The 70,484-nt window shown below is 32.7% G+C and overlaps 9 protein-coding genes across 11 annotated transcripts in view; 5 read left to right on the forward strand and 4 right to left on the reverse strand.

The window, feature by feature from the left end:
• Positions 1-1,253, forward strand: part of LOC118063214 (extra-large guanine nucleotide-binding protein 1) — a 6,078-nt gene extending 4,825 nt beyond the window's left edge. The window contains exons 7-8 of the mRNA XM_035077182.2: positions 1-47; positions 298-1,253. The exon at positions 1-47 is cut by the window's left edge and continues 117 nt beyond it. Coding sequence (XP_034933073.1) covers positions 1-47; positions 298-895 — 645 coding nt within the window. The 3' untranslated portion in view covers positions 896-1,253. The remainder of the gene's footprint in view (positions 48-297) is intronic.
• A 394-nt stretch (positions 1,254-1,647) lies between these two features.
• Positions 1,648-6,333, reverse strand: LOC118063215 (protein root UVB sensitive 4). Its single transcript, XM_035077183.2, has 10 exons — positions 5,526-6,333; positions 5,026-5,172; positions 4,709-4,855; positions 4,022-4,084; positions 3,850-3,926; positions 3,369-3,474; positions 2,715-2,817; positions 2,466-2,617; positions 2,299-2,364; positions 1,648-2,144 (listed from the first exon to the last, which is right to left on the reverse strand). Exons 1-10 carry the CDS (start codon positions 5,994-5,996, stop codon positions 1,908-1,910), a joined length of 1,569 nt encoding a protein of 522 aa, XP_034933074.1. The 5' UTR covers positions 5,997-6,333; the 3' UTR covers positions 1,648-1,907.
• Positions 6,334-15,062: 8,729 nt separating this feature from the next.
• LOC118063213 (putative B3 domain-containing protein At5g66980) lies at positions 15,063-17,470 on the reverse strand. Its single transcript, XM_035077181.2, has 4 exons — positions 17,282-17,470; positions 16,790-17,201; positions 16,573-16,715; positions 15,063-15,575 (listed from the first exon to the last, which is right to left on the reverse strand). Exons 1-4 carry the CDS (start codon positions 17,360-17,362, stop codon positions 15,312-15,314), a joined length of 900 nt encoding a protein of 299 aa, XP_034933072.1. The 5' UTR covers positions 17,363-17,470; the 3' UTR covers positions 15,063-15,311.
• A 2,736-nt stretch (positions 17,471-20,206) lies between these two features.
• LOC118063212 (large ribosomal subunit protein uL1y) lies at positions 20,207-22,195 on the forward strand. The gene is made up of 6 exons (XM_035077180.2): positions 20,207-20,357; positions 20,462-20,501; positions 20,933-21,152; positions 21,455-21,620; positions 21,700-21,905; positions 21,997-22,195. Exons 2-6 carry the CDS (start codon positions 20,497-20,499, stop codon positions 22,048-22,050), a joined length of 651 nt encoding a protein of 216 aa, XP_034933071.1. The 5' UTR covers positions 20,207-20,357; positions 20,462-20,496; the 3' UTR covers positions 22,051-22,195.
• A 5,051-nt stretch (positions 22,196-27,246) lies between these two features.
• LOC118063211 (exopolygalacturonase) lies at positions 27,247-28,691 on the forward strand. Its single transcript, XM_035077179.1, has 4 exons — positions 27,247-27,369; positions 27,455-27,766; positions 27,867-28,382; positions 28,467-28,691. Exons 1-4 carry the CDS (start codon positions 27,247-27,249, stop codon positions 28,689-28,691), a joined length of 1,176 nt encoding a protein of 391 aa, XP_034933070.1.
• Positions 28,692-32,947: 4,256 nt separating this feature from the next.
• LOC118063210 (uncharacterized) lies at positions 32,948-39,027 on the forward strand. 2 transcript variants are annotated; one of them, XM_035077177.1, is made up of 11 exons: positions 32,948-33,392; positions 33,565-33,743; positions 33,860-34,082; positions 34,201-34,342; positions 34,421-34,621; positions 34,911-35,042; positions 35,124-35,252; positions 35,725-36,143; positions 36,293-36,509; positions 36,841-37,031; positions 38,365-39,027. In XM_035077177.1, the coding sequence occupies exons 1-11, from the start codon at positions 33,019-33,021 to the stop codon at positions 38,540-38,542; spliced, it is 2,385 nt and encodes a 794-aa protein (XP_034933068.1). In that variant the 5' UTR covers positions 32,948-33,018; the 3' UTR covers positions 38,543-39,027. The 2 variants fall into 2 exon arrangements, with proteins under 2 accessions (XP_034933068.1, XP_034933069.1); XM_035077178.2 differs by having other exon boundaries at positions 33,259-33,392; positions 33,545-33,743.
• Positions 39,028-40,154: 1,127 nt separating this feature from the next.
• LOC118063209 (uncharacterized) lies at positions 40,155-43,982 on the reverse strand. The gene has a single exon (XM_035077175.2). The coding sequence runs from the start codon at positions 43,342-43,344 to the stop codon at positions 40,528-40,530; it is 2,817 nt and encodes a 938-aa protein (XP_034933066.1). The 5' UTR covers positions 43,345-43,982; the 3' UTR covers positions 40,155-40,527.
• Positions 43,983-53,824: 9,842 nt separating this feature from the next.
• LOC118063207 (uncharacterized) lies at positions 53,825-59,299 on the reverse strand. Its single transcript, XM_035077172.2, has 5 exons — positions 58,722-59,299; positions 57,927-58,163; positions 56,046-56,129; positions 55,473-55,602; positions 53,825-55,379 (listed from the first exon to the last, which is right to left on the reverse strand). Exons 1-5 carry the CDS (start codon positions 59,021-59,023, stop codon positions 54,375-54,377), a joined length of 1,758 nt encoding a protein of 585 aa, XP_034933063.1. The 5' UTR covers positions 59,024-59,299; the 3' UTR covers positions 53,825-54,374.
• A 4,360-nt stretch (positions 59,300-63,659) lies between these two features.
• On the forward strand, positions 63,660-65,777 carry LOC118063206 (GDSL esterase/lipase At2g23540). 2 transcript variants are annotated; one of them, XM_035077170.2, is made up of 5 exons: positions 63,660-64,004; positions 64,109-64,239; positions 64,325-64,573; positions 64,658-64,913; positions 65,372-65,777. In XM_035077170.2, the coding sequence occupies exons 1-5, from the start codon at positions 63,749-63,751 to the stop codon at positions 65,605-65,607; spliced, it is 1,128 nt and encodes a 375-aa protein (XP_034933061.1). In that variant the 5' UTR covers positions 63,660-63,748; the 3' UTR covers positions 65,608-65,777. The 2 variants fall into 2 exon arrangements, with proteins under 2 accessions (XP_034933061.1, XP_034933062.1); XM_035077171.2 differs by having other exon boundaries at positions 63,675-64,004; positions 65,384-65,777.
• Positions 65,778-70,484: the final 4,707 nt, after the last annotated feature.

The raw sequence follows: 70,484 nt of genomic DNA on the forward strand, positions 1-70,484 counted from the left end.
TCTGATGATAAATACGACACTGAAGACCTGCATGACGCTTTACTTAGGTAGGAGCCATGGTTTATTATAGATATGGCTTAAATTTTAGATGGTTTAAATTTCAGATGGTTTAAGCTCTGGCCTTCGTTATGAACAGCTTGTAAGCAATCACTGCTGCGTCTGTGCTATTTGCTCAATCTCTGGCATGGCTCGTCTAATTCTTCTATCTCATCACTCAGGAACATTATTAAATATGTAGTCATTTGAAGTGGTATCTTTTTATTGTTGACAGTTTTTCCACTTCTCTTTGGTCACCAGGTATCAACTAATTAGTGTACATGCACGGGGGCTTGGAGAGAACTGCAAGTGGCTAGAGATGTTCGAAGATGTTGGGATGGTCATTTTTTGTGTTGGCATGACTGACTATGATCAGTTTACAGTTGATGGGAATGGCACGTTTACTAACAATATGATGCTGACCAGGAAATTCTTTGAGAGCATTGTTACACATCCAACATTTGAGCAGATGGATTTCCTTTTGATACTAAACAAATTTGATCTGTTTGAGGAGAAGATTGAGCGAGTACCATTGACTCAGTGTGACTGGTTTGATGATTTTCAACCAGTGATCAGTCGCCATCGTTCCAACAGCAACAGCAACAGCAACAGCATTAATACTAGCCCCTCACTTGGTCAGCTAGGTGCACACTACATGGCAGTCAAGTTCAAGAGGCTCTACTCTTCACTCACTGGAAGGAAGTTGTATGCTTCTGTGGTCAAGGGACTTGAACCTGATAGTGTTGACGCAGCTCTTAAATATGCAAAGGAGATTTTGAAGTGGGATGAAGAAAAGCCCAACTTCAGTCTCAGTGAGTATTCAATGTATAGCACTGAAGCAAGCTCCTATTCCCCCTGATCAGTAAAGCAAGAAACACTTGTACATGGATCTTGGCTCTAAACAGCAGTTCTCATTGCCACTGTACATATAAGGGCACAGAAATTAACGAGAAGTTTTACTTGCGTGATCTATTGCAGCTGTAAGATTGTTAAGCCAGCCTTTAGGTTTATCTCGATTTTCTGCAGCAAAAAATTTATTTCCGAGATTATCAGCACAGAAATTAGGATGAAACACTTGTTTTCCTCGTCACACTGAAGGAATCGCATGATGTTGGTTTTCTACCTTGCGTGTAGTTATTTCCACACCTGAACAGAATCGAATATTCATTTGTAATATAAGATGATATTACAAGGTCTTACGTATGCCTTCTTTCTACGCGCACCAATTTTCGTTGTCTCTATTTTGTGAAATGAAGTCTTTTGATAAGGATGAACGCAGGCATGTGTGATTGTTTGCATTTGCATATACTTGTTCAATGAGAGTAAAGACAAATAGTTAAATACAAGGAAAAAAGAGAGCAAGAGAAACTGAAAATAATTATTTTCATGCTTATATGAAAATTATAAATTCATTTTCTCTCTTCCGTTGTCTATTTCTCCATTTAACTGGCGGAGGCCGGTGGATTTGTAGCAGCCTTGTTACATGAGCCCCCAGACGTCATACTGCACGTACCAGATTTGAGGTGTAAAAAATCGTACATGTCCAGTTGATCTTCCTGACAGTGACGGCTTATAAGATTTACATTTAATAAGTTGCTGAATAATCAGATAGAATCATAATCGGGTATATTAAATTTATATTGCAGATTCAATACTCAAAAGAATGTTGAAGGCTACCAAAAGCCCCAGGCACCCTACCCTACTGTATGGAATCATCCACCTGTTTGTGTGCGTGCATGTTTGTATACATAGATATTCGATACTCCTGAGCAACTTGTCCCCCTTTTCAAACAATTTTATCCCCAAAGCTCTTTGATGATGTATCAGAGAGCCACCCACAATATTACAGGAGTACACCTAATCTTCCACGTTCAATCATCTACAAAACTGTATCTAGCCTGCTCTTCTGTGCTGAGTAATATGTGTTTTAGAGCCCAACCCAGAGATCCCATTTGATCATTCAAAGTGGACAAATCCCTTTTTGCAGATTGCTTGCAATCATCGATCAATTTAAACCACTCCTTGAAAACCAAGTCCGAGGCATCTTTATCCTCCACAGCCGTCTCCCACACGCTGCTGAAAAGCAGGGCCTTCCGAATGTAGCATGCCTATAATAACAAGTGTAAAAGGCATTTTACACCATTAATGTGAAAAAAGTAGGAACACTGCCAGATTCTCCTATCAACATGCATACCGTAATGATGTGATGAAAATTATAATGCATGCATCATACGTAATGGTTATTTTACAAGTTCCTTTTACCTGCAACAAACCCATAATAACATCTGCAGTACCAGACCCCTCCCGTAGGCAAAGTAGGATACCTCGCTAGAAATTCATCAGAGAAAAGAACGAGTGAGACAAGCATGTTAAGAGAGCGGCTGTATAATTATATGAAAATGCAAGGAAAAAGATTCTGATGGCATTACTGGCTTAATTCTTGTCCATTCTCTGTAAGAGCTCTCCATGCATACGAAATAATAATCCTCACTAGTTAAAGACTGCATTGCCATCATTGACAACTTTGGTATCTCACTGTTGGTATTTAAGCACCCTATTCTAATGGGCCACAATTCTTTGTCTGTTAAAGAAACCAATAATTAGCTGAAGTTGCATCATTCATAACACCTAATATCAAAGCACTAAAAAACACTAAAACCTGAGAAGAAAAGACCCACTTTTGGTCCATAGAAAATCAATTCCTTCCTCTTTACTCACTTCTGCAGGTGAAGGAACATGCCCGAAATCAATCCATGAATTTAGAATGATTTCAAGCCTATCCTGAAAAGAGAAAGGAAAAGTTGAGAGGTTGAACAGTGAGCTTCGTACTTTGAGGAAATACCTCTATCTATAAAATGAGGACAAGCAGTACTAGAGCATATATGCTGTAGAGATGATATTCATTTTTACAAAAGCAAATTTGATCCATGGATGTGCTGGGACTTCAGCTGGTTTGAAATAAGTGATGGATTAATATTAAAGTTCAATCAAGATACTTTCAACATAATTCCAAAAGTAAATAAAACAGAACAAATTTCTAATAGTTAAGAAACAAGGAGAGCACAATCTTATTATATTGTCTGGGCACAGATAACAAAACAGCCAAGAGACATCTAAAATGTGATATCTCTGGAATTTGAATACGGGCTTTGTTTCATTCAGGAGTGGTTCAATAAACAGAATCGATAATAAACCAGCACGCACATAGCAACAGAAAGAGTTTTTTGCATGAGAAAAGAAAACTGAAAATCTCAAAATCTGCTACTGAGCATATCTTGTTCTTCAACGGTCTCAAATGTAAAAGCAGATAGATTGTGCTAGCCCATACAAACCTTAGTTAATGTTTGTAGATGGACATGCTGGAGTCCTTGATATATTCCAAAAAGGTCAATAGCTGAGAAAATGGGGTAAACAAAGAAAGGTAAACCTGCAAGCAATCTTGCATTTGACAACAAGTCAGAAATATACAATGGCATAAATCAACACAATGAATTCAGTTGGCACATTAAGGATAGGTCCAAATGGTAGAAAACATTATTTCTTCAAAAGGGAAGGTTTAAGTGTTATTTGATTAAGATCAATTTAAAATAACTTTTCAGCATCAGAATATGATGAGAACCAGAGGTACATGTAAATTTGAAACAGGAAAATATGTATAAAGTGGGGAGTTAAAACATGTATAAGCATCAGACATGTCTCAGCTGATTGAATGTCACTAAAATACAAAAAAGTTTATATTACTGGGAGGAAACTATATTTTTATTGATAAACCTACAAAAACAGAAGAACATTGTTGGGAAAGAAAGAGAAAACCTTTGGTTGTTTTTGAACAACATATTCAGAAGTGCAGCAAGCATGAGACCAAGGTTATCAAAGCAAACTGTTTGTATCTGAAACCCATACCACAGGTCAGGATATGTTCACAAGGAAAAAGAATAAAATTCTGTATGAAAGACATAGCAGTCATGCTAGGAAAAATTATAACCTGTGCTTTGGCAGAAACTTCACCAATATTATCTGCTATTGCAAAGCTTCTATGAACAGCAGACTGCGTATTAGAGAGACCCATTACATCCAAAAACCATAACATCTAGAAGTGCTTTGTAAAACTGCAATCCCTAAGAATAATGATGAAGTGGGTGTAGCATGCTTCCATTTACCACATATGAGGGCAATGATGGTAGGGGCTCACAACTTATTTTGAGCCACTAAATTTATTTAAATTAGAATCGTGTTGTTTATGTGCTTCACTGTTTGAGTATGAATGCTACCTAGAACTGGCACTGCAATGATTGCAGACCATGTTCTATGATGAAGCTAATGTTTAGCAAGTAACAGCAAAATGTACTTAGACAAAAAAGAACAATCAAAAAGGAAAAAAAAATCAACAGACTGTTGGAGGGGAAATTGTTAAACAATAAACTTGTAAACACCGGCACAAAGTAGTGAAAGTAATATACTATTATAGGAATATATTATTCATGGATACTTCTTTGTCCTCAACAAACAAAATTTAACTAACATTATTTTCTCCAAAAAAAAAAAAAAAAAGAACTAACTTACATCAGCATATCATGAATGCTGATGCTGAAACCATTCTTCAGACTAGAATTGAAAACTAGGACAGTTCATGTAATAGAAAGGAGAATAACAGTTAAGGGCAAATCCTTACACCAGTTGCCAGGTAGCATGCAAGGCTTATTTGTTTGGCAATGTTGGCTAGAGTTGCAAGAAGCAAGAAATACTGAGGAAATGTGGGAGTCAGCAGCTCAACTCCAATGCTCAAACTGAACAGAACCGATGTCGTGAACCTAACTCTCTGCAAAAGAAAAAACACCATAACAGAACACATTAAGTATAGTGAAGGCTCTACCAACACCAAAATACAGTGCTTGTAACTGCAAGACTTTTGAACATCACCATAAGCAAATAAGTGAAAAAAGCTTCAAACCTATAATTCAGAACTTCTAATGGAGGCAGAAATTATACCTTCAAATTAGTATCAAATGCAGATGCTAAGCTAGCAGTGTAAATACATCTGCTTAGCCGTCCAAGTCCATCCTTCAACACCCAGTTAAGAGCTGCTGCCGATGGGAGTGAACGAGAATACCCAATGCCTATAGCTCGAAACATTGCCTAACATAAAAAATCCCATTCTCACAAAATAAGCATTCAAGTAAGCCAGAATTTCCTTTCCAAAGAAAAAATAAATCCCATTTCTTTCTAATCATCTCTGCTTGTTTATCCAGTTTTTAAGTCTTATCAGTTAATATTCCTTATCAGTCTCCAAAAATTTCTTCAGCAACTTTAATGGGTTCAATTTAAAATCACCAAACAATTAAAGCAACAACCTTCACATTTAAAACCATAACCAGAAACTATCCACGCTCAATTCAAGCTTATACTACCTAGAAAAACAGCAGCCACCCTCAAAACTTCAAAACCAAACGAGCCAAAATAAAATAAAATCTTTTAGGCACAATACATACCTGAGTTGCAAGAACTTGCAAAGCAGAGCTAAAAACTCTATGCAAAAACTTCCACTTAACATACCCCATATAATTCTCAGGTACTTGTTTAGGTATAAAAAAATCCTTAATACCAAAACCTGAAACCCGAACCAATTTACGAAACGCATCTTCAAAATCCAAAGAAAAGGACCCTGCACCCCCATCAAGACTGACTAACTTCAAGCTATTCCCTTCATATATATACCTCGAAACCCGACCCGACTGCCTAATGACAACCGGCAACCTCAGCACTGAATTGGGTTCAGACCCGGGTGAACCCGGAACCTTGTCAAGGCCTTCTTCAGGTTCATAATTAATGGAAGTTCTCAGGGAATTGGTTAAAGGTAGGATTTTTGGAGAGGTTATGAATTTTCTTGAAGTGGGTTTTTGAGATTTCCATTGAAAGTTGAGCTGATGATAATTTATGGCTGCGTTTAACGTGGATTGCATTAAAAAGAAAAAAAAAATTGTACTTTCGTTTTATGGTTAACAAAAAGATTGGAACTTTAGAAGAAACAGAGATAAGCTGAGAATTCTGCTATTATTTTCCCGTCATATTTTAAAAAAATTAGTTACTAGTTGGGTTTTTGATACGGGGATGGAGGGATGGGAGGGAGCAACAATGGAGGGAGGGAGGGAGGGTTTCAGGACAGTGAGAAGAGAAGAGGTTTTGGTGCTGTGCGGCTGCTAAACAAGAGGACTTTACTTTTCCGGCTCCTCCTGGCCTTTTCTTTTCTGTTATACACGATGTCGTTTTCGGTTTACAAGTACTCAATGCTTCATGATCCTGTGAACGTAGAATAGGATGCTGGAGCGAGTTTATTTATTGTAACAGCTCTATTTTTTAGAATAAAATAAATTTTTTTATTCATTGAATTATATGCTATGGTAGGTTATTCTGTGTTGTGATATAAAATAATATTTAATAACTAGTTACTGTTTTATACTTATCTATATTTAAAATAATTAAATGATATTTGATTAAATTTTATTGTTGTGCTTTTATATAAAAAATGATAAATATGAACGGCCGCATATAAAAAATATTTTATTTATATTAAATTACTTATAACACTTACAACTTACATGACATGTGTTTATGTTTTTTACTGGAGTAATTCTTAAATTCAAAAAATTAAATATGACGGTAATATATATAGATACATCATTTCAATAAAAGTAACGTGTGTGTATATATATAAAATAGAATTTTGTAAAACAATAACATCTTTATATATTATCAAAAAATTAACAAATAAACACTTGAGGGTCTAGCCAATTGGTCAACAGCAAAGCTTGTCTTTGCGAAGGTCCTGGGTTCAATCCTCAAGAGTACCAGCCTGTCACCCCCGCGGTGCCTTACCTGCCTACTGGGCTTGCAGGATGTTCAGTGGGCCCGGGGAATAGTCGTGGTGCGCGTAAGCTGGCCCGGACACCCCGGGTTACCAAAAAAAAAAAAAAAATTAACAAATAAAAACAAAAATACTGAAAGCCAAACTTTCATCGGTAATTGCAATTAAATTTATCGATGAAATAGTTCCTTGTCATGTTCCTTTGTATACCAATGAAATTATAGTTAGAAAATAAAAGAGGCAAATAGATACCATAACATGTTATTTTTACGGACAATATTACAAATGAAATAAGGTAATATCTGTCCATAAATCTATTAGTAATATTTAAGTTATAACCTGACGAGTGACTTCCTTTTCTTCCTTTATTTTTCTTTGCAAAAAAAAAAAAAACACTCCTATTTTATCATAAATCAAACTCCTATTATCATAAATTTAGCTACCATAACACTTAATTTGTCAGTATCATTGTTCTAATTTAATTTTTTTAAGGATTCCCTACATCAAGTAACCAAAACTACCCATTTTTTGTTTGAACTTAATTTTTAAATGTTAATTTTTATTGTATATTTTTTAAAATTATATGTAATTTATTTATGTTTTTACTTGTTTTATAGCTTTTTTCCATAGAAATTTGTTGTATGAATGTATGATTTGTAAATGTTAAAGTTTGTTTGAGATTTTAAAATATTGATTTTTTTTGTAATTTGATGAGATTGATTTTTGATTTGTGACTTAGGTGTTTTGTAATGAAATAAATAATAACTTATTTAATGGGTACGTTTCATATTTTGTCAATTTTATTATTGAGTTGAAAATTTCAATAAATATAGAGGAATTTGAATTTATGTAGATAATTGATAATGATTTAATAGTACTATTAAAATAGATTAAATAAGTGTGAGATAAACCAATGTTAGCTAATTTATTTAGTTCATATAATTAATTAATACATGTTGTAATCAATATTTTATATAGGTTTGATATAAGTAATGAATGATCGTTTATGGATATATCGAGTTTCACCGGAAGGGTTGCGCAAGATGAATTATTGTAATGAGATTGAGGGTTTTATTAACTACGTATTATCTAATCCGAGTAATATTAACGGAGGCGGTATTAGATGTCTATGTAAGAGGTGTAAAAATAATAATAATAATTTCTTAACCTAAATGTTGTAATGATGTATCTTCTATAAAAAAAAATTCATAGAGAAATAAGAACTATAGGTTCATTGTGAGACTATGATAAAAAAGATGGTAAAACATCTTGTTCTTTTTTTTTTATTGTTACCAGTGGTTTTTGCTAACTAATTACAAGTATAAAAAAAGTAGAAATGATCACTTGTTTTTATTGGAAGAATTGAAAGGAATGTTATATTATTTCGTACCATTAGATGAAGAATTATATGATTTGTATTGGCAATGCAATGACATTATATTTAATTTTCATTTCGGTAAATAAAATTTCGATAGTTTTGGTGTCATTCATATTGGTCTTTTTTCTCGTAAGAAACTGATCAGATGCATTACCAGTAATGAGACCTGAGAGTTTACATATGAAGCAGCAGAACTCGCAATAAAATTAAGATAATCTCTTCTACTCAAATCTATTCATGCTCTGTTACTCACAGAGAGAACCTAGCCGAAGAGAGAGGAACCTGGTAACCTTAAGAAGATCTGGGTAGAGAAAGTGTGTCTTCTACTTCCAGCCACGCGTGTTTGCTCTGAGGTTTCTATATTTGATTTAGCTTCAAAAACTCATGAAGTGGAGGTTGCCAAACCATTGCATGGTGTGGCTTTACTGAGTTACATTTTCCTTCCTTAACTCATATTAAGCCACTTCATTGCTTCTTAAAGACAAAAACTGCATAGGTTGTAAGAACTTTCTCCAGGTTCGGCCAGATCTTCCATTTGCGGTGTAATCAAGGTAGTCATCTTATTTCTGTTGTTCTAGCAGCCCAAATCTGAAGATCATCTTGTCCCCTCCTGGAAATGAAAAGAGTCTTTGCTAGATCAGAAAAAATGGGTCCACATAAGCAACATCTTCTACTGAGGTATGTGCTTGCTTGTTTCTTAGCAAACCTTAGCAGGCACTGCATTCTTTGTTTTATAGGGTGAGCAGAAAACACACGATCTGTTTCAGGCACTGCATTCTTCTTATACCCAATTCATCTATAAATAATTACCTGGATCCATTATTTTACTACTCTGCCTTTTCTGATCGTTCTACTTTGATGAAAACAGTGCTTGTGTAAGTAAACACATACTGATTCTGTTACGAATTGAAGAAATGAAGCAAAGGTGAAAAATGTCAGAAAAACAAAGGTGTTGGATTGAATTTGAATCCACCAGACACCAATTTTTCAAAGTAATGGTTGTTAATAACTTAAAAGATGAGCTGATAAATACTGATAAGAACAAGCATGAAGAAGATATACTACTACTTGTAGCTGAATAGGAATTTGAAAATTACATTTGTAACCCTCTTTCCTTGTTAAACCTTCTAATTTTTTCTTATGATTCCTATTCAGCTTCCACTTGCATCACTCCTCCACATGCAAGATGGTCATAGAAAAAATTATAAAATATCACACAAAATTATATTTTTACCTAAATCTCAAAATAATCCAAAACTTATTTTTCCTCTCTTCTATATGTAAACACTAAAGTGTATATAATAAAAGAACTCACAAATAAATTCTACCCTAAAATATAATAACTTTAGATTTTAGCTACTGACATCCTTTAGCGAAGTTAGTTCACGCTGTTGCAGTGCTAGGTTTGCTATTGTTTAAAATCCACTTACATTCTTTTCATAATTAGATTGGTCTGAATCAGATATCCAGTGGGGTTCAGTATGAATATTAGTCATAGAAACCTGACATTGGTTCTTCCACGGTAGGATCTCTGACAATATCGGGCAGCTCTTACAGAAATTTTGCACCAGTTCTCAGTTCCCACTATCCATAAAGCCTGGGATTAAGAAGTGGGATAAGGAGAATTTCAAGTGAGGTAGCTTTCAAATTCGTCAAGCCATGGCTCTCAGTCATATCCACATCTTCCCTTGATGGCTTAGTGACTTCAAAACTATGCAACAATCTAGCCAGAGTAAAATGGACTATCCTGTGTGCTTGAGATCTTAACCTAGTGGTGGTAGGGGCTTGTTCTCTTCCTCTACATCAGGGTTCAAACCTTACTGTGTATGCCTGTCACCCTTGCGGTGCCTTACATGCTTACTAGGTTTACAGAATGTTCAGTGAGCCGTGGGATTAGTCGTGGTGCGCGTAAGTTAACCTGAACACCCACATAAAAAAAAAAAAAAAAGGACTATCATGAGGGCTAGCGCGATGCCAGGGCACGACCTTCTTCCCGAGCCAAATGGGAAAAGTTCAAAATTCTGCCCTTTAAAGTCTATCTCCTTATGGCTAGTCAAGAATCTTTCAGGGTGGAACTCATCAGGATTCGGCCATCTGAATTTGCCATCAAGCGTGTGCCAGAGGGAACGTGGTAGCCAACTGAGAGAGTGCAGTCTTCCTTTGCAGAACGGAGGGCGATTAGTGGGCTGGCCGGATACAAACGCAGTGTTTCCTTGATAATTGCTTAGAGATAGATCAAACTGTTTATATCAGATTCATCTATTAGTCTATCCTTACCAACATGGACGTCCAGTTCATCTTTAGCCTTCTTTAGCACCTGGGGATTGTTGAGCAGTAAAGACAATGTCCATGTCAGAGTGACCATAGGTAAATATTAAATAATAATAATAATAATAATAATAAAGGAACAAAAAAGATGACCTTATGGATCAAGACCCAACCCACCATCATGACAAAAGTATTACAGCTGACAATTTATTTGTCCAAACGCTGGCTATAAGATAACTTAATTTAACATTAGTCTACACGAACTCTGACTAAATTGAGGGTGGAGAACAAAATCAACAGGAATTGGAGAAGAGAATCCATCACAGTCTAAATGTTTTTACCGGAAAGAGTTTGTGTCTCGACTGCTCACAGATACTGTTTTGATTTCGTGTTGTTCTTTCTTACTGACGTTTTCCTCGAACAGATAACTCTTGACTACTAGGATTATGGTACCCCATAATTCCAAATGAGAATGATGGCGACGAGTTCTAAAATTTGATAGTTCGTTATCAGTCAATTGTGGATCTTTCATCGGTTAATCATGCAGAAAGATTATCAGCTTCGTTTATCAATGAATATTTGAGTGAATTAAATTTAAAGATTCACTAATTCTTTTAACCGTTTGAAAAAAAATGAATTTTAATTCTATATAAATTATATTTTATATTTTATTTTCAAAATCTATAATAAAAAATAAATTAAGATTTATTAACTATTAACCTATCCAATAATATCAATCAAGCACATAAAAAAGACATTATTATTATCATTATTAATAATAATAATAATAATAATTACAATGGATGATTATATTTATTTTGAAGAGGTTATTACTGAAATACTCTTCTCTTATGGTGATATAAATTTGTCATTCTCAAAGATTATTTCAATATGATTTTTGCTCGAGCTTGATATTACGTTCCTTTTAATTTCAGCAACATGAAGCATATTTTTTATGGTGAAAGATTTTGGAAAGACATCTTCAATATGACATTTCCAACACCTATTATCTTAGATATTCATAATTTTTCATGTACAAGTAATTACCATTCACTTTTCTATAAATAAAAAACATCATCTTCTCGATACATATATACATGTTTTATAGTACAAGTGTTAACATATCACTATTTAAAATTGTTGAGTAGGTTGACTTTGAAAACAACAACATGCAAGTTAATTTTCAAAACTTTATTAGTGATGTGATCAACCCTAGTGATATAGGCTTGAACAATTCTATCCTTTTCAAGGTTCCCTTATTAAGCTTTATTCATGCAATCATTGTTCCAAGTGAGACCAGTTTTATTGTTGATCAAGCATTTACCATTGAATTTCTTGGCAAATCCCTTCTTTAAAGCAAGATTTTTCTTTTAGTTTTTATTGTAAGACTTTGCCACTTGTTTCAAAATATTTGTTTTAGGGGCTATGCTAAAAGGCTTTCGAAAAGCTGACATTCCAAAAATTTGTCCCCTTTTAAAACTGACGATGAATAAAAATTATGTTATTAACTCATGATATTTGAGATAATACTCATAGTGAGTTGTTATTTTGAATACTAACGAGGAGTAACACCTTTACTTTTTCATTTTAAAATATACCTTCATTTGAAATTTTCTTTTTAGTTTAATATTCACCAATAAAGAATTAGGAATTTTAAGAAAATTTTGAGTATAATATTCACCGCTTATATTTGAGTATGAATAGGGAGTATTAAGTTTTCATTCAATAAATACTATAAATGAAGCTTGTATGTCATAGGACAAGTGAAACTCATCAAGACACTTTATATAGATATTTTTTAGGATTTGAGTTGGATTCAATAAACCCAATATAGACTCGTGGATCATTTACTGATATGACTTGATTGACAATTAACAATAGATTATGATCAAGAATAACTAATTTTAGAAATATCACTTGGATTCACCAAGTGTTATCCAAAGATAATAATTAGAAATGAAAAAAATAAACCAAATCATATAATGGCTAAGTTTAACCTTCAACCTAAGGTTTAACTCACATCAATAGACCTGTTATCTCTATGTAAATAGACCATTGTTATATTTGACACAACAAACTATTAGGAATAAAATATAAAATTATTAATACAAATTACCTAAGCTAAGATGAAAGTATATGTCCTCTAGCATAATCAGTCCATTATCATAGATTTTTGTTGATAAGTTAGTGTTTTTTAGTGATCATAATACTAGGTGGTAACTTTTTTTATTTTATTTTTACACTATTTCACGAACATAAAACAAGCTTTTTGTTTTTAATAGGCTCACCATGATGTCGAGTACATCATTGTCATTGATTAATTTTTTTGTCATTAAAGCTCTATTTCTTTCCCTTGGTGTAAAAAGACTAACTTCAATACGTCTTAAAAATTACAATAACACCACCTTGTTTAAATGCATTCATAAATAAAGTATATGAACCAAAGGAATTTGACACAAGAATCTCTCTATAAAGACTTAACGTAATCTCTAGTATGGAAGAAAAAAATTAAAAAAGAACTCGAGCTTTAAAAAAAGGAACTAAGCTAAAAAACTTGGGTAAATAAAAGTTTGTAAAATCTAGAAAAATTGTCTAGAAACAACCAAAAGCAGTATTCTACGAACAAAAATTGAGATAGAATTAATTATGTTGATTAACATAATAAATTCCCTTTATTATCGACGTTGACTACCTTTCATAAAACCAAAAATAAACTTGAGTGTTTTGGATTTAAATCTAATATTTTTTAGCTAAAAAAATTTTTCGGTTTATAAAGAAAAATCTAATGTTTTTTAGCTGAAAAAAATGTTTAGGTTAGGAAGAAATTGTTCCAAGAAAAACGGATCAGATTCATAAACTTACAAGCTGTAAAAAACAATATGCTAGCAAAAAACAACTTTCCATGAGCCAATGAGTTATAGACTCAAAACCAAAGCCTAAAAAAATAAGTTGGTAGAAAAAATAATTCTTTTTGTGGTCTAAACAAATATCCTTACATTAAACACAAGCTTAGGCCTCTTGAAGCATGAGTCGTGCATTTGTGGCTTATGGCCCAAAGCCTATTTTGCCTGATTGAGGTTGTCTTTGAATCCAATTTTAAATTCTTACATTCCCACTAAATAAATAATTAGAAAAGCTTATTTCTATTCTATATAGAATAATATTCTATATAAAATAAAGCTTTAAAGAGTTTTATGTTTCTCCAAAACTTATCAATTAAAGATTCTTTAAGATTAATGTCTTATTCATCCATAATTTGTTTTAATTATGTTAATATGACATGTTAAATAATTTATGTCAGAGAATAAATTCCAATAAAATTTGAACTTATAAAAAATAAGTAGACTCTATTTTTTAATTGGCACAAATTTACCCGATAACCATGTTTTAGAAAAAAAAAATCCAATAATCTCTCTTTTTTGTTTTAGAATTCTAATAGTTCTACATTGTAAAGCTCAGTTTTTAACCTATTTAAGAAATTGTAAATCCTCTTCGAAAGGAAGAATATATAAAAGTTATATTTTAGAATAAAACTACAAGTTAGGGTTCTTTATATGTAAGTTCTATTTAGTCAAAACATTGTCCTTTCTATTTGTTGTCTTTCTTTGTGTTGTTCCTGTTTATGTCAGAGACACAATCTAATCCATAAAAGAAAAAAAAAGCCCAGTACTAGAGCTATGTTGCAGCTAGGATTCCAAATTAATTTTTAATGCAAAAGAAAAATGCATAGTTAAGGCGAATGCATTTTCTAGCTTCATGAAAAAAATTAATTGACAATAGAAAAGTTAACGTGTACGTTTAATATAATAAATAGAAAATTATATGAGGTAAGAAATCATATAAAAAAAAATCATTAACATTAATTAAAAACTAAATCATGAAACTAAAAGATAAATGCACATATGAAGAAATTTTATTGGCCTAAAAACCTCAAATCAAATAATTTTTTTAATTCTAATTTATATTTTTTATGGCATTATTAAAGGTGAAAATCACCTTTATTAAGTTTTATTTTAAAAATATATTTATAAATATCAAAATTAAAGTTATTGATTGTCAAAATCTAGTCACTTTAGAATTTTCTTTCACCTAAAAGTTTGTCAGTAATTTTCTCTCTCATCTTCTGAAGATCCAAAAACTGAAATATATATAAAAAAAAAAAAAAAAAAAGGTTTGGTGAAGTGAAAAATCTTAAAATAGAAGGGACCAAATATAAATATTTAAAAATTAAAGGACTGTAGTGTAGTTTCTGGAGTACATGTTTGGTCATTAAATTCAACCTAAATATGTTTCTACAAATTAATTTTTCTGTCCTCGACTACAGTATCCTGGCATCGCTTCTGGCAACTAAACATGATCAAACTTAAAAGCAGCAAATGATGAACTGTCTAGCATGGTTTTTAGCATCGATCAGCTGCTAACCAGAACAGTCCAGGTCGATTCGTATGTAATACATGCCCTAGCATCCACCTTTTTTTCCAATAGACAGCCCAAGGTCAAGGTAAGAGGAACTGACAGTTACAAAAATCTAGTTTAGATATCAGCAACCAAAACTGCATACAGATCAATGGATTGTGCTCACTATTTGATTAAGTAAAACAAAACCATCTTACCAAATGCTCAACAACTTTAGAAGAAAAATATTCCTCAACTAAGCCATGTTTTCCTTTAACCAGGAAAGCAGTACTGGTGCATAGCTTGCCTACCGTATAGGTATAATGATAAAGGTCAGACAAGCTGTCATGCTTTCAACTTCCAGCCATGTTTTCAAGTTCTGGGACCCCGGCGAACAAATTGCACCTGTATTACTTTGCATAAATTGCCTTTTGAGCATATAAATGTAAAAACGCACTGGTCTCTTGGTAGCAACTTATTCATCCTGCAGAACTCAGAGAATCCACTAGTAAGCACAGTATAGCCGCTGTCCCAGAAACTGATTTGCACAGGCCATAACTTCCCACTCTCATCGCGAAGTTCTATCTCTTTAGGCACTTCAATATTATTTTCTCTCAGGAATTTCTTAGGAATACGCTGCAGAGAGCAAGAACACAATAAGACATCTCATGCAGTGGTAATAAAAAAAAGGTCACCAAACATGATTAAATTTTAAACGGCGAGACAATAACTAGGTAAAAAAATAAAGGTATTAGAGAAGAATGTGCCATATAAGTCAGCGAAGACAATCTTACTAGCAGCTGAGACAAAGTTTTGAGGAAAAAAAAAAGGGAAGGAGAAATTTTTCTGGAACAAGCAGTGACCATTTTTCAGAAGATTTTGGATCCTCTGCCAGCTAAGAGAGCAATATCAATTCATTCAGATTTCTTGGATTTTGGCAGAGACAGTTTTTTGTCTTCAAGATGCATCCAGTTTTTACCTTTGCCGGATAACAAACTCTGAATTTCGTTTTCTGTTTTATGGACTCCTTTTTCCCTAGTCCTTAAATTAAGTGTAAAAGGCAGGACATCAGAGTAATCCAATTGCAACAATTTCTGCTGTGCAATTGCAATGACTAATTTATGTTTCATTTAACATTGGAAGGCATGCATCTAATTGACTCATAACTATATCAAAAACCCATAAAATTCAGACATTAGATCAGACAAATTCTAAATAAACAATGTGTCAAAGTTATGCTTGGAACTTACAATTACAATAGGGCTACACATATTTCCTTGCCCCTGCTTTGTTAAAAAAAGGAATACCGAAGGCTAAAGCTAAACAATAGTATACATTTTCTCTTTGTTTTGTTTTTATAATTAAGACCAAGCCAAACAAACTTCCTAGTCTTATGTTGTTTCTAGGGACCAATACACGCAAGTGAACCACAACAGACAACAGGGTACTTGTGATAGAATTTTCAACTTCTTATTCCTTCAATTTCTATTCTAGAACCTCAAAGTAATTAGATATAGCCACAGATGTGCATCTAACAGTCATTCACAAAAAAAAAATGGATTAAAATGAATCCCTGAGATTTTTTTTTTACTTTCTTTACCAATCTTGCAAGATACAAGATAAGAAAACTCACTGCAAATCGAGTAATTCGAGTAATATTCATAACAAAGGGTGGAACTTCACGAGGAACAGATGATGGTGCTTTAGCCCCCTTGCATTCTCCAAGTTTTGCTATCTTAGTTTCACTTGATTTAGGTCCACTTTTTCCAAACAAACCTATTAACACAAACAACTTACATTAACAAAGAAACGAAATCATGTCTACAAAAAATAATTTATCAAAAACTAACCCTGCGATCGAGTTATGCGAGGCTCAATGTTTGAATCTTTCTGCTTGCAACCACTACTAGGCCTACTACCAATAAAATCTTCTTCTGTTTCTTGCTCCTCCTTCACATGAATGCTAGGATTATTCTCTAAACCTCTACCTTCTTTCTTCAATCTATTATTCTTCAATCCATTATTACCATACAATTCAACTTCGAATTCAGAACTCCCGTCAAACTTAAAAATTAAGAAATCTCCATCAACTAAAGAATGATAACAAGCAAACTCTTTCCACCCATCTTTAATAACCCAGTCCTCTTCTCTTTTCACCAACCCTACTTGCCAGATCTTTGCATTCCCATCTTTAAGTGTAGCATTCTTCGGTAAAGCTTCATTCTTTCCATTAAATTGTATACCAAACGCAGGTGGTAAACTCTGCAAATATTGAGAAAAATTCAATTTTGATCAATACACAAAAAACCCAGTTGAGAAGCATAGAGAAAGAGGGAAAGTACCAGTTGGCGGGAACTGAAATCTGAAAGGTAGACTTTGAAGAATTCGTTGGAGAAAGAAACGTTTCTTTTAGGTTTCACCATTGTTTCCTTCTTCTTCTTCTTTTTTACCTAGTTGAAAAAAAAATAAAAATAAATAAACCCTCGGCAGTAATTCATATCTACAGCATCACCATCCTCGCTAGAGTTTCTTCTAAAACTAAGGAGAAAAGTATATATTTAATTTATTTGTTGTCTATGTAATCAATACAGTTGATTGTATTTTTTTTTAATCTCTAAATTGCCCTTTTAAATTACTCTTTCCATTCTGTTTGTAGATGGTGAAATTATAAAATATGACTAGAAAGGAAGGATATTGTAGTGAAAAAACAATTAATTAAACTAATCCAAGGGCTAAGCTATTTTTATTTATTATTCTGGTGAAAATTTATTAAACAGTAAAAAAAATAATGGTAATTGTGATACCAATACAATTTAGATAATCCTGTTGAATGCCAATGAAGCTTACTGCAATTTCATCGTTCTTCCATGAGAAAATAATATTTCATATCTGGATTTATCAAGCTACATGGAGAATACACTTTCATGCTGAATTTATTATTTAAATAAATAATAATAATTTTAATTGATATACATAATTTTTTTAAAATAATTACTTAATATGACTAAATTTATCCATTTTAATTTACATAAAAGATACAATAAAAATGTGTTTAAAAGTGCTTCTGCTTCTTAATATTTTTAGTTTAAAAAAAATATTAAATTAATATATTTTTAATTCAGTCTGAATCATTTTGAACTTTTTTGATATGTTGATATAAAGAATTTAAAACATAATCTAAAAAAAATGAAAATCTATTTTTAAAAAACCATGATCTCATAATCATAAACCTAAAAACACACTAAGTATTGGATCTATACATGCGCTATAAGAGAAAGTTAAAGGTCAAAATTTTATTTTTATTATATTTGAAAAAAAATATCAAAAAATTAGTTAATAAGTATCATAACCAGTTTATGGTTATTTATTATAATTTCTTTAAAATTCAAAAATATCACAAAAACTAATTTGTTTAGTTAATATTTGTGGTATGAATTTTACAATGTAATGTATATTTTCATATTAAATTAAATAAATTAACAAAAATAAAATGTTAAAAATTAATTGTAGACTTTAACATTTAAGATATAAAATTACATTGTAAAGTATATCATCATGTATTAAAGATACAAAATAGAAATAAATTAGCCATTAAAATGTGGACTTTCGAATAATCAGGTTTTAGCCTAAATTAGAAATGTTTTTCAATTTCACCCTCTATAAATTTATAATATTTTAAATTTAATCATTATTTTTTTAATTGCTATCATTTTGTTTAAGATATTTTTTTTTTCAAATTTCATCCTCCTTGGTTGTCTTTTTATCAAAATTTATCATTATTTTTTTTGTTGCTACTTTTTTATTTTGCAAGTCTTTTTATTAATATTTTTTTCCATATTTTCATCATTCAAAATTAAATTGGTTTAAAATTAAATTTTTGTATTGAACCTAAGTCTAAGTTTTCACAAGTTGCAAGTTTTAGAGATTATATTATGTCTAAAAAGTTTACTCGAGTTTGCTTGGTTTTTTTTCTTTTTTAAAACCGATGTTTTCTTAATTTTTTGTTTTGCTTTTATTATTTTTTGTGTTTGCTTTCTATTGGGTTAGCTCCGGATTTATAACCAAGATCACTGATTTTTTAAGGTTTATGCAAGGTTTTTTTTTTTTTTTTTTAAAAAAATTGATTTATTTCAATTTTTTATTTCAATTTTTTTTTTTTTTTTTTCTATAAGATTATCTCAATCTTTTACCCATGGTCAAGAAATTTTTAAGTTCACCTGATTTAATATGAATTGTTTTTCAAAAAAAAAAAAGTTTCACCTTATTTTTTGTTGTTTTGTTTTGTTTTGTTATTTTTTATGGTTTGCCTCATATTAGGCTAGCTCCTTATATTTTTTTTTTCAATTTTACCTCTATCATTTTTTTAATCTATAAATAGTCTATTGAATTACAAATATTTTTCAATTTCATCTTTTTATGAATTTATAATATTTTAAATTTGATCTTTATTTTTTTAATTGCTATTATTTTATTTAGAATCATTTTATTTTATTTTTCAAATTTCATCATCCTGTAGTTTTTTCCTATTAAAATTTATTCTTCGTTCTTTTTTGTTGCTATTTTCTTTCTTTTGCAAGGCTTTTTATTAATATCTTTTTTATAATTTCATCATTCAAAATTAAATTAATTAAAAATTAAAAATCTTAAATGAACTTGGATCTAAGATTTCACAAATTGTGGGTTTCAGATATTAACCATGTTTAAAAGATTCGCTCGAGTTTATTTGAATTTTTTTTTTTATTGCTAATTTTTTTTTTAGTTTTGATTTATTGATTTTTTGTGTTTACCTTCTATTGGGTTAACTTCGGGTTCAATCAGGAATTATTGATTTTAAGGGTTTATGCGGATTCACTTTTTTTTGTTGTTTTAAAATTGATTTATTTCAATTTCATTCTTCAAACTCTTTCCCTTATTTTTTTCTTTCTATGAGATAATTTTAATGTTATATCCATGATCATGATGTTTTTTAGTTCACTCGATACAATATCAATTTATTTTTAAATTGCTTTTTTAAAAACAAAATCACCTTATAAAATTGAGTTATTTGATAAAAAGAATGGATTTTTTTTTATATTTTTTTATTAGTTTATTTTTTTTAATGCTTTTTTTTTTTACATTCTTTAAATTATTAATTGAATTAGTAATTCGAGATTTGATTTTTTTTTTTTTTAATAGTGTTTTTAATATTGAAATTATTTTTTACCTTGCTCGCGACCGAACGATAGCAACAAATCTAGTATTTTATAAATGACCTAAGAGTATGGGCCAGGTCTATATTTTGTTTTCCTATGCAGAAGTTCCAGTCCATTAAAAGTGGCTAGCTAGGGTTTTATTAGCTCCAAAGATCTCTCCAAAACATTTTGTACACTCTCTAGCCGTTACCTTCTCTTCTCCAAGTTCCTCCATTTTTGTTCTTTGGTGGGTTTTCTTTCGATTCAACAGCTTGGATTTGAGTTCAAGCATGGGTTCTTTCTTCTTCTTTTTTTAGCTTTAATGTCTTTTTTTTCCTGTTGAATTTGCAGGACAACACTCTGAAGAGGGTTGCTTTAAGTCAATCATGAGGTATGCCTCAAAATCTTTAGTTGTTTTCTTTTCATGTCATTTTGAAGGTTTCTTGATTTTTTCATGTTTTGGAAGTAATTTCATTATCACTGTTTTGTTTTCATTGATTGCAAGGAAATATGATGTGGGGTTATGGGTTCTTGGGTTTTAAAGAATTTTAGTATAATTTGAAAGGTTCTTTTGTTCATCTATATATTAAAATGGGAAATTTGTTGGTTAGTTTTATATAATTGCTTTGAATTTATATAATAAACTGAAGTTTTGATAATTTTCTGCCTGAACTTGGTCCCGATTGCTTTTACTTGACTGATTTCTCGGTTATGAAGCGTAAACTAGATTAAAAAAAATTCACCTGAAAAATCATTGGTTGAGCCAGGGAGTGATTGGTGTTACATTTCATCATATGAATGCTGTATATTTTGCTGCTGCAGTAAGCTTGCAGGGGATACAATTCGCGAAGCTGTCACAACTATAAAAAATGGTGTGAATGAGAAGCCCCGCAAGTTCGTCCAGACCATCGAACTACAGATTGGATTGAAAAACTATGACCCCCAGAAGGACAAGAGGTTCAGCGGCTCTGTTAAGTTGCCGCACATACCGCGTCCCAAAATGAAGGTCTGCATGCTTGGAGATGCTCAGCATGTGGAGGAGGTAATTGTTCATTCCATTCATAATTATACATAGATTACAAGAAGTTCTTTAATCATTGATGAGGTTTCAGTTTTGGTTTCTATTTAATGTTCTCTGTTTTTGCTGCCAAAATAACATATTTGACTTGTTCATTTTCAAATCATGTTTCCTATACTACGATAATCAGATGATTGTAGTTATGTCTTGTGCCTGCGAGATGTATTACTGGGGCCATTAAATGCTTTCAACAAACTTTGAGTCTGAATTTTTATCACTTGTAATGGAATTTTTAATACGATTAACTGTTTAATTTATATTTGCAGGCAACTTCTATAGGTTTGCAATGGATGGATGTTGAAGCATTGAAGAAGCTGAACAAGAACAAGAAATTGGTTAAGAAGCTTTCCAAGCAGTACCATGCCTTTTTGGCATCAGAGTCTGTCATCAAGCAGATTCCTCGTCTTTTAGGCCCTGGTCTCAACAAGGCAGGCAAGTTTATTAAGAGTATTCACCGTCTTTTGGATATGTTAGTTTCTCATGGTTTCTGCTGATTTATTACTGAATGCAGGAAAGTTTCCTACCCTCGTGACTCACCAAGAGTCATTGGAGTCTAAAGTTAATGAGATCAAGGCAACCGTGAAGTTTCAATTAAAGAAAGTCCTTTGCATGGGTGTTGCTGTTGGTAACTGCGACATGGAGGATAAGCAGATCTTCCAGAATGTTCAAATGTCTGTGAACTTCCTGGTCTCCTTGTTGAAGAAAAACTGGCAAAATGTGAGTTTGTTCTTTTTAAACTTGTTTCGACTTCTTTCTAGCACCGTTGACTGTTTTCTGAACCTATTTTATGTCTTTTGCTGTAAATCAGGTGAAGTCGCTGCACCTAAAGAGTACTATGGGTACTCCAGTCCGCCTCTATTAAGCTAGCTCTAAACTACCGCTATGTTTTTGGAATGCTTAGAAATGTCACCCCTTTCCTGAACTAACTATATTGTTTTTTGAGAGATGAAATTATGTTCATGGATTTGTTCTTAAGTTATATTTTATAATGCTTAACCCTTAAATCAGACCTGTTATGTTGGATGACATTGCTTCCCTTGAAATGTTTAATGCTGTGGGAAAGCCAACTGCAGAAAGAAAAGCGCAAGTGTCAAACTTGCCTGAGATGAATCTGCCTTTGCTTTATATATAGATGGTAAAATAGGTAACTTGCTTCGTATTTTCAACGGTGGTTTTTTGGTCTAGCGTCGCAGGTCTTAAAAATCAGCCGAAATAAGTTGTCTCTAGTCAGATAGGGTCGCATCTCCTGCAAGAACCCAGCGGTGATTCTCATGTCAAAAAGATCAAGATTTTATCAAAAAACGACCTGATTTCTTATAAAGAAGTGTTGTTTCCAATCCTGCGCCACAGTTTACTCTCAAATCAAAGAATATTCATAAGAAAAGATCTTCAGAGAACATTGCTTCTTATCTATTGAAGCACAAGCATCGTAATTATCAGATTCGGGTGGTCAAGAGCCAGAAGCTCTACTGCGTCATCTGAGCAGACCTCCTAACTCCCATCCTATTTTCAGCTATCACATCGCATTCTTTAATCGGAGATAACAATATGGTTTTCGAGGCGGATCATGTCTTTGATCTTAAGATGTTATTCGTAACTTTTTGATAGCTGTGAGAAGGAATAAATGGACTTGCTGCTGCATTCATGGCAGCCTTAAACAGAGGCAACAATAACTTCCTGTACACTTACGGTAAGCCAAAAAAAAAAAATCGATTAAACTAGAAAAATAAAATAAAAAACTTAACTGAAAAAAAAACCCAAATTAACTAGTTAAAAAATCACAAAAAATTTTCACTTCAATTCGATTTTGGTTTCTAAGTTTGAAATTATTAGAATTGAACCGAACCGGTTTAACTAGCCAGCACTTAAAAAAAAACACAAGTATAAATAGAATGTTTTCTAACCCTAAAATAACATTCAGACATTAGCCACCGCTCTTTCTTTTTTGCATATCTATCCCTTTATTCTAACTTTATTTTTTGCTTTAATTTTTCTCCCTTGCTTTGATTTTTCTCCCTTTACTCTGTTTTGATTTTTCTCCCCTGCCTTTATTCTCTGCAAACCTAAACTTACAGGTTTTATGGGGTGCATGCATGATGTGGGCAAGTGTCAAGTGGTGGATTTTTTTTCCTTTCATCCCCCCTTTTTTTCGTTGTTGTGTTTCTTATCTTTTGCTAGCTTGTGTGGCTTAGGGTTTGAACATATTTATTCATACAAGTTTTAACGAACAAACATGATATCTTTTCTTTATTGTGCATAGCAAAAGCTTTGAATTTGGAGGCTCTTGTTTTAATTGTCGGCGGCGGTCGGGGTATAGAGCATTAAAATGCCCAAACAAAAAAGATTTTTATTTGCCTTCTTCGGCGTAAGGATTTTTTTAGGACTGTGAACAAGTTGGAATAATTTCGGTTTGAAAGAAAAAAAATCGAACCAAACCGAATAGAAATTAATCGGTTTGAACCGGTTTTCGGTTCGGTTTGGTTCAAAGAATTAAAAAAAAAATCATTTAGTTATTTATTTTGATTCAAAACCAGACGGAATAAGAAATTGGAAATACTCCATACTGTAATATATGAAGATGGTCAATAATTACTGAGATTTAAATCCAGCTGCATTAACAAAAATCCTCTAAACATCATAAAAGCAATGTCAATTGTAAATTGTGTAAAAGAAAGAGCTTTTCAACAGCGTTGTTGCATTAACCTTAAACAACAATTTCTTCCTATATATAAACCTTTCTGCAAGGTGCACAATTAGGAGAATCTGTGCTCATTATTCTTCTCATCCTGGAGAAGATTATTTGATCTGAAGGCATTCGATCGAGCTCACATTCCATAGTTTCCTCGAACCTAACTCTTTTATAGTCATTGGAAATGTGAGATCGATTGTCAAGTAAAGAATTAGCTTGCAAAGCCGAGCACAAGTAACAAAACAGTGCTAGACTGTTAATGTACGCAACACCAAGATTTAACAGACCAACCATAAGGATTTTTGACAAGTCCAAATCTCTTTCTGCTTAGATTGAATTAGCAGATAATATTCTATTCTCTGAAAAATTTGTATCTCTGAAAAATCAAACGAAATAAGTTTGTCTCTCAATGAAACAAAGAGTACTTGGCTAGTCTTTGTTTTGTCCATATCCCTAGTCCTATAAAAAGCCAACACCATAGCTGATTCTATTAATTCTCTTGCTAAGTATGGAGTTAACAGACTTAATGAGGTCATTGCCTGGTTTATCTACGCATAATTAGCATTGCAGATTGATCATGAGACTTAAGTTTGCGCCACAGACAAGGAAAGGAATCGAATCTGCAAGCCTGTGTGGAGATAATTCACTTTCGATAAAAAGAAAATTTTCTGTTTCTAGATTTGCTGCAGATTTTGACAGATAAAGACAACGGCTTTTTGAATACTGCAGAAGATCTGCATGCAAGCGTGTTTATAGCTTCTCAGTGTTGCAGGTGTGGTACATGTTACCACGATACAAAAAATCATGCCTCTTCATTTCTAATGCATGCCTATCCAAAACTTAAGGGGAAACAAAGGTAAAGTAATAGGGTTGCAGTAAAGCCAAAATAAGATGCTTGCAAGTACAATCTTCTTTCTCTTGCAACTTTCTCAGAAAGTCTTGTTGACAAGCTTTAGGAGCCAGGCACAGAAAAAGAAATTATAAGCATTACTTGGATATTATCTAGGGTTTATGTTTGTTTATTTGTTTTTTTTTTTTCCTGTAACAGTTAAAAGAAAAACTGATTAGCAACACGGTTCCACACAGAACAGGTCAAACAGTACTAGAAAACTTGCTTGATGTAGTTTTACTCTTCGTTTCTCTTAATGGCAGAATTTGTGGTACACTTCGCAGTCCATGTAAAGTAGAAACCAGGGCTGTCTCTGGCTGCACTCTGTACTAGAGATTTCGCTTTGTCATGATACAGCAGATAATATTCTATTGCTTTGGATCAAAGATACACTATTTGCCACTCGTTTTCATTTGGAAAAGATATCTAATCTTCCTTAATTTTAGGCAAGTTCTTATTGCTTTGAAATTACGATGAAAAAATGGGCTTTTTTGGGGGGCCAACAACAAACAACCTTACTAATTTCAAAGTTTGAGAGGCAAGAAGTCACATGTTAAAGAGAGTTAGGTAAAATAACAGGAAATTACCAATGGTGTCCCACTTAGATGACATTTGTTTTCAGCAGGCCTGCCTCCATGATCACCTTCATATTCTGTTCAATAAATTATCAAGTCAAAACTTAAACAGATACATGAGAAAGCAAGCAAATTAAGAATGTGGCAGAAGCTGCTTGTTTTTAATTAAGCAAGAAAACTAGAAAGAGGAAAACAATGCAGTGTGATTTATTTAACCTTCAGAATTTCTTGAACAACCTAATTTTTCCTTCCCTTTGGTCCCCTTTCCTGTTTCTTGTGAGCCAGACGAAATGTCGATGAATTCAACAGAGGCTTCATCTTCATGATCCTCAAGCTTATCTTCTTGATTACTCTCTGCAGCATCAGTGTTATTCCATGGATCGCCTACTTCCGTAAAACTCTTATCGATTATGAATACAGTGAACAGGGAGTTCCCCTCGTACTAAAAAACTACGAAATCTCCATAGTCAATAGAGTAATAAGCTATGAACATTTCCCAACCCTTTGTAAATGAAACTTCATCTTTATGTTTTAATAACTCTACCTTCCATGTTGCAGCACTTGGAACTTTAATTACTGCTGATTTTGATAAACTTTCTCCATGCTTTCTCAATAATCTTCGAGGAATTGCCTGTAAATAACACAACATAAAAGAAAGGAGGAGGGTGTTTTGAAGTTAGCTTCACTTGCGCACTGATTAGTACTTCAACAAAAAAACAAGTTGAAGAACAACAAGAAACAGAAGAAGGAAAGTTTATAGATTGGAAGGAAAAGAATGCTTACGATCTCCATGCTTTCCTAGCTAGTACTTTTTAAGCATGGTGCTACTACTAAAAATTGGATGCCCATTGGCAAAAGCAACAGTCAGTATGAATGTCAAGAATTAATATCTGGAGTCTTATTCTGAATAGAGAAGCAAAATAATCTTCGGCTAGGATAACAACAAATTTCAACATAAGTTCAATTGCCTTAATCAACTCAAAGACAGAGATAAATCACCTACTTTCAAATTATGAGCCATACAAATGTCGTCCAACTAGAATGGAAGTTCTTCTATCTGAACATGCTTCTCCTTAAAATATCTCTTAGAAACCATGACTATTATATTCTGCCATGAAGAAAAGAAAGAACGTAAATGGCCAATAAAGGGAAGATATTTTTGTTCAAATTAAAGGAGGAAGAACAAAAATTGCATAGCCGTGCAGTAAAAGGGAGGCAATCCTCCTAACTTAACCACTCTATACGATCCAATTCTTTTTAAACTAAGAAGTCTGGTTAAGAGAATTTAATATTAACTTGTTAAATTGTATTTAATAATAATATCAAATAGTTTTTTTAGGTTAGAAAAAAATTATTTATGACATATATGCCAGCATTGCTGTCCAGTTTATTTTTAAAAAATCACAGTTTCTGTTTTCATACTCCAGTTACCAACCATGCACAGACAACCCAGGTGTAACCAATCTCTATATACGTACTAAATATCGAGGTCTGGCTATAAAGTATTGAAGAGGGAGAGCTTCGATGTAATTAATGAATTTAATGGCAGAGAACATGATGCAACAACAATTGGTTACAAGTTTTTCTTAGAAAACTCTACTGTCACTTTGTTTCCCTGTAATTAGTCTTAGTTTTATTTTCCCCGATAAGATTTTCCTGCCCTAATCTAAAAATAAAAGGGAATGTTCGTACGAGTTAGTTTGCCAAGCTGTGTGAGTTTTGCAGTTGAGAGAAATCTAATAATAGAAACCTTATGAATTCGTTGCCGGAAAAAATATGATAGGTGTTCGTTTTCCTCAATGATCTATAAAAAGCTCCATAGAATATTATAATCATTTCATTTTCGATCCAAACAAATTTGCAGAATACAAAAGGAGGTTGAAGAAATTGACGTCCCAGGGAAATATGGGCTTGAAAGTTAATGTCTCGGTAATCTTTATGTTGCTGTTCTTGACATCTGCTGATGTTAAAGCCGAAAATGTTGTCTTTGATGTGACAAAATATGGTGACGAGAAAGATATTAGCAAGGTAAGTATTCAGCAATACAGTATTTAATTTACCAGATTAATTGTCTTGGTTGAGATATTTTACATTTTCTTTTTGCCCTCCTCAGGCCTTCAAAAGTGCATGGGAAGATGCTTGTGCATCAACAAGTCCGAGTAAAGTCTTGATTCCGAGAGGGACGTACTTGTTAGGCCCCGTGATTATATCAGGACCTTGCAAGGCTGCAATTGAGCTTCAAGTTAAAGGAAAATTACAGGCGCCGGTAGACATGAGAGAATTCGAAGGGTTTAGCAGCTGGATTACTCTCAACTATGTTGATCAGTTTACTTTGACTGGTGGTGGAACTTTTGATGGCCAGGGAAAATCTGCATCGAATCAAAACAATTGTGGAAAGGATAAACATTGCAAGCTACCCCCCGGTGTAAGCTTAATTTCTTTTATGTTATGGTGATTAGTAAATGATCGAAATGAAAAATTAAATTTCTTAATTTTGTGTTGTTTTTGTTTGCTTGATCGACCAGAGTTTGAAGTTCAATTTCATCACCAACGGAATAGTCCACGATGTAACATCCACGGACAGCAAGTACTTTCATGCTCATCTCTTGGGGTGCAAGAACCTCACTTTCCAGCATTTTACAATCACTGCACATGATGAGAGCCTGAACACAGATGGAATCCATATTGGACGATCAAAAGACATCAAGATCATCGATTCAGACATTGGAACGGGAGATGATTGTATCTCCCTCGGACATGGTAGTAGACAAATTACAATCGAAGGAGTAACATGCGCACCAGGTCACGGCATCAGCATTGGAAGTTTAGGGAAATCCCAGAATGAAGAATCTGTGTCTGGAATCTTTGTTAAGAACTGCACCCTCTCCAATACCCAAAATGGTGTGAGAATTAAATCTTGGCCTGCGTTATTTGGTGGCTCAGCGTCTGATATACATTTCGAAGATATTATCATGAAGAACGTCAGCAATCCTATTGTCATAGATCAAGTATACTGTCCATGGAATGAATGCAATAGAAAGGTATATACTGGTTAATTTGTTAATTACAGAAAGAAATTACTAATAGAATCTTATCATATATGGTTTTTCATTTCTTACTTACAGTCTGCATCAAAAGTAAGCATCAAGAACGTGAGCTTCAAGAATATAAGAGGCACATCTAGGACTCCCGTGGCTGTTCAGCTATCCTGTAGCAAGGACATCCCATGCGACGAAGTGGAGGTTGCTGATATTGACCTCAAATACACCGGAAGTGAGGGTCCAGCTAAATTCCAATGCTTTAATGTTCAACCTAAATTTCATGGGAAAATAAACCCATCAAAATGTTGATGCGCAGAATACTGCGAGCAATTAAATGGGTTTAAAGATGAAAGAAAAACTTAGGGAATTTGTATCAAGATTTGCTCATGAGCATATGCACCCTTTCCTGCTAGTAGCAATAATGGAAAGTAGTATATCTCTTCTTATGGGATATTACTCTCTCTTTCTTCTTCTTTTTTATTATTTCTGATTTAGGATTTTTAGGGTTTCTTAATAGCCTTAAAACACAATATATATCCCATAAAAGGATCACAGAGTAAAGATGGCACTCGTATACTTAATGGACATGTTATGAGTAGTTAATTTCACATATTTTAACAGATACATCTATATGAAAAGAATGAAAGTATTGAAAAAAAAAAAAAAAAAGGCAAAGACTCTTGATGAATATAGACAGTCGTGTCCATAGTTTTGAAATCTGGTCCGGCTTGAGGGGTCGACCCGAGACCCGGCTGACCGAGCTAAAAATCAAACAGGATTGAAGAAAAAATAAAGGAAGAAAAAAACCCGGTGTAACCCCGATGGGTTGACTCGGCAAAACCCGGTCAAAAACTTGATAATTTTGAAATTTGGTCCAGCCTTACAGGTCGACCCGGGACCCAGCCGACTAAGGGCTAGAACCGGACCTGATTAAAAAAAATAAAGGAAGGAAAAACCCGGTGTGACCTGGCGGGTTGACCCAGCAAGACCCGGTCAAAAACTCCATTGCAACCTATTGACTTTTCAATTTTATTTTTTTTTACTGAATAGACGTCGTTTTGATTTAAAAAACAAAATTGATCTGGGTGACCCGGTCAAAACTGGAAACCGGGGCCTTGGACCGGGCCAGGTCTGAAAACTATGGTTGTGTCAAAAAAATAGAATTAAGTAAAGACATTTTATATACACACACACTCAATTTTACATTACCTTGATATGGAATAGGTTGCATTTTTGGGTTTTCTTCGATTAAAAAAAGCCTCTCGAGAGATGGATTCTATCATTAAATTCCAATGGTTCCATAAGAAATTTATTTTTCAAGGAAAAAAAAAATATGATTTATATATATTATGAAATGGTTTTAGGATCAACAATGAGCATTTTATATTTAAAGTATACAATTTTTGCATGAAAAATATTGTTATCAATTTTGCATGTGTTGATATATACATACGATATTTTCAATTGGAAAAGAATAAAGTTAAGATATTAGAGTTAAATAAAAATAAAATATCAATATATGACACAATCACAAAAAATGAGGAGATGGATTTTTATTTTTCTTTGTAATATAAACAAAGTTTTTCCAAATTGAACTTATCTTTGATATTTAGTTTCAAATCTTATTATTTTTCATTTATTTTTATTACTAAAACTTTATTTTTAGGGCATCCCTTTTCTTTTCTTTAAAACAATATACTTTTGAACTTTTCCATTATGTAATATTTCATGAGATATTTTAAACTCCATTATCTCCACTCCAAATAATCATAGCCTTTTAAAATATACATGTATCATTATTAGAAAATTGTTAAATATAAATGAAAATATCGATAAATAAAAAATAATATCATTGGTAATTATAATGATAATTACTGATGGAACATAACGTTACTATTTCCCTTGGTATTCACAGAAAAAATCTTCCGTCAGTGAATACTAATGAAATTATAGTTGAAAATTAAGGAATAAAAAACTAAAAAAATATAAAAATAGCGTGTCATTATTTCAAACAAAATTACAAATCAAATATGTCCGTTGCTAATACTCGTTGGTTAATCCATCTGTAAAATTTAAGTTATAACCTGAGAGTTAACCCTCCCTCTTGTCCTCCCCATTTATTCTTCTCCTCCCTTTTTATCCTATAGAAACAATACATAACACTCTTGCCCCCCTCATTTTATCACAAACCAAGCTCTGATTATCATAAATTTGGATATTCCAACACTTAGTATGTCAGTGTTCTTGTTTTGATTCTATTTTTTTTTTAAAGTAAAAACTACCTTTTTTTGGTTGTAACCCATTTTACAAATGTTATTTTTTTTTTGTATTTTTATATAATATATGTAGTTTGTTTATGTGTTTACCTGTTTTATAACTTTTTCCTATAGAAACTTGTTGTAAGAATGTATTATTTATACATATTAGAGTTTGTTTGAGGTTTTAAAAAATTATATTTGTTTGTCATTTGATGAAATTGAGTTTGATTTTATAACTTAGGTGTTTTATAATGGAATAAATAATGGCTTATTAATGGGTAAGTTTCACATTTAATCAATTTTATTGTTAAGTTGAAAATTTCAGTAAATTTAAAGGAATTTAAATTTTTAAAGAAAATTGATAATGATTTAAGGGTGCTGTTAAAATAGATTGAATAAGTTCGACTTAAACCAATGATAGCTAATTATTTAAGTATTGATAATCAGTTTAGTTCAAATTATTAACTAATACATGTTGTCATCAATATTTTATATAAGTTTTATACAAGTAATTGATGATTTTTCCTGGATATATTGAGTTTTACCCGAAAGGTTACGCATGATGGATTATTGTAATCGTATTACAAGATGTATTAATTACACACTATTTAATCCAAAAAATATTGGTGGATGATGTATTAAATGTCCATGTATTAGGTGTAAAAATAAAAAGTTTCTCAATTTGGATGTTGTTACCATGCATCTTCTATATATAAAAAAGGTTTATGAAAAAATACTTGTATTAGTTTACACACGAGAATGATTATGGATGTAATGTGAATGAGTTAGGATTATGCAGGTGAATGCTCAATCGTAGATGAAGAACCAAATAAAGATGCAGCCAAGTTTTTTGATCTGTTGAAAAATTCCGAAGAATCATTATGGGATGGGGGCACGAACCACAATAAATTATCGGTCGTTGCACAAGTATTCACCATTAAATTTATGTAAAATTATTAAATGGACGAGAAGCATTTTACTTAAAAAGAGTAGGCTGAAAGAGAACTTCTATGTTGCTCCTAGGATACCAAAAAAATAACATGTTTAAAAAAATTTGCATGTTATACTATCTTGAAAATATAGATTTGATTGAATATAGAATATATACGCATGTTTGGTATAAACTCAGAACTAGTAAAGGAAGGACTCTTGTTTCATATAGAAAATTGAGATACTTCCCAATCATTCTTATATTGCAAAAGTTATTCATGTTTCGAAGAATGTTGAGCATATAACATGACATCAATCACATGATGCATTGGATGGAGTCATGGTGCATCCTTCAGATGGTGTAACCTGGAAGTAATTTGATATAGTTGGGCTTGTTATAACGAGTGATTTTAGACAATCAAGTGTGGGTCTGTCATAATTAAATAAAAATATGTTCTAGATAGATTATATGGATGATCTAGCAAATATATTTATGAACTAAGAAGTCAGGCCTAAGCCCAAGAGGAGATCTGGTCATATGGTAAACTAGAATAACAATTTAAAAAGGTCATAATTTTTTATTTAATTATTGGATCATGCTAAAATATTTATAGGAGCTTTCAAATGCCGTTTTCTTAAAAAATAGTGATAAAATTGTTATTATAACCGTCAAATCTTTTAATTTTGAAAATCTCACTCCGAGATCCTGGTTTTGGTAGTTTTATGATTTTTTTTTTTATAATTTTTGGATTTCATGCTTCTTTTCTTGATAATTTTAAATTTTTCTTTTGTTTTCTAATTAAGATAGGATTTCTTGCCATTTTAAGGATTTGAAAACCTCATCCATGATTATTATTGTTGAGAAAATAAAACCTCCTTGAGAAAGTTACTCAGACCAAACGCTACATCATCCACCTCACTAGCAGGAAGAAACAGAGCCCCATGCTAGCTGATAGGCAATAAGAACCGGTTGCCCCTAATTTTATTTTTTTTAATTAGCACTGTTTTTTTTTTTTTTTTAAGAAAAAAGCAAGATAACATAATAAAAAAATCATCATATATACAATTAGGTCTATTGATCATCAAGTTGACCCGAACTAGATTTGAGAAAAAAGTAAATTTTTGTTGTCATATTTATTTATTTATTTAAAAAAAATTATTAATTATAAGTTTAAAATTAAGAGAATCAGAACGTTATAATAGTAAAGTAATGTTTGATATTATATTAATAATTGTTTTTTTATTTTTAAATGTATTAAAATAATATTTTATTTATTTATTAAAATTTATTTTTAAAATCATATGTCAAAACAATTTAAAAATATTAAAATAAAAAGCACAGTGACAATACCCAAAATGTCTAAAAATAAACAAATGGGCATCTCTTCAAAAATCAAAACTCTTAAACCCCAAGAATTCCTCATTCTCTCCCTAAACCCCCACCAACCATGCGTCACCTCTTAACCACGACTTTCCACCGCCACAACCACCGTCTGCCCACCATTCTCCACCACCTTGTCACCCGCCACTATAGACCACCCAAACCACCAACCCCACCAGCCCCTCCAAAACATCCAAAACCACCGCAAAAACCTCAATCTTTCACTTTCCATGATGCTACCTGGGAAGACCCATATAGCTGGATGTCGCATTTAAATGACAAAGTAGCTATGAGACACATGGATATTTACATGGAACAAGAAGAGAAGTACACAGAAGCTGTCATGTCTGATACCGAGAAACTTCAAAGTAAACTCCAGTCTGAAATGGCTTCAAGACTGCATTTTGACCTCTCTACCTCTCCCATTCGCTGGGGTCCATGGTATGTGATTGCCTACTCTCTCAAGTTGTCCCTGCTGCTTGTAATTTTGTTAGTTTTTCAAAAGGGTATTGGATAATTTGTTCAAAGTTGTTAATTTTGTTTGAGAATCTCAAAATGGATCGTTTTCTTTTTCTTTTTGCTACTGTTTCAAGGTGGATGTTACTCACTGTAGGTTGTATTATAAAAGAGTTGAGGCGGGAAAGCAGTATCATGTGCTTTGTAGGAGATTGGCAAGCTTAAACGAACAATTCATTTCGAATAAAGATCCTTCGGGTGGGTTTGATTTTGTTTCTGGGAGAAAAATTGAGCAGAAGTTGGTTGATTACAATCTAGAAGCTGAGAGATTTGGAGGTGCTGATAAAGTAACATTTTTTACTGAAGAATGAAGTTTTGTTGTTTTAAAGCTATTTGGGACAATGTTTGTTTGTTTATTGTTCGTTCGTTTGTTTGTTTATTTGTGTTTATAGGTTATGCTTATGAAGAATTATCAGAAGTGTCACCTGATCATAAGTTTCTTGCATATACTATGTATGACAAGGACAATGACTCCTTTAGATTGTCTGTACGGAATTTGAATTCTGGTGCATTGTGTAGTAAGCCCCAAGCAGATCGAGTTTCGAATTTGGCTTGGGCCAAGAATGGACAAGCATTGCTGTATGTTGTTACTGATCAACATAAGAGGCCTTGTCGGTTGGTATTACATGGACTTTATAACATTTTAGTGTGATTTATCTCATCATTGTGTGCTTTTTTTCTTGCTTGTTGAATTCAACAGCATGAAGTTGAATTTTTGTTCTTTTGTCATCAGAATATATTGTAGCATGATCGGATCAACCGAGGAAGATGTTTTGCTTCTAGATGAGCCAGCAGAAAATGTTTATGTTAACATAAGACACACGAAGGATTTCCGCTTTGTAACTGTAAATACTTTCTCTACAACATTCTCAAAGGTATCACTTTCAAAATGCTTTTTCTCAACTCGAGATCCTGACATTTGAAATGCAATAATAATCATGACCATGTTTTAGGTCTTTCTGATAAATGCAGCCGATCCATTATCTGGCATTACTTTAGTTTGGGAATGTGAAGCTCAAGCCCACTGCATCGTTGAACATCATCAAGGATACCTTTACTTGTTTACTGATGCTGCCAGAGGGGGCCAATTGGTTGATCATCACTATCTTCTTCGATGTCCAGTTAATGCTTCTTCTGGTCCAAGGATCTGGGAGGTTGGTGGGTTAACTATGTGCAATCACTTTGTCTATTAGTCCCTGATTTTTGTCTGTTGACCCAGTTGATACCATTGGTTGGATAGTATGGTGCTTGACAGCTTGATATAATTTTGCTGCATATCTCTTTTCTGTTCTTATTTTCACTACTTTATACCTTTTTCTTTCAGCATTTTTCTTAGTAATTTTTCTTGTGGTTAAAACTCACCTATATTTTAATAAATCTTTTCTGTTTTGGCGAACACATTTACTTCATTTATTCTTTTCTCAATCACTGCATTTATTGCAGAGAGTATTTGATGATGACCGAGATATGGTTATTGAAGATGTTGATTTCTGTAATACACACTTGACACTAATCATACGGGAAAACTGCAGCTTTAGACTTTGTGCAGTTCCTCTACCTATGCCTGCTAGGAAGGTAACATAGTGGTTTCACTAAGAATGCATTTATGGTGTTACTGTTCTGCTATTCTCATCTTTTCTTCTCTTGTTCTGGCAGGATGCAGTTAGACTGAAAGAACTTAACCCTACATTCCTTCCTCTTCCAAATCATGTTTCTCAAATTTGGCCTGGACCAAATTATGACTACTACTCATCAACCATGCGCTTTACAATATCATCACCTGTGGTATGACCCGTAAAAGTCATTAATGTTAGCAGATGGTTTCCTCATGCTTTTCTAGCTGCGTATGTTCATGCCAAATTTAATATATAATAGGCATTTAAATTATATTATACTTGGATTCTGATTCAGAGATAATGGGAAGATATGAATGAAAACTAGTATCTGTAAGACCAGACATTCAACCAGTTAGAGTGATTTTGTTGTTTGATCAATTGGGAATTTTGAGGGTTTTCTTTTTTTTCGTGCGGTTTTATGAGGTTTTAGTGTCTGAGGGTTAGAGTTTATATCCAGTTAGCATGCAATGCATGCTTTGCTTTTTCATGATACCCCTTTTTATATCCTTTGCTCGCACATCCTTTCTGATTTTAATAAGAATGAAGATTTCTTCCAACTTCTTTTCTCCATGTGAATGTTATCTTCCTCTTATGTATTTTGCAAAAGTGTGCATCTCCACTTGATCTCCAAATTTTTGCAGATGCCTGACGCTGTAGTTGATTATGAGCTGTCAAGTGGCAACTGGAATATTGTCCAACAGCAAAATTTGCTCTATGAAAGAACAAGAATTTTGTATGGGACAACCTCCTCAGGAGGCATTGCCAATGGATCCTCGAATAATTTGAATTCTGATTTTCTAAATGAAATCAAATCTGAAGATGATAACTTGTGGAATTGCCTCTCGGAGTTTTATGCTTGTGAACAATATGATGTCTCCTCTTATGATGGAGTTATGGTTCCTTTAACAATTCTGTACTCACGTAAAAACAAAAATAAGAATCAAAATCCTGGTTTGCTTCATGGGCATGGAGCTTATGGTGAGTTACTTGACAAGCGGTGGCGCAATGATTTGAAAAGCCTTCTTGATCGTGGTTGGGTTATTGCATATGCTGATGTTAGGTATGTTTTTCACCTGAACTGCAAATATTCAGAAGTTTTTTGGCTCAGCTTATTTCTAGTGTGAATACAGTTAAATCCTTGTTTGAAATGGTTACCGTTTGTCTGGGCTTGTTTAAAGTTTAATTATCTACAGCACATTGTGTTCGCAGAGGTGGAGGTGGTCATGGTAAGGCATGGCATCATAATGGTAGACAACAGAAGAAACTTAATTCAATCAAAGATTTTGTCTCCTGTGCCAAGTTCCTCGTTGAAAATGAGTTTGTGCAAGAAAACAAGCTTGCTGGTTGGGGATATAGTGCTGGAGGACTTTTGGTGGCTGCTGCCATTAATAGTTGCCCAGATTTATTTCGTGCTGCCATTTTGAAGGTATACATGAATATACATGTTTCACTCATTGCAAAACCATGTATTATATAATATACAAAGCTGTCATTGTTATCAAGTAAAATGACTTGAGCAATCAACTTCATGGTTACCTTATACAATAAAAAAATATCATTGTCATTGTTCTCCCTTGATCATATGAAGGTATTGCTTGTGCTAGACGATTTTCTGCAATTCTTTTTGGTGGTCGGGACACTGTAATTAAAAAGTTCTGTAGATTTATTTAGCATTTGCAATTATATGGCTGTTTGTCAACATCTTTTATCAGTTCTTCATTCTTGTATTCCAATAATTATATATTCCTTTTGTTCAGGTTCCCTTTTTAGATGCAACCACCACTCTTCTCAATCCCATTTTACCACTCACAGCAGCTGACTATGAAGAGTTTGGGTGTCCAGGGGACATTGATGATTTTCATGCCATAATGAAGTATTGTCCTTATGCCAATATTCAGAAAGATGTCCTTTATCCTGCTGTGTTGATAACCTCGTCCTTTAATACACGGTAATTTGCTAACATGTTGTCAGCTTTTCTTTGTATAGGCTGTGATCAGAAAGATACTCAAAATACAAATGCAAATTTTTTTCTTGACACATGTAAAGTTGGTGAACTTATCTGGTAGTGGCAAGACCAAAACCACTGGGAGTGAGCAAATTATGACAGGAACTCTGTCATCCATTTTTTTTTCCTCAGAATTTATCTTGAAATGCATTTATGAATTTCAAACATTAGGACCCTGAACTGGCTGTTTGAGAATTTTCTTCATGTTGGAATTTTCTTCGTGTGACTTGATATGCTCTTGGTTTGATGATTATTGGCCCTTAAGTTTTTGCTTTTAATTTACTCTTGTCCCTTGTTTCCCATTTGATGCTTGATAGATAATTCTCTTTAGTTGATTCTCATTTGTCTTGCATGATTTTAGATGAAATTGCTCTCTGCTACTCAGGTTATTGGCTTACATTTATTGAGTAGTCTCTTTTTCTATATAAAACAAAATGGTTTTATGTTCTATGAATAATGATTGAATTGTCAAACTCCCAAATTCGTTTAGATAGTGATAGATATAAATGAAGTTCATCGCAAAAGTTATACTCATTGCTGAGCTGCATGTTCATTTCAAGTCATGTTATTCCTTTGAATTTGAAGTTAAGTCACTACTGCTGTGTCAAAAATTTGAGCCTATCTCTCTGAATAGTGGTGTTCATTGACTATAACTAACAATATTTGGAATTGAATTCAGATAATTTTTTCAATTTTGAATGGTAGCCAATTTTTTCAAAATACGTCTAATTCATATTGAGATCTACAAACTTGAGCTGATGTTTGCTGCAAATAATGTGCTCACAAAATGTTAGGTGGATAAATTGCTCCAACTTCAAGCATATATCATAGATGTCAAAAGGCACATAATAAATGGAATGGTGCATGTATTCGTACTCTTGCACAATTTGAGCTTATTTAGTGAAGTTCATTAATGAGGAATAGAGGGACGCCACCATTCTGGTATTAAATAAAGTGTGCATTTTGTCAAATCAGAGATATCTCACGATTGTACACACAGACATTATTATGCATACATGATGTTTATTAGAGTGGTTCATGTTTCTTGTTTGAAATAATTTATCTACTTGCTTCTGCATAAAACTTACTGGCTTGGATTCCTAAAGCAATGACTGATTCAAGACTTTTTTTTTAATTATTGTCCTTAGAAATTGTTATTATATGTTTATTATGTCAAAGTGGTTCTGCTTTTTCAATTTTTAGAAACAATGATTGCTCTTCTTTTGCTTTTGTCTTGAGTGGGATGATCATGTTATTTATCCTTGATATGTTTCAGATTTGGGGTTTGGGAAGCAGCAAAATGGGCTGCACGAGTTCGTGAACATGCTATTTATGATCCCAAACGCCCGATACTACTCAACTTAACTACGGATATAGTGGAGGAAAACAGATACCTGCAGTGCAAGGAATCAGCATTAGAAACTGCATTTCTTATAAAGATGATGGAATCATAAGTAGGTGTTCACGAGTGCCATCTCATCTCTGAATCTGTTGATCTTTTCCATGAGCTGATGAAGTGGGATATCATCTTTGTGAAGATCTAAGATTTGGATCTAACGTAAGTTGCCAACCAGGAACCACTCACGAGCTGAAGGAATTCTTTTCTTTACTTTCGTTTGTTTGTTAATATTTAAGTCACCACTTGGTTTAATATTTCGGAGCATAGGGAATGGTTGATCTGGCCTGCTGAAGTTGAAGTGGTTTTAAATTTTTAATTGCGTAGTGGCCATTACAGTTGGAACAGACGACTTTATATAGTGCAGAGACCAAATCTTCAATTTCTGGTGAGATGTTAGCTTTCTCTTATTGAGATTGCAAGTTTGTTATTTGTCCATATCAATGTTATTCCTAAGAAATTTTGTAGACCAAAATTTCATTTTGGTTTGGAAGGTTCTCTTATCTTTTCTCTTTATAATATAACACAATAATTCAGGAAGCATTAGGATGAACTTCTACGTATCTTTGTTTATGCAAACAACATTTTCTTGATTATGACTATGACATGCAATATCTCTCAAATCTTTTAGTTTAGTAGCCAACTAGCTTAATCAGCTGAAGTTTGTCAACGATTCACTGTCACCAACCACCGCTTCAAAGTTCCTTTTAGAAGCAACTTCCCCACAGGAGCCCTCAAAGAAGCCTTGTCAAACATGGCACCATTCTTTTTATACTTTATTATGCAATCTTTTGGATTGTACAGAAGGTTTCCCATTTGAAATGGTAAGAGTATCTGGTGGTGACCGGTTGAGGTTTCTTTTTTTTTGTTTATTTCTAAGAAAAGCATGTGGTGATGATCATCATGATATCGTTTCAAAATGAAACTTGCAGTGCCATGTCCACACCAACTTTACGAAAAAGACCCACTCAAGCTCTCCTGGAACACTGAGAAGTGAGAATCCACAGGCACCAAAAGAAAAGGAAGCAGAATAATACATGCGCCCCCCATTATTTCCGTGGGAAACAAACTTAAATGGGTATGGCCCAATGATGATAATTACTAAATGGGAACTTGATGGTGAGCTTTGCATTATGCAAGGAGATATCCCTTTCCTGTTAACATCAAGTCACTGTTCCTCGGTGCATGATTTTGCCCATACTAATGGTTTTGGCTATTTCTTTTCCATACTCAAAGCAGACTAAGTCCTGTTGAATTGAAATTTGACACCAACAGAAAAATGTTTATTTCAATGTGAAGAAAAAGACTTCTTTGGGTGAGAAGATATAACAAACATTACTGCTCAAGACAAGAATATGTAGGGACAATACAGGCAGATTAAAGACCAAACAACTTGGCTACTTCTTAGGCAGGACTATGGTCATGATCAGCAAGGCTATTCAGTCAACTCTTTTCATCGAAATTCCAGTCAAGACCCTGCATCATCTCCTAACAGATCAAATACATTAAGCTATGAATTTCCGAGGACTGGTAAACAAAGCGACATTCTCCTCATTGATTAACAAAGCTTGCTAGCAGTAAAACCATGCAATCCCAACCAGATTAAGAAACGAAAATTCCTGGTCCAATTTCAAGAATCAAAATTACCACTATGCTGACAGAACTTGGGATTCAAAGTAATGAATAGACCACTGAATTGTATTATAGACTACACAGGCAAAATAAGGTGAGTTTTGTATTTTACAGATGCAAGAAATTTGATTTTGTATAGAGCAAAAGCAGAAAGTTTTTGGTGCTGAAAGTTATATCCATATAATTCTGCTTTGAGGTCAACATAACTCCCCGAGTTGATACAGATTCTAAAGCCACCTCTACAAAAAACCCAAAAGGGAAAAATCAAACAAACAAGAATTAACAAATTCACCCGTTGCATCAAAGAGTCACGAGGAAGAGCAAAAGGATCTGGCCACACAGATTTAACACCTCCCAATCTTCGGCTCTGACTCTCAGATTTTGCACCCCAAGTGATAGATGTCCTGGAAATCAAACCTCCGTGCCCTCTTCAACAGTTGGAAGGCCACCCTCGCTGATAAAGGTTGGATTAAGAAACTTGGAAACAAAAGCCCACAACTTGTAGACATCCTCAAAGTTGGTCAGAAATCCGAGAGATGCTGTGACAACCTCAACCCTTATGAACCCACCTTTTCCGTTATTATGCCCGTTTTCCATTGGTCTGCACAGAGTTGTATCTTCAAGGTTCACAGAACCACGTTGCTGTCTTGGGCTCTCTAGAATCCTTATGTGACTAAGGAAACCAATGCCAAGAGAGATACCTTCTCTTTCAGCCAGCTTCTGAACAACTTCTGGATTTATTAGCCTCCTGTTTCTATCTCTGACGTTGAAAGCTACAGCTGCACCCCTTTCATATTTTATTTTTGGGCCATAAATGTGTACAAGATTTACCCTTCCATCTCCATCTGAACTGGATAACCTGAGTTGAAGTAACGAAGTTACTAGCCAGTTGATCAAAAATCTCAGCCGGAGAGTAGTTTTGTTCAGACCCAACATATTCACATGATCCAAATGTCGGCAAGTTATCTCAGGTTCCCTTCGATCCCAATCTTGACCATCAACATATTCTCCATCAGTGCTGTAATCTTCATCGTCGAGGCTGGTAGCAGATATCTCTCCTGGCTCCAGAGTATGGCTTGGACGCTCTTTGCGGTTGTCCTCCATGCTAAATGATACCCTTCTTTCCCTGCTTGGATGTTCATTCTCTTCCAACCCGAAGAATCTACTACCAGCATATCTACTCCCTTCCCTTCTCCCCAACAACCTGAATTCACCTTCTGTTTCTCGTCTTATAGCACTTTCTTTCATCTCCGAGCAAATTGCAGCAGTTGAGCCATTTGTTAGTTTATGATGCGATCCAGAGGTTGAATTATTGTTATGGGATCTGTTTATGGCGGAGTTTGAAAAGGAGCTGGTTCCAGGTTCTTCCTCAATCTCGTGGACATGCAAATGATCTGAGCCCTTAATATTTCTTGAAGAGAGGTCTGTTTCTGAAAATTGTTCTTCTTCAGGAACCTCCTTAACACGGTCCAGTTCCTGTGAAACTGATAGAACAGCAGCATCAAATGACAACATATGGTGGTCATCATGTGACCCCAAGTTTACCCCTTTGTCATCATACATTGGGCTGCCATATATCTTAGATGTTGGTTTTGGAGAGAGTCGCTTGTTGTTCTTCTTGCCAGAAAACCAGAAAGGTGGTAACGGAGAGGCCAGTTTCTGCTTGTTCAATTGGCCAGCATTGTCTGATCCCAAGGGACTCTGACCCAAATCAATCCAGAATGAGTTGTCTGACGATTCATCTTCACTAAATACAGGGCTTTTCATCACTTCCCCCACTGAAATACTTTCAGTTTCTTCAAATATAGTGCTTGTTCCATCTCTGTCAGAACTGTTCTCATGATCCATCTCAGTCTCGAATACATCCCTCACCTGAGCAGATGTGAAAGCACCAGAAAAGGCAGGCAACTGTGATCCTGGGCGAGTTTCTGTGGTTTTTTCAGCATTCCCAGCAACCTCATCATCTTCAACACCAACCAGCCCATCCAGCCCATCCACAGAATCACTCAAATACATAGGATACTCAGGTGTAATCTTTACCATTCCAGACCCTGTACTCCCAGACTGATTTTGGAGGCTTCCCATCACTGATTTCTTGATAAGAAGACATCCAAAACCAGTGGGGTCATGTCCGAATACTTTGTAAAATGATGTGATAATGAAGTCAGGACGGAACAAGGACAAACCAAGTGAATCCATATCTTTAGGACCCAATGAACCAGCATCAAGCAATACGTGCCAACGGTTCTGTTGAGCCAGCGCCATCCACTGGTACGAATACTTTGCCCCAGTAACTCTTGACTGCACTGGAAATACAAACAAACCAACTGCAGAATCCTTCTTCCTCCTCTTCTTGTTCAAAATTTGCTTTCTCAAATCAGTGGAACAAAGTTTAAGAGTTGGCCATTTAAACCATGCACTATAGACTTTTGCGCCCTTCTCTTTGGCACTTTGAGCCATCCAATTCACAGACTGGCTCTCGTAATCAAACATGGTCAACAGCTTCTTATTGGTATGAAAAGGGTACGATTCAGCGAGTAATTTAAAGGCTGAGCCTCTACTCACAGTGAAAACAAGACCATACTCATGCTCAGGGATATTCAAATAATCCATTATTCTAGTCTTTATATCATGTTCCACAGTGCCCTTCTCAGCACCCCCATACAGAGCATGGTTACTCAAATTGGCAGTTATCTCCGATAAGCTAAATGTTGAAGACTCCCAATAATGCAAAGACTGAAGATATGAAAAAAGCCCAAATCCACAGTAATCAAGGCATACCTTTGGAGACAAATGTGCATATTCGTCTGACCTTAACTGATCAACCTTCTCTGACGACTGATACTTTGGATACATCGTGAGGAACTTGGAAAATGCCTCAAGAAGGTCAGGTATAGAATCTTCATCCTCGAATATTCGTTCAGCAGCTAGCGCTGTGGCACGCAAGAATTCTCGCTGCGCATGGAGCCTTGCTAGTGATCTTGATCTCCCAAGACTCTCATCTTGGTTTGCAAGTGTGTCAGACTCCATATCTTGAGATTTGACGAGTGACCCATCTTCAGATGCTTCTTCAAGTGCCTCCCTGAGCTTGTGTTCTTGAAGTTTTCGAAGAATTGATGAGTTCCTCTTGATTTCAAGACTGGATTCAGACCCATCTTTCCTTCTGCTCTTCTTGTCCAACAGCAGAGCAGCACAGTGAGATATAGGTTTCCACAGTGAAAGATGCATCAAATCTTGTAACTTCACAATCAACTGAGACAAAGCCAAGAAAGCAAATCTAGCTCCAGATTCAACAAAAACAGTTTGGGTTCAGCTCATCTAAGAAAAACTCAGAATTCACAAAAAAAGAAGGGTCAGCTTCTAAACCCTAACCAGATCAAGATTTCTTTCAAAGAATCCAACTTTTTTATAAAGAACCCAAAACTATAAACAGAATCTATACAAAGATGCAAGCTTCAACAAATTGCAGGTCAAAAACCAGAGCTCATAATTGAAATGACTCGTTTCACTAAAGTCAAAAACCCCATTTCAGTGAAGAGTACAAGAAAGAAACAAATTTAGAAGAAACCCAGGAAAGCAAGAAAGAGAGAGTCAAACCCTAGAACCCCGAAACCCAGATCCCTAAATCTTGCAAAAAAAAAAAAAAAAAAAACAGTCCCACACAACAAGCAAGACTCTCAAAAGAAGAAACAGAAAAAGGGTTTCACATTAAATGGATACACAGTTTAAAGAACCTTTTTTTTTTTTTATCTTGTATCATCAAGACTCCATTAATACACTCAAGAGAGCTCGAAAAAAGAACCTCTCTTTCTTTTTTCAGTCCCTCTCTCCCCCTCACTGCACCACATAAATAAAAGGAACAAACAAAGAATGCTCATTTACTATTACTACCGCTATGTAAATCTAATTAAAATAAAAGGAAAATTATATAAGTATTCTACACTTTACTTTATTTTAAACTTTATCTTAATTATTCTAAAAATTACAAAAAATATCATTTGGTCAATAAAAAATTTTCAAATTACATAAATAATGAAAATAACCCCATATAATTTTCGTTTATATATATATATATATATATATATATATATATATATATAGTCTCAATTGTTTTTCAAATCAAAACTTCAATAAAAGCAAAAAATTATGATGATATCTAAAAAGCAAAGAGAAATTAAACTTGCATAGGAGGACTTTTTGTCTCTTTATTTTTTTATGAACAATTAAGTTATGCAATTATCCTTAAATTCAAAAAAAAATAGAAGCATTGTTTCAAGGGCATTTTCTAGTTATCCTTTGGCCTTTTTTTATTATTTGAGTTGAGACGGGAGTTGTTTGATAATTGTAAAAAATTTAATATTATTAAAAAAAATTATTAATGTTTGACAATCCTAAATAATTTAAATGGTGTATACAAGATCGTTTGATTATCAAAATTAGTCATTTATAGTGACATTTGAAGCAATACTTTGTCCTCTTTACAATGGTGGGTTGTGTATTCATGGCATAGGTCTGATTGGGTTTTAATGAGTTTTTTTTTTTCTCTTTATTTTTTCTTTTTAACCTAAAAATTCATGTTAGTCATTCCAAAAATTATTTGTGTCCTCTAGTTTTTATTTATATCAATTTTGGCTTTCATTTTTTTATTTGTTATTATATGTTTTACTTTTAAATTTTTTTGAAGTTTAAATTATTTTCAAATTCATCCCTGATCATTTTATTTCATTTAGTTTTTTTATCTAATTATCTAATTTAACCTTCATTCTTCTTATTGGAATGATTTCGATTTCGTAATCCCGTCTCATAACCCATGTCACTAGTTTTGAATATTATATTGGTATAATTTAGGTCTATTTTTTAGATTTTTTGTTGATTTTTTTTTTAATTTCATTATTCAACATTAAGTTATTAGAACATGAGCTTCGTTGTTTGTTTCGTTTTTTTTTTTTGTGAGTTTATCTCAATTTTATATCTTGAGTAGCAGGTTATTCGAATTAACTTGAGCTGAATCGAGTTTTTTTTCTTAGCATTTTATTATGAAATTGATTTTTTTTAACTTTTTAATTTGATATTATATTATTGACCCTTGAGTCTTGTGATTTTTCTATTTATTTTCATGCAATTATCCTGATTAGTTCAGGTTAGTCAAGTTAACTTAGGCTAGCTTATATATATATATTTTTTTTATTTAGTTTCTGTTTTTTTGTTAATTTAATTGTTTATCTTGATCTCATATCGGTGGTGACAAGTTAATCAAGTTAACATATGTTTACAAGAGTGTGTTTTTCATGTATTGTTTTTTTTTTAAACAATTATTATTTTTTTAATTCTATACTTTGATATTAAGTCATTGAGGTTTTTTTTTTTACATAATTATTTTAATCTCATATATAATTCATATGTTATTTAAATTAAGCCGTATTAACTTGGTATGACATTTCCAAAATATTTTTTATATTAAAAAAATATGATTCGGATTGACGATGTAAGAAAGTGACACGTAGCTAGTTTTCTCTAGAATAAAACATAGGCAGTTTTTGTTTTGATAATGATAGGTGCTAACTGCTAACCCCACTTTGCTCTCTCTCTCTCTCTGAATTGACTCTCTCTCCTTGGCAAACAGTGACAGAAAGGACATTGACTTTGCTCGACCAAATGTAACCGGTGTTCTTACTGTCTTTAATAATCTTATTATTAATATTATTATTGGTAACTAATTGGCCAATTAATTGTTTTTCTCTCATTTTTAAATGATTTATGCTCTGTGGTGGGACCTACTCAGTCATTTTTCTTCATAGGGTCAGTGCTAGAAAGTCAAATAATCAGCTGGTGGCTTGCAAGCTAAAAGCTGTTTTCTGTCCAATCAGGCAGCTGCTGAGTCCAAGCCTCCCTACCAAGTCAAATAAACTAATGTTTTGCCTGTTTATTTTTCTATTTTGAATGGAAAAAATGTAGCTATGTATATAGTGTTTTCACGTCGACAAGATTTTGGTGAATATTTTAATGATTTTTTTTTTTAAAAAAAATCTCAAATTTAGGAAACGGTGCATAATTTAAAATGCTGGTGGATTAGCTGTATGATTTTTCTACATATATTTCTTTCTTTTACAAGTGGAGATGGTTGCAATTTTGAATTTTATCCATCACTAAGTGAAATATTATGAAGATATTAAAAATAAACATAATTTAAAGTGTTTTTTTTTTTTTTTAATTTACAGCATGCATGCATGATGGCCTGAAGTTAGGGGCAAGTATTGGTTGGTTGGATTTAGTTTGGATAAAAAACTTAATCAAATAGTATTTTTTTTAAAATATTAAATTAAATTCATTTAAAAAACCAGTTCAAACTAAATTGTTCAATTCAATTTAATTTTTCATTTAACATTTTTGAATCAATCCATGCATATTTTAGTTGAGATTTGTTTTTAGGTTTTAAGGTAATGGACTTGAGATTTTTTTAAAATTTTTTTTAATTAATTTGTTTAATTCAATACCTCAATTTAGTTTTTTCTTATTAATTTTAATATGTCAATTTAGTTTAAAATTTCAATTTTTTTCAGTTATTTTGCTAACCCTAGTATTAAAGGGGCACTGACCTAATTGATGTGTTTTATAAATCGTCACATGTTGAGAAACAAGTTAGTTTGTTTGCTAAATCCACGATCATTTCGTTCATCTGGGTTCCACTTTAAGATATTATATGCTTTTATGGTGTAAATAGTTTTTTGAAAAAATTTAAATGTTTTTTTTTTAATTATATTTTTATATTTTTAGATTGTTTTAATGTGATAATATCAAGGAATTAAAAAAAATATTATTTTAAAATATTTATAAATAAAAAATAATTTAAAAAACAACCATTGTCATATTAATAAATATATTTAACATTTTTTTTTGCAGTTCCATATAATATTTTTAAAATTCCTGTTTATTTTTATATTTCAAAAACATTTTTGAAAAAATTTGAAATTTTTTTATTTTTTTTGTTTTAAATTAATATTTTTTTGATGTTTTTAGATTATTTTGACATGTTTATGTTAAAAATAATTTTTTAAAAATAAAAAAATATTATTTTAATATATTTCTAAATAAAAAATACTTTAAAAATAATTATAACATCGTTGCTAAACATACAAGCAATTCATCATCTCAGTTGTGATTTTGGTTTTTTTGGTTTAAAAAAAAAAAACAAAAAACTAGTCGGTGTCGTTTTTCCATTGCAAACAGTTGAGCAAATTGTAAGAAAAAATCCCAAGAGTTTCTTGCGATTTAAGGTAGTTTCTCGTCGTATTTGGGTCTTTGCTAGTGGCTAGAAGTAGGTGATCGAGCGCAAGACTAGGATTATTCTATGAGTATTTTTACAGAGACAAGACAAGATAAAGCAAAGAAGGTGTTGTCGTTCTCTAAAATAATTAAATCATTTTAGTTTCTTGCCCTCTTTGGTCAACTCTTAGAAGAGGATTTAATTTTATTAGACATACAGAATTCAATAGTCCACGACCACTTCTTTTAATTTAATCAGGGAAATAGTATTTAAATTTTATTTATTAATTTCAATTAATAATCTTTTAATGTTTTCAAATTGTGTTAATCTGAAAAATATTTTTTAAAAAAAAAAAATATTATCTTAATATTTTTTTTTTTAAAAAATAAACACTTGAAAACATAATAGCAGACAGCATCTAAATGGCACAGCCAGCTCCTTTACAGTTAGCGGTAAAAGCTATTAATGACGGTCAATTTATGTCATGCATTCCATGTTGATGAAGAAGTATTAATGCTGGTGGCCATGACATGCCCTATTAAAGGTGGTAGGTGTTGTGGGGACACCTGTCCTCAAAATAGTCCAAAAACTCATTTACACACTCCTACAACCTAACTAATTCAGCTCGTCAGACGATTAAAGGACTGTTTACTTTTATATTTTAAAAATATTTTTTTAATTTATTTTATTTTAAATTAATATTTTTTTAATAAATTATTTTGATGTTATGATATCAAAAATAATTTTTAAAAAAATAAAAAAATATATTATTTTAATATATTTCCAAATAAAAAAAACATTAACCACATTTCCAAACACATTTACAAGAAATATTTTCTGTGGAAAAAAAAATCATTTTTCTTCCATAAAACATTATATTCTTTTATTTATTTGTTTTTATATTTTAAAAGTGTTTTTGATTTTTTTATATATTTTAAATTAATTTTTTTTTATTTTTCAGATTTTTTTAATGTCAAAAATAATATTTTAAAAATAAAAAAATATATTATTTTGATATATTTCTAAATAAAAAACACTTTAAAAAATAATTGCTATCATATTTTCAAACACCTTTTTATTAAGTGTTTTGTTTATAAAATATAAAACATCATATTTGTTTCATTTACACACTTTTAGAGAGTATTTAAAAATACAATAATAGTTGTTTTTTAAAATATTTTTTTAAAAAAATACATCAAAATAATAATAAAAATTATTTTTAATATTAATATATTAAATAATTCAAAATTAAATTTCCAAGAAACATATGAAACACAGTTACAAACCGCACATATTTATGTTGGTGAATGGGTACAAAAATGTTAGGTCAACCTCCCAAACAGCCATAAACAGGTCATAACTTGCTACCAGCACTCCGCATTGGATCCCCTTTTCTCAGCAGCAGGGCTTGTGCACAGTGGCCCACCTCTGCTGTGGCTGCCCAAAAGCAAAAGGCCACTAGCTAGCTAGATCACAGTTTACTTTCTTATCCTGATAAATTGACCGAAGCCAAAAAAGTTGGCTCTATGAGCAGCTTCGTCTGTCGAGGCTATAAAAGTAATTGTCCAAAAAGTGCTCCACCTCTTGAAGATAATATCAATTTTAACTTCTTTCTTCAGATTGAATCTTTGACTTGATATTTATAGTAGTTTATTTAAAATATAAAAAAGTTACCTTACTTATTTTATAATTTAGTTGTTTCCATTTATATTTTAAACTTCGGCGGCGCGTGTATAACAATTTACATTCTAAATCATTTTATAATTTAATCTATTTTACACTCAACAAAAAAATAAATTATTTATTATTAAAATATGTATGTTAAGTATAAAAAATAAAGATGATAAGTGGCGGAGGCTGGTAGGCCCCGGTCCCTGCAATAAAATATTTTTTCCAACCCTTTCTTTAATAATATTTATAATTTTAATAGTAAAATAATTGAAATTTTAGTTTTTTTATAATAATTTTTTTAATTTAATCCTTTTAATTTTCTTTTCTTGCTCTCCCCCCCCGTGAAAATGATCATGATGACTTTCTATTAAATACTTTTAAAAAATTACCCTAGTTATTTTACAGGTCCATAACAATTTATATTTTAAACTTTGTTGCATCCATAAATGTTTATATCCTAAATCATGTTATAGCTTAGTTTATTTTACACTTAATAAGAAAATAAATAGATGATGATAATAATAATTTTTTATTAAAATATTTTTTAAAAAAACTAATTTCAGTTAATGCATAAGTTAATTCAAAAAATATCTTTTATTATTGAATAAAAAACAACAGAAAAAACTGAAAATTAAACTGTTTTTTTTAAAAAAAAAAAAAAATTGTTCTGGAAATGGGAGTTGAGTTCTTGGGTGTCTCTTAAATGACGTGACGTTACCACGCGTCAATTTTGATAGCGATGTATGAGTAGGCAATTACAGAAAATAGGTAGGCAATTACAGAAAATAGGTGGGCAATTATGAAAAAATAAATAGGGCTCCAGTGTTCAATTAATGAGACTAACACCCAGTATTATGGTTCTCGTAATTATTACCTATCTCAAAATGACAATAATGTAAAAAAATAAAATAAAAATGTCATGTTAAAATTCTCTTCTAGGGCATAGGCATGGCCCATGAAGGAGGACCTGAGAAACCATCTTCAATCATGGAATTACTCGTCTATAATTCCAGATCATGATTCAGACCTATCAGTTGCCTAACAATGAAACATTGATTGCAATTCTCAAACTATATAATAATATTTTTTACACATTTCTTAAAAAATATATTTATGAATGCCAATTAAGTGGCATTATTTCATGTTTAAAAGTTTCTTTAGGAGTGTGGTTGCGAATGTTTTTTAAAGTGTTTTTCATGTTAAAATACATCAAAATAATATATATATATATTTTTTTTTTTAAAATTATTTTTTAGGTTAGTACATCAAAATAATCTAAAATATATATATAAAAAAATTAAATTTTATGAAACATGTTTCTAAATCTTGCTTAAAAATCACCTTGTTGACTAGGACAAATTGCTGAATGAAATAGTAATTAACCAGGTCCAATTTATGTTAATGGTCAATATTTGACCTCAAAAGATAGCGAACAAAACTTAAGTCAAAAACCATGTTGAGTTTGAATTCAATCAATTCTTATGTCAATCTTTATGTCTTGGTTATTGTTTCATTTTTCTCATGCTTGTCTTAATTAAGAAGATCTTAGACTTTAACATTGAAAGTTAAATTTGAGGTTGACCATCTCAATTTCATATTTGAACTTTGAATTCTATAGAAATTTTATGATTTATATATATAATAAATTTAAACTTGTAAAGCATTCAAATAACTTGAATGCAAAAATAACTTAACATTTTGTGATTAGAGAATTCACATTAACGCACATAAATTCCTTGATAGAAAAACATGAGCTAATATATTCTTTGGTTTTTTTAGGGTTTTTGATAATGAAAACCGCAAGTCTATTGCATCACAATGAAAACAACAAGCCTATTGATTATTGTTTATAAATTATCAACCTACAAGTTATTTATCTATAAATTATATAATTATTATTTTTGAGATTACAAGCCTACTGATAAAATATATTTTTTAAATAAAGAAGCCCACTCACTCTATTCCTTTTAAAATAAATATTTTTTAAATATAAGTTGTAGTTGTTGTTAATCTTTTGTCTAGCATTATTTTTTAAATAGGGAAGTCCACTCACTTTATTTCTTTTAAAGTAACGATTATCTACTCATCCTATTGCATTTATATGTTAGTGACTGTTTGGTATTGCGGCCAAACCGGCTTTTTGAAAAAAATTCAATTTTTTTTTTTGTTAAAATTGAGTGCGGTTTGTACTTTTTGGATCGTTTTGATGTGCTGATGTCAAAAATGATTTTTAAAAAATGAAAAAACATTATTGACATGCTTTTCGGCACAAAAAGTTATTTAAAAAGCAACCGTTACCACATTCTCAAACACCCTAAGATTGGATCTTATCAAATTTATTTAATTTTAATATTATTTTTCTAGCGTAGGCTTCCTAATTCTTTATTCAATTTTACTGTATAATAGCTAGGAAGCAAAATTAAAGTTGAACTTGTATCGACGGCAGCACTTGCAAATGATTGACTTGGGATAGCATGTGCAAGACACGAGCTTCAGCTACAGCCTAGGATGTGAAAAACCACTACCGCAAATAGTAAGTTGAATTACGTGTTGGGCAAAAATCCTATCCATGAAAAGTTTTCTAATTATATTTTATAAGCAATGGAACTGTTGATACAGTATAATATTAGGATCAACGAGGACTTTTTTTTTTTTATATATAAATAAAAATAAAACATGTTCATGGCCTATAACCCATTGAGGTTAGAACTTAAAGGGCTATTCAATTTAGAATAAGACTGAAATTTATAGGTTTTTATTCCATTTAATTAAATTATTGCCAGATACATGCAGCTATGGAATGCAATTAAGTGATCCAAGATTAAATTAAAATTGCGTTGGAGAATGCGATAATGATTATGGTTTGAAGGATTTTTTTATTTATAAATACATTAAAATAATTTTTAATAAAAACACATCAAAATAATACGAAAACATGAAAAAAAAATTAATTTTAAACAAAAAAGTTTAAAATTATAAAGGAATATGGTTTGAATCGTATTCCCAAACATGATCTAGATATGGCTTAAACTTAGATGCTTCCTTATCCTCCTAACACAATGACAAATGTCTCCATTCGATGAATGAAGTTCATATCAAGTAATTTTAAAAAAACTTTGAAGGTACCTGAAAAAACAGGTATGAGCTTAAAAATATTTTTTATTTTAAGATTTTTTTTTTAGGTTTTTTAATGTTATGAATATGTTTATCAAGGTTATTATGATGTTTTCTATATGTTTTTGGTTAAAAATTGATTTTTAAGTAAAGAAACCTTTGGCCTTAATTTTTTGGCTATTGTGGTGGGTGAAATCTGGGCAAAATCAGACAACGCATTAAAAAAAATAAGATGAACGACATGATATCCATCCTAGTTGTAATTAAAAATAAATAAGGGTCCAAGCACGCAAGCCCTAACAAAATGGGCCAAACAGACTGGCCTTGCCTAGCAGTACTTGAACTTTTTTTAAAAAAAATTAATATTTTTTATATGTTTTTCTTCAAAATTATTATTATTTATTTATATTTAAATTAATATCTCTTCTTTGTTTTATTTTTTTATACAACCTTTTTCAAACAAAGATTATTTTTTAGTTATTTTGTATGTTTTTAATTTTTAAAGAGAATTTTTCCGATTCATCTATAATTTCTTTTACTTTTTGTATAAATGACCTTTATTTTTTTAAATGAATACTTATTTTCAGATGATATTTCTAATATGTTCCGCCTTATATAATGTTTTTTCTTTAATTATTTTAATATGTGTCTATTTTTATTATTATTAGATTGAATAAAAAAATATTCTAATAAATAAACTTAACAACCGAGTAAATGTCATGTTTTGCGAAATTAAATATCTTGAAGTATTTATATTTTTTGATTTTTTTAGTTTTATTTTTAGTTATTATTTATAATTTTATTTATTTATTAACACACATAGTTTTTAATTTATTTAATTACATTAATCCACTGACTTTTTAATTTCTACTTGGAATTTTTGTGTTCATAAAAAGACGTTGAAAAAACCTATATATATATTTTTTTTTTTTTTTTTTTTGTAGAAAAACAATATTCGCCGGGGCCAAAGAGGTAATAATAAAGCGACATTCCATCCATGTTCATGATTCATTATTGCTTACCAGTCAATAATATAATGGGAAGAGGCCAAACTATCGATGGTCAAGCACAAGGAATGGATTGCATCAAAAGCAGCGAGGAACAAATCATTTATCAGTCAAAAATAATATCATCGGGGAGAGCGAAGTTATTCTTCGCTCAAATCACTAGGCCTCAAGGCTCTGCCTGCTTCTTTAACGAGAGGACAAAGACGAAAGGGATGGCCGCCGGTCCCTCACTTGCAGCATGGGTGTGAGACCACGTCAAATGTAAAGCAATGTGACGTCCTTTTATTGCAGAAAGACAATAGCTAGCTTTGTCGAAACTCCATTTTGAATTTAGGGCAGCGAGTAGGGGATGATCTCCTTTTTGTAATTATACCCTTCTCTTTATTAGGCTTTCTTGATTCATCTTCTCCTTTTTCGTTTTTTTCCTCTGTGATGTTGAATTCTTTCCAAGTTTTGCCGACAAAGTGTTAGATGAGAATGCATTACAAATTGGATTTGGAAGCTAAACTTTCGGCATTTTGCTTTGCGCGATTGGATATTACTGTGATAATTTTTGAAAGTGTTTTTAATTTATTATATATTATATATATATATATATATATATATATAAACTACCAACCACAATCATCATGATATAGGGAAAACATGATCATTTTGATATGTTAATAAATAGTTTTTGCTGATGAACATATATAGTCCATTGAAGTTAGACGCTCACCAAGTAACATAGTTTAATTGATGATTATTTCATAAGCATGCCGTACTGGAAGGTTGTGATTCTATGATTTAACTGGAAATAGAGACTAAATGGATATTACTTGGCCCGAGGGGATGTTATTTGCATTAGCTTCAAACTTAATCGGTTAGATTGCTCCAATAAACTTTGAATCCCACTTTTCAACAGATAAGTTTTATCCAATCTGAAAGGACCAGGATCTTGGCAAAAGCCAATATGATGTTACAAACTGCACTAAATCCAGCAAACCGTAGTTTCTAGCAGCTTTAAGACTGCTGCATTATCAAAAAATCCTAAGCTCCATTCCTGCTGCTGCTGAGAAAAATGGAAAAAGCCCTTGATCTTCTTGCTGTTGATTTCCAGGGCCTCAAAATCTTCAGGCAATGTCTTTCCTAGGGTTTCTAATACTCCGTAAGTTTCATTCTAACCTCTACTTCTCAATCTTGTCTCCGGCAACTCGTCGTTTTCATGGCCTTTGCCCATTTCCCCTCTGTCTCAATCTTGCGCCAATACTATCAGGGTTTGGTTCAGCTTGAGTACGCTTCTTGAGCTGACTGCTCTCCAATACAAAACGTTTACCATCCTCAACATGCATTTCATTTTCTTCCTCCATGTTTTGGCTTGATGACATGGCATTTACAACTGGTTTAACATTAGAGGCTTTCTCATCCACCCCCATGAACTCTGCATCATCTTTGCCATTACTTTTCCAACGTCTCTGCCTTAATCTTGCAGCAATACTATCTGGACTTGGGTTGATGGCAGATGCGTGTTTCCTTTTATGTTTCAGGCAACTTTCAGATGGAATATTGCCTTCAAATTTTTGCTTTGATAATGCAAGATCATCGTGAATCTCATGGCAGATGATTGTTTCCTTCTTCTCTTCCTCACTTTTAAATTCATTTTCATACATGTCTTCAAATTTAGGCATTGATAATGCAAGATCGTCATGAATCTCATGGGTGCCAGCAGAGTCAACTTTCTTGGACCTTGCTTCACCTCCTCCAGAAAATGTCAATGACTTGTCTGTCTGACAAGCTGTAGCACGATTTCCATTGCTTTGCATGTGCTTCTCTTTTTCAAACTCGTTATTCATTTCCTCACATTGAGGCTTCGATAAACCAAGGTTGTCATGAACCTCATGGTTGACCTTTGCAGATTCCACATTCTCAGACTTCACTTCACTGCTTGAAAAAGTCAATGCCCTTTTTGTCTGACCATCACTAGTCAGATTTCTGCTGCTTGATATTTTGTTCTCTGTCTTGCTGTTTAACTCATCAAGTATTTTGTCTTCAGATTGATGCTCTAATTGCTCAGCTGTTTTATAAATGAACTGTGGAGATTCTTTGGACACAACTTCCATGTTGGAAAAGGGCAGTGACCTTTTTGCAGAAACTTCATTGGCAGTGTTTTGTAGGCGCTTGGTTTGGATGAGATAGTGTGCAACGGACTTGTAGCCCAAACTTGATATCTGGAAGGATAGGTACCATACAAAAGGCTTCCTCAGTTAGTTTTCTGCAATAAGGAGTTAGATTTTCATATTTTGTTAAGCTAGGAAAGCTACCTTCCTATAAAGAGTACCAGTGGGAGGCCACCCTTTTCCTTGTCGGCACAAACTGCAGTTGCAAATTCCACGACATACAGGGCATAACCAATTCGGATTTTCCAAGGCTTCAAGTACATGCTCCCCATATCTGCATGCCAAGAAAGGAGGAACTGAGAAAAATAGATTTTCCAAATTAAACAGATCAGTTGTTTCAGTCTTTTAGGTTGTGAAATGGGTCTTTTATGATACAAATTAAATAAAAATAAAATAAATAGCCAAATGGCAGGGTTCGCATAGTTGCACGTTTGGAAACCAGGCAACTAGCCTTTTGATATTATAAAAGGAAAAACAAGTGAGAGGCCAGATGGGAAAACCTAGGAGAATGAAAAGAAATTAAATGAGAAAATATGAGGTCCAAGAAAGACAGACAAGCAGAGGCTTTTCAAGTTTGCCAGGGCAACAAAAAAAATTGAATTGATTATCTATGGATTGTTTCCATAGTTAGCGTGCATTGAAACTTAGAATTATAAGCCTAGAAAAGCTTGGAAACTCAGAGCAAATACAAGTCAAGAATATTCTAAAAATATTTACCTCATGTACAAACAATCTCCACAGAACTGTCCCTGGACCATCTTGCATTCGCAGCAGTGAGTACGATAACCAAGAGTTTTCTGCCTGTCAAGTACCATTTTCAACTTGTGAATGATTGAAGTCATATAGATTTTATAAAGAAATGATTTAAGAACCTAAGTGCAAACATAAATATTAGATAATAGGAAACAACAAGAAAAGGAAAATTTAATTGTTGGATAGATATTCACATTAAAGACATCCAAAGCTATTTTGATCATTTCTTTCTAGCTGCTAATTTTAAAGGAAAATAAGTGATTGTGGGAAAACATTTTCTAATGAACTTCCACTTTTCAAAAGTTTATTTTTTTTGAACCATGTGCGGAAAAAAATATTATATTTTAAAATTTGAAGCTTTTTCCACTGATCAATTAATCAAATAATAAACAACTTGAGAATCAATGATCTGGCAAACCAATTTAACATGCAGGGTATTGTCATGAATAATGCAAATTGGCCCCTTGCTATCAATATTCAGCTCTACTTCTCAACAATGAAAGCAAGTTCAATTTTGTCAAAAGAAAAATATATCAAACCTCATTATAGCATCATATCCTTAACAAAACCTTCTAAAAAAGAAACTGATACATTAATTGGTATAACAAGTTCAATTGTTTTCATCTCCCCCCTCTTCCACCAAGCTCCATTTACTGCAACAAAACTCTCAGCAAACTTCTCCGCAAGTCCCAAACACTCTAACCACTTCAGACACCAAACCAGGTCCTCCCTTTCCTAGCATTTTGGCAACTCCCAACCTTGTCATTACTAGTCTCACCACACCACTGCATCAACTATAAGATTGCATCATTGATATACTATCATTGCTTTGTCAACCAGGCACAAGTTCCCTGTTCCAAAACCACTACATTTTAACACTACCACAGCCTCCCACAGTCCATTCCCAGACCTTTAGTTACAACTTCTTTTGTTACCACTAGCAGTGCATCCCTTACAACAACACCACACACAAAAACTTAGGTATTCCCATGCATATTTTCAGGTAGCCAGTTCAGTTAATAATGGAAAGAAGTTGGCATTAAGCTTTCCTTCAAAACTTGTGCCATAACAAGATTTACAGAGAACATTTAAACTAAAATTAAAGTCAACTTCTACGCACTATAATCTTTTTGTTTCTTATGATATATTCAATGTGAATTTTGATACTGTTGTTATTAGCTGTACTAGCACATGATACAAACTAAGCATTCAAATTAATTCATGATCCTCACACACAACCACACAAGCAAATATGGTCATGCCATTTGTTTATTGTTGTTAGTATTGCTAACATGTTTTTATCACTGGCTCCTCTTCAAAAACTATCTGAAAGCTGTAAGAAACCCCAACCATTCACTTGCAGTAACCTAGAAATGCTTTTCCGAGTGTTTGTTCATCTTTGACAGTGCTAAGAGGTCAAATGGTAAAGAAAGTCAGCGCTCTTTCCATGAAGCAGCATTTAAGGTGCTTCTTACAGAAAGGGGATGTGAAAAAGGTTATAATTAGAGTGAAGATTACTCTATGATAGACATACGAACTTAAGTTTTAGAGGCACAAAAAATCCACCAATTTAAGTTTTACGAAAAGTAATTTTACAATTAAGGTTACTATACGCCCTAAAACTCATTTCAGCAACCTTCTCAAAGAACAGCACTTCTAATCACAATACTTTACTAATCTGTGCACTACCAAATGGACACCTCCATGTCTTTAAGAACAATTGCATATCAAACATAGCTAAATTGTTAATAATAGGATTACTAACGCAAAGGCATACCTTACTACCCTCAAAAGATAAGTTTAACACACGATGACATACAAATGGAGTTCACAAAACATGCTGACCTGCATTGGTGGCAAGTTTTTCCATTTATCGAATCATAAATTCTCTTTCCATCCTTCCCACACCCATCCACAAAAAGCGTCCAGATCCTCTCGGTGTTTCCTAACAGCTTCTCATGCTCTTCCGTGTATACCTCAGGCTTTGATCCCACCTCTTGCATTATATTCTCATCCTCTAACAATCCATCTTTCTTAGTCAATGCCACTTCTGAGTAACTAACTGGAGTTGAATTTTGCAACCTAAGCTTGCCCCAAAAACAGAAAAGAAAAACATCAAGGTGAGACAATAATTCACATGAAAACAAAATTAGTCTTGAAACCTTATTCCTAGCCAAAAATACAAAAGACCCATGTAGGATTTGAAAATAAATGTTATACCACTACACCTATCATAATTCCAATATTCAATATTTACAAAACTAATTAAGGAAGTTTTATCAAAACACTTGAAAGATACAAAATTTCATCACCTACTTGAAAATCCTTGTATAAATTTTTATTTAACAAAAAAACACATAAAAAATTCTATATTTCATGTCCTTTTTACTTGTTTTCATGTTTCTAGCTATTAACACAGAGAAAGATAAAAACTTTAATAAACTCAAAAGAGCATATTAAATTAAGATATTACTCAAAATTATGAACTTTAATCAAACCCAGTTGATAAAATATTCTTTCAAAGCCATAACATTCAAAGCGTAATAGAAATCCCAGAATTTAAAACACGCATTAATTCAATAAACCACAAAATGGGGTGAAGAAAAAAAAAAAGAGGGGGGGGGGTTATGCTACAGGCACCTAGAGGAACGGCGAAGAGGCCCACGTGGCAGAAAGGGAGTGGGGTGTTTTGTCGAGGAAGGGCTTGTTCTTGGAGTTCTTTTAGAAGAAGCAGTGCAAGCCTTGAGCTTGAGAGAAAGGTCCATGAGACCAAGTTTTTGCATTCTTTCATGGTTTTCTTTGATTCTTTCTTCTCTCGTTTGTTCGTAGACAGAAATCTTTGGGGTTTCGTGGTGCTCATTGTTGTTGATTTCTTCATTTGGCTTTGTGTTTTTGTTGGGCTCTTGGTGATCTCGTGGCCTTCTCTTTCTCAAAGTTGACATTTTTGAGCTTTCTCGGTTCACTCTCTCTGATTTTGGTCTCTGTGTGTGTGTGTGGTTTCTCAACGGTAATGTTTTTTGTTTTGGATTTTGAAATGGAGGATGGAGTGAGAAAAATTGGAATTTGGGATTTTTAAATGACACCAATACCCTTTACAAGTCACAAAATATCCCCTGTTTGCACCCTGTTTTCAAGGGTTCTTCTGACATAATATATTAGGATGATAGCATTCTTGAAGGGAGGGAGCAGGAACCTGAATTTGCTCCTGTCCTTCTTAACAGGAGCATTCTCAGATTTGTATTCCGGCAAGAAGAACTATTATTTCTTGTTGGTGGTGTTTTACATGCTTCTTATTAGAAAACGTAATTTTTATAACCTGATTTTTTACTCTATTTCAAAAATATTTTTCTAAAAAAAATATATTCTTGACACATTCTCATTATTTTCTTTATTTTTAATATATTCAGTTATTAATATACTTATTTTAAAATTATTAATTAATTTTTCTTATCAGGTCAACATTTGATGTTTTTTTTTTAAAATCAAATTATAAAAAGTAAATATATATATATATATATAATTTAAAATTTTAAAAATTTATTTTCAATATTCATACGTTTATTTTAAAATTATTAATTAATTTTTTTCATTAAGTTAATATTAATGTTGTTTTTTCAAAAAATAAAAATATAAAAAGTAAATATATATATATATATATAATTTAAAATTTAAAAATTTATTTTCAATATTCATACTTTTATTTTAAAATTATTTACCTTTTCATTTTCATACGTTTATGTTGTTTTTTTTTTTTTTAAATAAAAAAAATATATAAAGACAAAATAACTAAAACGTCAAACAAGAAGATAAAGTGAACAGAATAAAATCAAGCTGTTAGGAACCAAACAAGAGACAAAATTATTATATTGCCTGTAAATAATAAAAACAAATTAGAATAGAAAGGGAAAGGCCATAAGCCATTTTTGACAAAACTCCACCCTCATTTTCAATGTCACTTCCAAGAAAACACCAACTTTATCTCATTTTGCCAGCTCCATTCTTCTTCTCCACCATGAGCTGGCCCACTGAAACTAACAATCACAGCCGTTATGTGTTCCTCCATCTCCACCGACAACCATCCACATTGCCGGCAATAGCTCAGCCACATCCTCTGAAATTTTTACAGTTAAAAAGTATTTTAAATTTTTTTAATTTTTTTGTTTTAAATTAATTATTTTTTAAAATTGTTTTGATGTGGTAATATTAAAAATAAAATTTTAAAAATAAAAAATATTATTTTAATAAATTTTCAATTGAAAAATATTTCAAAAAATAACCACTACTACCTTAAACACGTTAGTGTGTTCGGTATTATGGTTGTAGTTTGAAAAAAAAATTATTTTATAAAAAGTCCTTTAGTTGAGGATGATTTGTATTTATATATGTTTGGTTAAAACTGTGATTAAATTTAAGATTGAACAAAAAATAGTTTAATGTGTTTGGTTAAAAAAATTGCTTTTCAAATTGAGATATATATATATATATATATATATTGATGATTTTGAATTTAAATATTGTAGATTTAACTATTGCTATTACATCATGAAATAAATAATACTCTATATAAAATATTTTTTATTATTCAATTAAACTATCTACAATTCTATTACGTATGTAATACATCCGACAAGGACTATTTAAAATTAGGATAGCGATCAAATTCTAAAAATGCTAGGTCATCAATAAAACACAATTAAAAATAAAAAATATTTTTTTTACTGGGTCGGACCCGGTTTAATGTATTTAGCTTTGGATCGGATCCAGTCCGATCGGAATCATGCACCATTATTCACTTAAACAGTGGAGTTGAACTCCACTGCGGATGCGTGCAGTGGAGAGTTTCACTCTCCACTTCACGTATTATCCGCAGGTTTGAGGATAGTACCTGAGAGCTGCTTTTTGCAAACCTGCCTTTTGTTTTAAATATATGCGGGTCCCCCATACACAGCCTAAAAACACCAGCAATGACACATTACATGTTCCAAATGGTCCAATGACTCGGTCAAAGATAAAGACATTGAAAGAGGCATTGAATGCATTGGTTTTGAAGGTTCCCACCAAGTCAAAATTCAAAGGTCAATTGGAGTATCAAAAAAAGATTCTAATACATCTTATCCATGCGTATTAGGGGTCCAATACAACCTTATTTAGGCTATGAAGTGAGGACACCAAAGGAAACAAAAGAATCTTACTACAACTTGGAAACAACATGGTAGCCTACCTTTTCTTTTTGTTTATAGGATTAAGGAGCTGCATAGAAGGCTATAAAAAAGCCTTGAATTAGTTCTATAATATTTTACTTCATTCTCTTCTTCTCATGGCAGAACATGGATTTACTATTAGGAGCTTTATTTTATTGTGTTAGCTACAACCCAAGGCTTATTTGAGCTTAATTAACACTTTGTTTTCAGCTAGGATCCAATGCTTGTTTGAATTAAGTTATGGGCTTTTCAGTTTAGGGTTTTAAGTGGACCTCATATAAATCCACATAAGGGGTTTATTAAGATTAATTTTTCAAGAACTATTTAAACTCATGTAAGCTAAAATTTTAGCAGCTTTGATGATTATTACTTCTGGATTTTTAGTTTTAACGCGTGAGAGTGATTCTTGCATTCTTCAGTTCTTGAATGAATTGAATCAGACTTATCAAAGATTAACGGGCTTCGTGGCGTCATTCTACTCATTCCAATAGTGTTGGTGTCTTGGGGCAGGTTTTTCTTGTGTCATACTCCTATCAAATTTATTTTGGCTTTTCGGGATCGGATCTCAATTTTGATTGTGGGTTGCGTGACCACGTGATCACGAAATTCGCATCAGTTGCTAATTGTATAATGAAATGCAATAATCTTATTAAAAAACTTAGTATAAATTAAACCATATTTAATAAAAAATAATTATTTTTAATGAAATTTAATTAAAAATAAAAAAGATAAAAAAAAAAACAAAAAGGGCTCAACAAACAAAGTCCAGATACTTAGGTTTAGGTGACTAAGCATGTTTGGCCTATAAGAAAGCAAGGTAGGCATCCGTTGGCCTACCAAGCAGCCTTTGCGCATGAGCTTTTTTTTATCATTTAAAATGGTTGTCCATCTATTTTTTTTTTAAAATAAATAAATTAGATGATGCATTATCTACTGGTAATCTTTCAAACTAAGTTAGGAAACCAAAAACTGGATTCGAAATTATTTAACCTGAAAAAACCTATTTTCACTTAAAAATACTTAATAAACATCCCACAAACCTCAATAAATCAATATCTAATCTCAAACAATCTTTCAATCAGTCAAAAATAAAAATTTATCTTGAATAAGAAAACATTTCCAAAGCCTTAATATATTTTTTCTATTAATATAAATGATCAAAAACACCTAAAGGTAAAAAAGGTTGATTTTTTATTTCAATGTCAAATTTAATCCTTAAAGTTTGATTTTTTCGATCAAACAAATTGAATTTTATTTAGTCAAATTAAGCATTAACTTAATATCATGTTGTTTTTTTATATTGCGAGAACCTCATATAAAATTAATCAAAATAAGATTCAAATTCCAATAAAAAAATGTAAAAAAGATAAAATTAAAAATGATTCAAGGACACAAAAATAAAAAAAATGAAAACAAAACACTATTTCAATCCACATGCCCACAATGTTTTCTTGATCTCTTTTAAGTTTTCTATAATATATTTATGGAGTTCATATCCTTGAGTTTTGGATGATGCCAAGACCTATAAACAACATCTTGAGACATATTTTCATTTCATAAAATTACTTTAATAAATACACACACATATTAATTTTATAAATTCGAATTTTAAAATAAATATTCATAAGAGTTTATTAAATATTTTTGCATGCATCAAGTTTATATACAAATACGTAAGAAATTGAAAATCAAAATCAAATCTCAATAACAAAAACTAACAGAATAAAAGATGGTTAATCTACAGCGGAAATACTGTAAGAAAAACACCGCTCCTTCATCTATTTAACTTAACCTATTTATTATATTAACTGTGAATCTCCTTAAATTTAATGTGATTTTTAGTAATTTAAGAAAATAAAAACAATGCATGAATATAGAAATAAAAGCTCTATAGTATCTATCTCCGTGTGCTAGCCAATCAAGACTCGGGTTTTTGATTGGATGGTTCTTCTCCCTCGAGCTCTAGGCTCGCCTTCCATCATGGACCTTGTATTTCCGAGTATACTTGTGGGCAAATGGCATGTACTTAAATAATAAATTTGGGTTCTATGGGGTTCAACGCCTAAACCAAACACCACCCAAGTCCCCTCTTGGCTAGAACATTTTCTAATCTAGGCCACTAATAACCTTGATTGAATTAATGCATATCTTTGACCTTCACGGGAGCTAATTACGTCTTGCAAAAGCAAGCTCCAAAAGTTCGCAACACGTTGAGAAATTTGCAACAATGTTGATGAACTACCTCTGGGAACTTTGACGTCCATACGCGCACTAGTCCTTCCCTCTACAATAGTGGGTCTTACCAAATATCTTATTAGAACATGGCTTACAAGTTTTACCTATGGATTCTTTACTTCCTTTTGTGACAAAAAGCTGCATAAATACTCACCACTAGGGCTCTATCTTGATATAACATTTGTAGTATCAATCTCACTAACTTGTGAATTGTAGAAAAGCTAGCTAGCCATGGCCACGATAATCTACACCTTGGCCTTGGTGCTTTTTGTCGTGGATTTGAGCTATTTTGGAAAGGTAGCTTGTGATAATTCTGCTTTAGGAGCTTCTTTTATATTTGGTGATTCCCTAGTTGATGCTGGAAACAACAATTATCTACCAACTTTGTCCAAGGCCAATATCAAACCTAATGGCATTGATTTTAAAGCATCCGGCGGAAACCCTACCGGCCGGTATACCAATGGGAGAACCATTGGTGACATTGTAGGTAAGCCAGCTGCTTGTGACATGTTTCCCTTTTTGCTCTTCCTGTTTCAATCTTCTCTATATTCCATTGGTTCATATTTGTGAGTGCTAACTTCATGTTTCCAGGGGAAGAACTAGGACAACCAAACTATGCTCACCCGTTTTTGTCTCCAAACACCACTGGAAAAGCTATATTATATGGCGTGAATTATGCATCCGGAGGAGGAGGGATTATGAATGGAACTGGAAGAATATTTGTTAGCACTTGACAACCTTAGCTATAGAACTACAACATATATATATATATACACATGTGCATGATTTGTGTATTGTATTGTGCAGGTTAATAGGCTAGGAATGGATATACAAATTGACTACTTCGCAATTACTAGAAAGCAGTTCGATAAATTGCTGGGTGCATCCCAGGCAAGAGATTATATCATGAAGAAATCCATCTTCTCTATTACTATTGGAGCAAATGATTTCCTCAACAATTATCTACTTCCAGTTCTCTCTATTGGAGCAAGGATTTCTGAAAGTCCTGATGCATTCATTGATGACATGCTCAGTCACTTTAGAGACCAACTTACGGTATGAAAATCATCACTCTTATCAGTAACCTCTGATTACTTGAAAATATGTATATCTGTGTGTAATTTTCTTTTTTGCTTGCAGAGACTATACAAAATGGATGCTCGAAAATTTGTAATCGGGAACGTTGGTCCGATAGGTTGCATTCCATATCAAAAGACAATAAATCAATTAAGCGAAAATGAATGCGTGGGATTGGCAAATAAGCTAGCAGTTCAGTATAATGGACGATTGAAAGATTTACTTGCTCAACTAAATGAAAACCTTCCAGGAGCTACATTTGTTCTTGCTAATGTGTATGATATGGTGATGGAACTCATCACAAATTATGAAAAATATGGTAAGTACTGATCATACTTGTGGGAAAAAATATTATATATTCCTAATTCTATTGATTAAGTACTCTTGGTTTGACAAAGCTAAATAGTTGTTGGCACTTGGTATGTTAGGCTAGATTTTTAGTTTCTGGTTTTTCGTGACTATTAAAGTTTGCTTGGCTGACTAGTTGATTGTTGGGTGGTAGATATATAGATAGGTGAAGGTTATGTACTCTCTAATTTATCTTCAAATCAAAATTTCAATTGTTTTTATGATATAAATTATTAATATTTGGGATGAAGTACTTACCAAAAATCCAGATTTTTATGTGATGATCTTCTTTCTTTCTCATTTATCAGATATTTAGATGTTATTTTAAAGATTGTGCGTTTCATAACATTAATCAAACCTTGCCCTACTGTTTTTTTTTTTTTTTGGAAAACTAGAATGTACAAGTAATGAAGGAATATTATCTATGAGAGTTGTGTGCAGGATTTACAACATCAAGTAAAGCATGTTGTGGAAATGGAGGGCAATTTGCAGGGATAATTCCATGTGGACCAACGTCAACCTTGTGCGAAGATCGATCCAAGCATGTGTTCTGGGATCCTTATCATCCAAGTGAGGCTGCCAACGTTATAATTGCCAAGAAACTGTTGGATGGAGATACAAAATACATATCTCCCGTGAATCTCAGGCAACTTCGAGATCTTTGAATGTTGTAATTAATAATGTTTCTTGAATTGTGCGTGATTAATTCTTGGAGCAACATAAGAACCGATTCGATCTTGTTCTGTATTTCAACAAGGTTTCGCTCTATAGATATATATTTTGTAAACCTTTACAAGTATAATTAAAGTTTTCATCATCTTTCACTACTTCAGAATTTTGCTGCATTCTCTTACGCTTATTCTTGTTTCTCAAAACATATTCTGCGTCACTCAGGTGCTTAGATGTTTTCCTGTAAAACCAAAAGTTTAAGGTTCTCGTCACTTTAAATCCCTTGTGCACCACCAAAAATATTCAACACGTTTGGGAACGCGGTGTAAACCGTGTTCCCATCAATTTTGAATTTTTTTTTTATTAAAATTAAATATGGTTTATATTTTTTGGATCGTTTTGATATGCTGATATTAAAAATAATTTTTAAAAAATAAAAAAATATTATTAATATATATTTTGACATGAAAAAGTTATTTAAAAAACTATTGTTACTGCATGCTAAACACGCTAACATGAACAAAAACTTAATCAGTAATGCTTTTCCCTAACCTTCATAATCATCATTTTTGACATTTAAGACATGCGGCTTTTCAGAACATGGCTCAGAATTATGTGTGTTGTATCCACCTGACAGGGAAACAGCGCACTACTTCCCTGCGGCTGCTAATTTCATACTGGAGTGATGACTATTTCTAGCAGCACAACATGTGATTTTAACGTGGTAAAACAAACATAAGATGGAGATGATGTCCCAAAAATAGTCTCCTCCATTGGTTAATTAATGGAGACTAATAATTTCCTCAATTCTTCTTAATCAAGTAGTTGATAATTTATATTTGATTCCTGGTAGGTTAAAACTACTTATAACTAATACCTACAAAAGATCTTTTTTAATGAAGGTGTTTGACTATCTAATACATAAATAAGTATTTTTTAGAAAGAGAAAATACATGAATATTTTAGATAAAGATGCTCTAAAAATATATATGTAACAGAGAATGAAGATTGTGAATTTTTTATCATGAAGCTCTCTTGGTGTATTTATTGCCCATAAAAGAAAAGCCTGCAGGGTAATTATTTTGATAGCATTGAATAAGAGATAAATATTCATTACCTGAGAAGAATATAATGGGACCTTGAAAAACTTTTATACACCTAAAAAGATGTAGGGAGATTAGAGTTTAAGACAACAACTGTAGCTAAGCCTATAAAGACTAAGTTCTTCCATGAGGTTAGATTTAAGGAAGGTTGGTCACTCCCATAGACATGTCAAAGGAGGACGATCATTCCCCTACACATGACAAGGGAGGATGAATGATCATTATCTTGGACTTGACTGACTACTAAGTTCAAACACATTGGGATTTGATATGCATGTTAGACCCATGTTACCTTGAACTTGGTATACTACCAAGCCCAAGAGCCTAGGACTTGGCTGATTGCCAAGTCCAAGGTAGCACTCACGCTACCTTGGACTTAGCTAATTGTCAAATATAAGTGTTTTAGACTTGATTCATAATTATCAAATCTATGTTTATTGGGTGCCTTGAACTTGACGCACTGTTAAGTTCAAGTGTTTTAGGTTTGACATGCATGCCATAACCATGTAAAATTGGTGTACTGTTAAGTCCAAGTGCCTTAAATTTAGCTGACTGTCAAATCCAAATACGTTGGGTTTAACATGTGCGCCAGACCTATATGTTTTAAAAACACACACAAAAAAATAAATAAAAACTTAATAAAATTGACTCTGACATATACTGTTATTAATTAATATTAACCTTAAGTGCCTAACCCTTAACTTTGACATTAATTTAACAAATCAAGTACAAACTAAAATTAATTGAAGATTTAAGAGCACAGTATCATATATGTGCCAGAGTTCCTGGTAGCATGCATGTCATACCAAATAAACATGATGCATGGCAGGTTCCCAGTTGCAGGGTAGTGCCAGGTAGCTGGCCACAAGAGCTTATCCCCATATCGTGAAGTTATAGCGTGTCTTGGTGTCTGCACTTGGGTGATACTGACGCTATAAGAACAATTGAGAGAGTGATTCTTCCTCGAATAAAGACACTATTGACAGGATGAACACGGGGTTGTAGTGTTAACGGACGTTGAAATCTAGCAGGAATTGAAAGTTTTCATCATTCAATAGTCAGAGACACACATCCACACACACACACTCTATGGTTGAGGAAAAATACATTTGTCAACAAATTCTGAGATTCAAAATCCACGTACTTTTGGATAAGAACTCTGCAGATGGAAGTAAACCTCAAAGAAACTGAAGTCTTTCAGCATTGCTTAAGTTTCATTACCCCGATCAAAATAGAGCACTCCTAGGCCATGAATTCAGGTTCAAAGTGTAGACAGTAAGAGCAAGCAGGGAACCTGGAAGCAAAGCACGCTGGAAAGGATATGCATTCAAGTTAGAGAATCCTGAGCATGACTCGATTGTTTCATTACTTTATTATGTGCTGCATACACAAGAATGGCCCAGGGCAACATTGTTGCAGTGAAAGCCTTAGGGAATCCAAACTTCACTAGATCCCTAGCATCATATAAATCCAAGTTCCATGTACCCATATTTCCGATAAGAAAACAAAACTACTGCTCCCTTTCCAGAACTTTGGGGATTGAAATGCCAAAATTTGGTTGAATTAGTCGTTGCTGTACATGTTATGTTGACAGTAGGAAATCTGAAACGGGACCCTCTTAATCCCTGATTTCGTTAACTTGTTCACACTCTCCCGCATTAATCAAGCTTGAAATTAAAGATTAAAGGAAGCAAACAATGCTCTCATTATTTTACTAAAGAAACCTTCAAAATGATGTAAGAATCTTCAACTAATTCATTCTATATGAATTCGCAGCCTCTACAAACTCTAGTACAAAGCTATATAATTTACTTTGTGCTATGCAAAATGTTTTTTTTTAAGATCTCGGATTCTCCCACATATACGCACATTGCATGTTATTATATCATGTGAAAGATGCAATCATGTAGCATGATATAATTCAAATAATTAAAAAAAGGACTGAGAAGAAAAAAGGTGGGTGACAAAAGAACCATAAATCATGCAAGGTCACGTACTTTATCATTCCAACATGGTGAAGGGGAATAACAAGAACACCGAAACCTATTCGAATCCTGAAAATTCCACTCCATCACTTGTAGCATGCATGTGAAGAATAACAAGAACACAAAATTAGCTACGATAGATTTTGAATTATACAACCACCCTCCCAGTGATAGTTCAAAAGCGTCAAACATGAAGGTTCAAATATTAAAAGTGCGATTACCCATGCTGAAGTAGGGAAACAGGAATCAGGAAGGGAAGAATAAAAAACATCATCAGAATTTGATCTTTACATGGCTTGATTTTAGGGAGTGACATTGTTAGTCATAGCAGAATTAATGATCAGCCGAATCTCCCCAGACTCAACAGAGACATAGATTGAAATGGTCCAAGCCCTGGATTTCTTAGTGAACCGTGTCTCCTCAATCACAAGTGCAAGGTGTGATGTTATTCATGAATTTTGTGTATAAGCTGACTTAATAGTGAACTCACTGTTCATGGAAAGGTTCCAAAAAAGCCAGTCCTCATTCAGTTCCCTACTTGGAGGGGGATAACTTGTAAGAGTCATCACAATATGAATCGGCAAGGGATGCGCAAAAACATCCCATTTCCACTGATTGTTACTGGAAACGATTTCTACCACGTACATGTGGAGCAGCTCCTCAGATAAATCTTAAGCCGCATATCTAACTAGAAAGCCAAACTCATCCAACCACTCATCTTTGCCAGAACTTGACATTTTCTCCATTGCCAATAACCGATGAAATACCTTTAATCACATGAGACCATTCCTTGCAAATTGCTTTCCAAAGTGGAGAGTCTCTCTGCTTAGCTTGCATTTGAGGAATGTTAACATTAGTTTTGACATACTTAGTGCGCAGAACTGAAGTCTATAGACTATTAGTGTCGTTAATAATACCTCATCCCAACTTCATTGTAAAAGCTTGGTTTATAGAATGCATTCCTCTCATGCCTAAACCTCCCTCATCTTTAAGCTGGCAAAGAGATTCTCAATTAACAATTTGAGTTCTTTTAGCCTCCAAGTTGTCCCCTTAAATAAATCCATAACAAATCTTTTCAATTTAATAGCAAACTAATTTAGGCAGTAAAGTGGATTGTATAGGATATGAAGGAACCGTAGCCAGAACTGACTTGCACAAAGTGATTCTACTAGTAAGAGACAACTGATTAGATTTCCATATCACTAATTTCTGATGCAAACTCTCTATAATATAACCATATGTTTGCTTAGTAATGCGCTGATGCATAAGAGGAACCCCAGATAATTAATTACCTAAGTCATGAGTAATAGTAAACCCACATTTGGAACTAAGGGTTCTTACAGTAGAATAAGCAACACCTTTAGAGAAAAAAACATTTTGGTCTTTTCAACACTTGCTCATCGTCCTGAGGTCAAATATAAAAAATTATGACACTCCAGAACTCTATCCAATTGCCCCTCACTTGTTTCCGCAAACAATAATATATCATCTGCAAAGCATAAATGGAAATTTTTTTGACCTTCTCTACCAACTTGGAATGGTTTCCAATTACCTCAGCTAACTTCTCTATGAATCAGTTGTGACAAGCATTCCAAACATAGCACAAGGATATAAGGAAACAAGGGGTTCCCCTTTGACGGAATTCCTTTAGTAAGAAGGAATTTTTTTCAAGGACTCTTATTTCACAAGACATTTAAATAGGCAATTTCAATGCACTTCATAATGATTCCCACTATGCTTATTGAAATTCCTGCTAATATGATAGTGTTTCTAATGAAATCCCAT

Source organism: Populus alba, chromosome 7, assembly GCF_005239225.2.
Source record: "Populus alba chromosome 7, ASM523922v2, whole genome shotgun sequence".
Lineage (NCBI taxonomy): Eukaryota > Viridiplantae > Streptophyta > Magnoliopsida > Malpighiales > Salicaceae > Populus > Populus alba.

Coding starts and splice junctions, on each gene's coding strand:
- LOC118063215 (XM_035077183.2), bottom strand. CDS start 5,996: ATGCAATCCACGTTAAACGCAGCCATAAATTATCATCAGCTCAACTTT. Junction 5,173..5,525: donor TGCAAGTTCTTGCAACTCAG/GTATGTATTGTG, acceptor TTTTTATGTTAG/GCAATGTTTCGAGCTATAGG. Junction 4,085..4,708: donor CATGCTACCTGGCAACTGGT/GTAAGGATTTGC, acceptor TCTAATACGCAG/TCTGCTGTTCATAGAAGCTT.
- LOC118063213 (XM_035077181.2), bottom strand. CDS start 17,362: ATGGTGAAACCTAAAAGAAACGTTTCTTTCTCCAACGAATTCTTCAAA. Junction 17,202..17,281: donor ATTTCAGTTCCCGCCAACTG/GTACTTTCCCTC, acceptor CAATATTTGCAG/AGTTTACCACCTGCGTTTGG. Junction 16,716..16,789: donor TCGCATAACTCGATCGCAGG/GTTAGTTTTTGA, acceptor TTGTGTTAATAG/GTTTGTTTGGAAAAAGTGGA.
- LOC118063212 (XM_035077180.2), top strand. Junction 21,153..21,454: donor ATGCTCAGCATGTGGAGGAG/GTAATTGTTCAT, acceptor TTATATTTGCAG/GCAACTTCTATAGGTTTGCA. Junction 21,906..21,996: donor TGAAGAAAAACTGGCAAAAT/GTGAGTTTGTTC, acceptor GCTGTAAATCAG/GTGAAGTCGCTGCACCTAAA.
- LOC118063211 (XM_035077179.1), top strand. CDS start 27,247: ATGGGCTTGAAAGTTAATGTCTCGGTAATCTTTATGTTGCTGTTCTTG. Junction 27,370..27,454: donor ACGAGAAAGATATTAGCAAG/GTAAGTATTCAG, acceptor TGCCCTCCTCAG/GCCTTCAAAAGTGCATGGGA. Junction 28,383..28,466: donor GGAATGAATGCAATAGAAAG/GTATATACTGGT, acceptor TCTTACTTACAG/TCTGCATCAAAAGTAAGCAT.
- LOC118063210 (XM_035077177.1), top strand. CDS start 33,019: ATGCGTCACCTCTTAACCACGACTTTCCACCGCCACAACCACCGTCTG. Junction 33,393..33,564: donor CCCATTCGCTGGGGTCCATG/GTATGTGATTGC, acceptor TACTCACTGTAG/GTTGTATTATAAAAGAGTTG. Junction 35,253..35,724: donor TTACAATATCATCACCTGTG/GTATGACCCGTA, acceptor AAATTTTTGCAG/ATGCCTGACGCTGTAGTTGA.
- LOC118063209 (XM_035077175.2), bottom strand. CDS start 43,344: ATGCATCTTTCACTGTGGAAACCTATATCTCACTGTGCTGCTCTGCTG.
- LOC118063207 (XM_035077172.2), bottom strand. CDS start 59,023: ATGTCAACTTTGAGAAAGAGAAGGCCACGAGATCACCAAGAGCCCAAC. Junction 58,164..58,721: donor CCTCTTCGCCGTTCCTCTAG/GTGCCTGTAGCA, acceptor GGGCAAGCTTAG/GTTGCAAAATTCAACTCCAG. Junction 55,603..56,045: donor GGAGATTGTTTGTACATGAG/GTAAATATTTTT, acceptor CTTGGCATGCAG/ATATGGGGAGCATGTACTTG.
- LOC118063206 (XM_035077170.2), top strand. CDS start 63,749: ATGGCCACGATAATCTACACCTTGGCCTTGGTGCTTTTTGTCGTGGAT. Junction 64,240..64,324: donor ATGGAACTGGAAGAATATTT/GTTAGCACTTGA, acceptor TGTATTGTGCAG/GTTAATAGGCTAGGAATGGA. Junction 64,574..64,657: donor ACTTTAGAGACCAACTTACG/GTATGAAAATCA, acceptor TTTTGCTTGCAG/AGACTATACAAAATGGATGC.